This window comes from Oncorhynchus mykiss, chromosome 14 (assembly GCF_057628025.1).
Source record: "Oncorhynchus mykiss isolate SJ-2025 chromosome 14, ASM5762802v1, whole genome shotgun sequence".
NCBI classification, from domain to species: Eukaryota; Metazoa; Chordata; class Actinopteri; order Salmoniformes; family Salmonidae; genus Oncorhynchus; species Oncorhynchus mykiss.
Window position 1 is genome coordinate 29,992,836 of NC_143035.1, and position 72,089 is coordinate 30,064,924.

The following is a 72,089-nucleotide window of genomic DNA, read 5'->3' on the forward strand; positions in this document are numbered from 1 at the left end:
AAAGAGAGAAAAAGAGAGATAATTAGAGAGAGCATACTTAAATTCACACAGGACACCGGATAAGACAAGGAGAAATACTCCAGATATAACAGACTGACCCTAGCCCCCCGACACATAAACTACTGCAGCATAAATACTGGAGGCTGAGACAGGAGGGGTCGTGAGACACGGTGGCCCCGTCCGACGATACCCCCGGACAGGGCCAAACAGGCAGGATATAACCCCACCCACTTTGCCCAAAGCACAGCCCCCACACAACTAGAGGGATATCTTCAAGTACCAACTTACCATCCTGAGACAAGGCCGAATATTGCCCACGAAGATCTCCCCTACGGCACAACCCAAGAGGGGGCGCCAACCCGGACAGGAAGACCACGTCAGTGACTCAACCCACTCAAGTGATGCACCCCTCCTAGGGACGGCATGGAAGAGCACCAGTAAGCCAGTGACTCAGCCCCTGTAATAGGGGATCCCAGTGGAATCCCAGTGGAGAGAGGAGAACCGGCCAGGCAGAAACATCAAGGGCGGTTCGTTGCTCCAGTGCCTTTCCGTTCAACTTCACACTCCTGGGACAGACTACACTCAATCATAGGAAGAGATGAGTCTTCAATAAAGACTTAAAGGTTGAGACAGAGTCAGCGTCTCTCACATGGATAGGCAGACCATTCCAGAAATGTAGCTTTATAGGAGAAAGCCCTGCCTCTAGCTGTTTGCTTAGAAATTCTAGGGACAGTAAGGAGGCCTGTGTCTTGTGACTGTAGCGTATGTGTAGGTATGTACGGAAGGACCAAATTGGAAAGATAGGTAGGAGCAAGCCCATGTAATGCTTTGTAGGTTAGCAGTAAAACCTTGAAATCAGCCCTAGCCTTAACATGAAGCCAGTGTAGAGAGGCTAGCACTGGAGTAATATGATCAAATGTTTTGGTTCTAGTCAAAATTCCAGCAGCCGTGTTTAGCACTAACTGAAGTATATTTAGTGCTTTATCCAGGTAATCGGAAAGTAGATCATTGCAGTAGTCTAACCTAAAAGTGACAAAAGCACGGAATCATTTGTCAGCATAATTTTTACGTCGAATCTTACGTAGATGGAAAAAAGCTGTCCTTGAAACAATCTTGATATGTTCTTCAAAATAGAGATCAGGGTCCAGAGTTGTACTGAGGTCCTTCACAGTTCTTTTTGAGACGACTGTACAACCATCAATATTAAATGTCAGATTCAACAGAAGATCTCTTTGTTTTTTGGGACCTAGAACACGCATCTCTGTTTTGTCCGAGTTTAAAAATATAACATTTGCCACCATCCACTTCCTTATGTCTGAAACACAGGCTTCCAGGGAGGGAAATTTTGGGACTTCACCATGTTTCATCGAAATATACAGCTGTATGTTATTCCCATAGCAGTGAATGTTAACATTATGTTTCCGACATCACCAAGAGGTAAAATATATAGTGAAAATAATAGAGGTCCTAAAACGGAGCCTTGAGGAACACCGAAATCAGAAGACAAACCATCCACAGAGACAAACTGATATCTTTCCGACAGATAACATCTAAACCAGGCCAGAACTTGTCAGTGTAGACCAATTTTGGTTTCCAATCTCTCCAAAAGAAGGTGGTGATCGATGGTATCAAAAGCAGCACTAAGGTCTAGGAGCACGAGGACAGATGCAAAGCCTTGGTTAAAAGGTAATTAAAAGGTAATTTACCACCTTCACAAGTGCAGTCTCAGTGCTATGATGGGGTCTAAAACCAGACTGAAGCGTTTCGTATACATTGTTTGTCTTCAGTGCTGCGCAACAGCTTTTTCAAACTATTTCGAGAGGAATGGGAGATTCGATGTAGGTAAATAGTTGTTTATTTATTTTCTGGGTCAGGGTTTGGCTTTTTTTTACTGCCACTTTTATTGAGTTTGGTACACATCCGGTAGATAGAGAGCTGTTTATTATGTTAGGAGGGCCAAGCACAGGAAGCAGCTCTTCAGTAGTTTAGTTGGAATCGGGTCCAGTATGCAGCTTGAAGGTTTAGAGGCCGTGATTATTTTCAGTTGTTACGCCCTAGTAAGCTGTTTATTCTGTATGTTGGTTGGGGCGTGATAGTGACTCTGGTGGGTCATTTAGTTTTTTTTATGTCTATGTTGGCCTGATATGGTTCCCAATCAGAGACAGCTGTTTATCGTTGGATCATATTTAGGTAGCCATTTCCTCATTTGTGTTTGTGGGATCTTGTCTACATTTAGTTGCCTGAGTGCACACCAGTAGCTTCATGTTTTGTTTGTGCTTGTTTGTTTTGTTTATGCTGAGTTTCGGTTTATTAAAAATATGTGGAACTCTACTCACGCTGCAACTTGGTCTACTCATTACGATGAACGTGACAATAGTACTAAAAAATTTGAGTGTCTCCCTTGATCCTAGGCCCTGGGAGAGTTGTGCAGACTCAGGACAACTGAGCTATGAAGGAATACACAGATTTAGAGGAGTCAGTCATTTGCTTTCTAATGATCATGATCTTTTCCTCAAAGAAGTTCATGAATTTAACTAGGCAAGTCAGTTAAGAACAAATTCTTATTTTCAATGATGGCCTAGGAACAGTGGGTTAACTGCCTGCTCAGGAGCAGAACGACAGATCCCTTGTCAGAGAAAGAGAGAAAGAAAGGGAGAAAAAGAGAGATAATTAGAGAGAGCATACTTAAATTCACACAGGACACCGGATAAGACAAGGAGAAATACTTGCAACCTTTCGGTTACTAGTCCAACACTCTAACCACTAGGCTACCCTGCCGCACCTGAAAGCCATCCTCTCTTGGGGAATGCTGCTTTTTAGTTAGCTTTGTGGCAGTATCAAAAATACATTTTGGATTGTTCTTATTTTCCTCAATTTACTAGGAAAAATAGGATGATCGAGCAGCAGTGAGTGCTCTTCGATACTGCACGGTACTGTCTTTCCAAGCTAGTCGGAAGACTTCCAGCTTGGTGTAGCGCCATTTCCGTTCCAATTTTCTGGATGCTTAATTCAGAGCTCGGGTATTTTCTGTATACCAGGGAGCTAGTTTCTTATGACAAATGTTTTTTGTTTTTAGGGGTGCGACTGCATCTAAGGTATTGCGCAAGGTTAAATTGAGTTCCTCAGTTAGGTGGTTAACTGATTTTTGTACTTTCACGTCCTTGGAGTCTGGAAGGGCATCTAGGAATCTTTGGGTTGTCTGAGAATTTATAGCACGACTTTTGATGATCTTTGGTTGGGGTCTGAGCAGATTATTTGTTGCGATTGCAAACGTAATAAAATGGTGGTCCGATAGTCCAGGATTATGAGGAAAAACATTATGATCCACAACATTTATTCCACGGCATAAAACTAGGTCCAGAGTATGACTGTAGGAGTGAATAGGTCTTGAGACATGTTGGACAAAACCCACTGAGTTGATGATGGCTCCGAAAGCCTTTTGGAATGGGTCTGTGGACTTTTCCATATTAAAGTCACCAAAAATGTGAATATTATCTGCCATGACGAAAAGGTTCGATAGGAATTTAGGGATCTCAGTGAGGAGGAGGCCTGTAAACAGTAGCTATAAAAATTGAATGAGTAGGATGCATAGATTTCATGACTAGAAGCTCAAAAGACGAAAACGCAATTTTTGTAAATTGAAATTTGCTATTTTAAATGTTAGCAACACCTCTGCCTTTGCGGGATGAGCGGGGGATATGGTCACTAGCGTAACCAGGAGGCGAGGCCTCATTTAACACAGTAAATTCATCAGGCTTAAGCCATGTTTCAGTCAGGCCAACACATCAAGATTATGATCAGTGACTAGTTCATTGACTAAACCTTAGTTTTGCCCAACCTAGGTCAAGGCACAGACACAGTCTCAATGGGAATGGCTGAGCTGACTACACTAACTGTGCTAGTGGCAGACTCCACTAAGCTGGCAGGCTGGCTAACAGCCTGCTGCCTGGCCTGCACCCTATCTCATTGTGGAGCTAGGCGAGTTAAAGCCCTGTCCATGTTCGTAGATAAGATGAGAGCCCCCCTCCAGCTAGGATGGAGTCCGTCACTACTCAACAGGCTAGGCTTGGTCCTGTTTGTAGGTGAGTAAGTTATCTACAAATTCCATCTTTTGGGAGGGGCAGAAAACAGTTTTTAAACAGCGATTGAGTTGTGAGACTCTGCTGTAGAGCTCATCACTCCCCCTAACTGGGAGGGGGCCAGAGACAATTACTCGATGCCGGCACATCTTTCTAGCTGATTTACACGCTGAAGCTATGTTGCGCTTGGTGACCTCTGACTGTTTCATCCTAACATCGTTGGTGCTGATGTGGATAACAATACTCTCTACACCTGCCTACACCTGCCAGTTTTAGTTTTAGCCAGCACCATCTTCAGATGATCCTTAACGTCGGTAGCCCTGCCCCCTGGTAAACAGTGTCTGGATGATTAGTTTTAAGTCTAATACTGCGGACAATGGAGTCGCCAATGACTAGGGTTTTCAATTTGTCAGAGCTAATGGTGGGAGGCTTCGGCGTCTCAGATCCCATAACGGGAGGAGTAGAGACCAGAGGAGGCTCGGCCTCTGACTCCGACTCGCTGCTTAATGGGGAAAACCGTTTGAGTTTCTGTCAGCTGAATGAGCGACACCGGTTGAGCATTTCTACAGCATTTCCTTCCAGAAGCTATGAGAAAATTGTCCACACTTACAGTGCCTTGCGAAAGTATTCGGCCCCCTTGAACTTTGCGACCTTTTGCCACATTTCAGGCTTCAAACATAAATATATAAAACTGTATTTTTTTGTGAAGAATCAACAACAAGTGGGACACAATCATGAAGTGGAACGACATTTATTGGATATTTCAAACTTTTTTAACAAATCAAAAACTGAAAAATTGGGCGTGCAAAATTATTCAGCCCCCTTAAGTTAATACTTTGTAGCGCCACCTTTTGCTGCGATTACAGCTGTAAGTCGCTTGGGGTATGTCTCTATCAGTTTTGCACATCGAGAGACTGAATTTTTTTTCTCCTTGCAAAACAGCTCGAGCTCAGTGAGGTTGGATGGAGAGCATTTGTGAACAGCAGTTTTCAGTTCTTTCCACAGATTCTCGATTGGATTCAGGTCTGGACTTTGACTTGGCCATTCTAACACCTGGATATGTTTATTTTTGAACCATTCCATTGTAGATTTTGCTTCATGTTTTGGATCATTGTCTTGTTGGAAGACAAATCTCTGTCCCAGTCTCAGGTCTTTTGCAGACTCCATCAGGTTTTCTTCCAGAATGGTCCTGTATTTGGCTCCATCCATCTTCCCATCAATTTTAACCATCTTCCCTGTCCCTGCTGAAGAAAAGCAGGCCCAAACCATGATGCTGCCACCACCATGTTTGACAGTGGGGATGGTGTGTTCAGCTGTGTTGCTTTTACGCCAAACATAACATTTTGCATTGTTGCCAAAAAGTTCAATTTTGGTTTCATCTGACCAGATGTTTGGTGTGTCTCCCAGGTGGCTTGTGGCAAACTTTAAACAACACTTTTTATGGATATCTCTAAGAAATGGCTTTCTTCTTGCCACTCTTCCATAAAGGCCAGATTTGTGCAATATACGACTGATTGTTGTCCTATGGACAGAGTCTCCCACCTCAGCTGTAGATCTCTGCAGTTCATCCAGAGTGATCATGGGCCTCTTGGCTGCATCTCTGATCAGTCTTCTCCTTGTATGAGCTGAAAGTTTAGAGGGACGGCCAGGTCTTGGTAGATTTGCAGTGGTCTGATATTCCTTCCATTTCAATATTATCGCTTGCACAGTCCTCCTTGGGATGTTTAAAGCTTGGGAAATCTTTTTGTATCCAAATCCGGCTTAAAACTTCTTCACAACAGTATCTCGGACCTGCCTGGTGTGTTCCTTGTTCTTCATGATGCTCTCTGCGCTTTTAACGGACCTCTGAGACTATCACAGTGCAGGTGCATTTATACGGAGACTTGATTACACACAGGTGGATTGTATTTATCATCATTAGTCATTTAGGTCAACATTGGATCATTCAGAGATCCTCACTGAACTTCTGGAGAGAGTTTGCTGCACTGAAAGTAAAGGGGCTGAATAATTTTGCACGCCCAATTTTTCAGTTTTTGATTTGTTAAAAAGTTTTAAATATCCAATAAATGTCGTTCCACTTCATGATTGTGTCACACTTGTTGTTGATTCTTCACAAAAAAATACAGTTTTATATCTTTATGTTTGAAGCCTGAAATGTGGCAAAAGGTCGCAAAGTTCAAAGGGGCCGAATACTTTCGCAAGGCACTGTAACTAACCTTACCCTTACCTTAACCACCCTGAATTAATGCCTAACCTTAAGATTAGGTAGTTAATGCCTAACCTTAACCTACTTTGGTTAAGATATTTTACGTTTGGAACAACTTTGAAATGTGACGTTTGAGAAACATGGATGAACGTCTAATTCTAATGTGAGACTGTGAGAGTTTGCTGTGAAAGAGACTGGCCGGGATTTCCAGGTCGTCCTTGAAACTAGATACTTACTGGTGTGTGTGTGTGTATGTGTGTGTGTGTGTGTGTGTGTGTGTGTGTGTGTGTGTGTGTGTGTGTGTGTGTGTGTGTGTGTGTGTGTGTGTGTGTGTGTGTGTGTGTGTGTGTGTGTGTGTGTGTGTATTAGTGTGCAGCCCTCCTAAGAAACCTCTACACCTGTCTGTGTGGCCTCATTCATACACACAGACACATTCACCCATCCCAAGACACCCATCAGACAACTGAGGACTCTTCTGCTGAGACAAGCCAGTGATTGTTCTATTACAGGTGTGAGTCTGGGATTTCCCTCTCTTTGTAAGTACAGGCATCTCAGTGACATCTTTATTGTGTTTGAATTCCCTCCCTCCCTCCCTCCCTCCCTCCCTCCCTCCCTCCCTCCCTCCCTCCCTCCCTCCCTCCCTCCCTCCCTCCCTCCCTCCCTCCCTCTATTCTCCCATCACTCCATTCTCTTCATCTCTGTAGTTCCACCCTCATTCAGAGGAACTGAGGAACCATTATGTTGTCAGATCCAGCAAGAATTCGCTGTGGGCGCCTGTTAATCTAATCTAATTAACTCTAGGTGGTTGTTAATCGCATCTAATGTACTGTAGGGGCTTGTTAATATAATACAATTTACTTAATGGCCTTCTTTTTCTAAGTTAATTTACTATAGAGGATTGTTAATAAAATGTATTTTTTTGCAGGGACTTGTTAATATTGTATAATTTACTGTTGGGCCTAGTTAATATAATATAATTGACTGTATGGGCATGTTATTGTAATCTAATTTACTCTAGGAGCTTGTTAATATAATTTAATTTACTAGTAGTATTTTCTAATATAATTTGCTGTAGGGGCTTGTTAAAATATTTTAATTTACTGTAGAGGCTTGTTAGTATAATTTAATTTGCTGTAGGACTTGTTAATATAATATAATTTACTGTTGGGGATTGTGAATATCATAGAATTTACTGTAAAGGCTTGTTTTTATAATCTAATTTACTGTAGGGGCTTGTTAATATAATCTAATTTACTGTAGGGGCTTGTTAATATAATCTAATTTACTGTAGGGGCTTGTTAATATAATCTAATTTACTGTAGGGGCTTGTTAATATAATTTAATTTACTGTAGGACCTGGTTAATATAATATAATATAATTTACTGTAGGGGCTTGTTAATATAATATAACTTACTGTAGGGGCTTGTTAATATAATCTAATTTACTGTAGGGGCTTGTTAATATAATCTAATTTACTGTAGGGGCTTGTTAATACAATATAATTTGCTGTAGGGGATTGTTTTCCTAATCTAAATTACTGTAGGGGCTTGTTAATATAATTAAATTTATAGTCAGAGCTTGCTTTTCTAATCTAATTTACAGTAGGGGCTGGTTAATATAATATAATTTATTACAGAGGCTGTTAATTTTATATAATTTACAGCAGGGGATCTTTAATATAGTATAGTATAATTTACTGTTGAGACTTGTTAATATAATGTAATTCATTGTAAGGTCTTGTTAATATAATATAATATAATATACATTACTGTAGGGGCTTGTTAATATAATTTAATTTACTGTAGGACCTGGTTAATATAATATAATATAATTTACTGTAGGGGCTTGTTAATATAATATAACTTACTGTAGGGGCTTGTTAATATAATCTAATTTACTGTAGGGGCTTGTTAATATAATATAACTTACTGTAGGGGCTTGTTAATATAATATAACTTACTGTAGGGGCTTGTTAATATAATTTAATTTACTGTAGGACCTGGTTAATATAATATAATATAATTTACTGTAGGGGCTTGTTAATATAATATAACTTACTGTAGGGGCTTGTTAATATAATATAACTTACTGTAGGGGCTTGTTAATATAATATAACTTACTGTAGGGGCTTGTTAATATAATATAATTTACTGTAGGGGCTTGTTAATATAATATAACTTACTGTAGGGGCTTGTTGATATAATTTAATTTACTGTAGGGGCTTGTTAATATAATTTAATTTACTGTAGGGCCTGGTTAATATAATATAATATAATTTACTGTAGGGGTTTGTTAATATAATTTAATTTACTGTAGGTGCTAGTTTATAATATAATTTAATTTACTGTAGGGGCCTGTAATATAATATAATATAATTTAATTTACCATGGGGACTGTTTAATATAATTTACTTTCATTTACTGTAGGGACTGGTTAATATATTATAATTTAATTTACTTTGGGAACTTGTTAATGTATATCTAATATAATTTACTACTGTGGCTTGTTAATATAATATAATTAATTTTTTTGTAGGTGCTCGTTAATATAATATAATTATATTACTCAAAGAGCTTATTAATATAATTCAATTTACTGTAGGGGCCTGTTAATATAATATAATTTAATTTACTGTAGGGAGTGGTTAATATAATATAATTTAATTTACTTTGGGGACTTGTAAATATAATATAATATAATATAATTTACTGTGGGAGCTTGTTAACATAATGTAATTTAATTACTGTAGGGTCTTGTTAATATAATATAATTTACTGTAGGGGCTTGTTAATATAATATAATATATATTTACAGTAAGGGATTGTTTATATAATATAATTACATTTGCTGTAGTGACTGTTTAGTATAATATTATTTTATTTACCGTAGGTGCTAGTTAATATAATATAATTTATTTTACTGTAGGGGCCTTTTAATATAATATAATGTAATTTACTGTAGGGACTGGTTCATATAATTTCCCAGGACATAGACGTAGCTGATAATGGCAGAAAGTTTAAATTATTGTTAATCTATCTGCACCGTCCAAATTACAGTAGCAATTACAGTGAAAGTACACCATGCTATTGTTTGAGGAAAGTGCACAATTTTGAACATGAAAAGTGATTTAGAAACAAATTAGGCACGTTTGGGCAGTCTTGATACAAAGTTTGAACAGAAAAGCAATGGGTCAGCCTCAAACTTTGCACAAACACTGCCGCCATCTAATGGCCAAAATCTAAATTGCACCTGGGCTGGAATAATACATTATGGCCTTTCTCATGCATTTCAAAGATGATGGTACAAAAATATACAAAAGATAGTTTTTAAAATATTCTTTGTATTACCTTTTACCAGATATATTGTATTACATTCTTCTACATCCCTTTCACAATTCCGCAAGCATATCCTTGCTTTTTTTTAAAAAAAGGGGCGGATCCTTAATATAATATAATTTACTGTAGGGTCTTGTTAATATAATACAATTTACTGTAGGGGCTTGTTAATATAATATAAATGACTTTAGGGGATGGTTAATATAATATAATTCAGTGTAGGGGCTTGTTAATATAACATAATATACTGTTGGGGCTTGTTTTTCTAATCAAATTTGCTGTATGCGCTTGTTAATGTAATCAAATGTATTGTAGGGGCATTTTAATAGAAAATACTGTAATTAACTGTGGAGGCTTGTTTATATAATATATTATAATTTACTGTAGGGGCTGGTTAATATAATATAATTTACTGTAGGTGCTTGTTAATATAATTTACTGTATGGGCTTGTTAATCTAATTTACTGTAGAGGCTTGTTAACATAATATAATTTACTGTAGGGGCTTGTTAATATAATTTACTGTGTGGGCTTGTTAATATAATTTACTGTAGGGGCTTGTTAATCTAATTTACTGTAGAGGCTTGTTAATCTAATTTACTGTAGAGGCTTGTTAACATAATATCATTTACTGTAGGGGCTTGTTAATCTAATTTACTGTAGGGGCTTGTTAACATAATATAATTTACTGTAGGGGCTTGTTAATCTAATTTACTGTAGGGGCTTGTTAACATAACATAATTTACTGTAGGGGCTTGTATTTCTAATCTAATTTAATGTAGGGGTTTGTTAAGATAATATAAACTATTTTACTGTAGGGTGTGGTTAATATAATATAATTTACATTACTGTGTGGGCTAGTTAATCTCCAGAGCAATGCATGTACTCTCCTCTCCTCTCCTCTCCTCTCCTCTCCTCTCCTCTCCTCTCCTCTCCTCTCCTCTCCCCTCTCCTCCTCTCCTCGCCTCTTCTCTCCTCGCCTCTCCTCTCCAATCGATCTCTCCATTCCAGTTGGGTCTGCAACTCCCTCCTAAACCAATAGACCTCACATCCAACATCAAACAGCCAGTCCAAGGGTTGACGGAGATGACATCATCACCACCACACACTGAATGGAATGGCTAATAAGGAGATCCCCTTTCCAGCACCCAATAAAATGTTGCTTTGAATTGGAATGCTGCCACAACAAGTTGCTTAGAATTGGAATGCTTTGTCTGGGGCAATGGTTTAACAGAATGCTTGTTTCTTCTTCTATGGTTCTGTGGAATGCCTGTTCTTCTATGGTTCTATGTAATGTCCGTTCTTCTATGGTTCTATGGAATGTCCGTTCTTCTATGGTTCTATGGAATGTCTGTTCTTCTTCTATGGTTCTATGGAATGTCCGTTCTTCTATGGTTCTATGGAATGTCTGTTCTTCTTCTATGGTTCTATGGAATGTCCGTTCTTCTCCTATGGTTCATGCCTCTGTAGGGTAGTTGATCCTCCAGTCGTAGAGCAGTGGGGCACTGTAGAGTGCTTTTGGCCGATCTCCAATTCTCAAATTCCTCAAGCGTGTGTGTGTGTGTTTAAGTGGTGTGGTGTGTGTGTGTACATCGCTTCATTAAATGCACATATATAGAGATAAGAAGTCAGGAAGATAATTCAGTAAGGCCAGTGGAGGGTGAGAGAAGGAGAAACAGGGAGTATTCTGTTCTATGGAAACCAGGGAGTAATTCCACTGTCACCATCCCCTTTTGATACCTTCCAAACCCTGACTAGGAATGAACATATCATTGTACACACACACACACACACACGCACACGCACGCACACACACACACACACACACACACACTCACACACGTTTCCGTATTTCCCACTATATTCCTAGTGGACGCCTACAGTAACATAGTCTGTAATCCAACTCCTCCAGACATTCACACAACACACTAATCTGGTTTGTTCTCCATGACAGTTCACTACTATCACTACGGATATCCTGTTTGTTTCAGGCTGGTAAAAATAGTTTGCTGTCAAGACCATTGTACCCCTTTCAGCCGTTGTGAGCTTATGCCAACCATGAACTAACTGTTGTGCCCTCTCAACATGGAGCACATTTTCCCAAAGAGTCATCCTCTGTCTCCACTCCCTCAGTCCTTCTGTCTCCACTCCCTCTGTCCTTCTGTCTCCACTCCCTCTGTGTATCTGTCTCCACTTCCACAGTCCTTTCGTCTCCACTCCCTCTATCCTTTCATCTCCACTCCCTCTGTGTATCTGTCTCCACTCCCTCTGTCCTTTTGTCTCCACTCCCTCTGTCCTTTCATCTCCACTCCCTCTATACTTTCATCTCCACTCCCTCTGTGTATCTGTCTCCACTCCCTCTGTCCTTTTGTCTCCACTCCCTCTGTCCTTTCGTCTCCACTCCCTCTGTCCTTCTGTTCTTCTGTCTCCACTCCCTCTGTCCTTCTGTTCTTCTGTCTCCACTTCCTCTGTCCTTCTGTCTCCACTCCCTCTGTCCTTTCGTCTCCACTCCCTCTGTCCTTCTGTCTCCACTCCCTCTGTGTATCTGTCTCCACTCACTCTGTCCTTCTGTCTCCACTCCCTCTGTCCTTCTGTCTCCACTCCCTCTGTCCTTCTGTCTCCACTCCCTCTGTGTATCTGTCTCCACTCCCTCTGTCCTTCTGTCTCCACTCCCTCTGTCCTTCTGTCTCCACTCCCTCTGTGTATCGGTCTCCACTCCCTCTGTCCATTCGTCTCCACTCACTCTATCCTTTCGTCTCCACTCCCTCTGTGTATCTGTCTCCACTCCCTCTGTCCTTTTGTCTCCACTCCCTCTGTCCTTTCGTCTCCACTCCCTCTGTCCTTCTGTTCTTCTGTCTCCACTCCCTCTGTCCTTCTGTTTTCTGTCTCCACTCCCTCTGTCCTTCTGTCTCCACTCCCTCTGTCCATTCGTCTCCACTCCCTCTATCCTTTTGTCTCCACTCCCTCTGTCCTTTCGTCTCCACTCCCTCTGTCCTTCTGTTCTTCTGTCTCCACTCCCTCTGTCCTTCTGTTCTTCTGTCTCCACTCCCTCTGTCCTTCTGTTCTTCTGTCTCCACTTCCTCTGTCCTTCTGTCTCCACTCCCTCTGTCCTTTCGTCTCCACTCCCTCTGTCCTTCTGTCTCCACTCCCTCTGTGTATCTGTCTCCACTCCCTCTGTCCTTCTGTCTCCACTCCCTCTGTCCTTCTGTCTCCACTCCCTCTGTGTATCTGTCTCCACTCCCTCTGTCCTTCTGTCTCCACTCCCTCTGTCCTTCTGTCTCCACTCCCTCTGTCCTTCTGTCTCCACTCCCTCTGTCCTTCTGTCTCCACTCCCTCTGTGTATCGGTCTCCACTCCCTCTGTCCATTCGTCTCCACTCACTCTATCCTTTCGTCTCCACTCCCTCTGTGTATCTGTCTCCACTCCCTCTGTCCTTTTGTCTCCACTCCCTCTGTCCTTTCGTCTCCACTCCCTCTGTCCTTCTGTTCTTCTGTCTCCACTCCCTCTGTCCTTCTGTTTTTCTGTCTCCACTCCCTCTGTCCTTCTGTCTCCACTCCCTCTGTCCTTCTGTCTCCACTCCCTCTGTCCTTCTGTCTCCACTCCCTCTGTGTATCTGTCTCCACTCCCTCTGTCCATTCGTCTCCACTCCCTCTATCCTTTTGTCTCCACTCCCTCTGTCCTTTCGTCTCCACTCCCTCTGTCCTTCTGTTCTTCTGTCTCCACTCCCTCTGTCCTTCTGTTTTTCTGTCTCCACTCCCTCTGTCCTTCTGTCTCCACTCCCTCTGTCCTTTCCTCTCCACTCCCTCTGTCCTTCTGTTCTTCTGTCTCCACTCCCTCTGTCCTTCTGTCTCCACTCCCTCTGATCTTCTGTCTCCACTCCCTCTGTCCTTTCGTCTCCACTCCCTCTGTCCTTCTGTCTCCACTCCCTCTGTCCTTCTGTCTCCACTCCCTCTGTCCTTCTGTCTCCACTCCCTCTGTCCTTCTGTCTCCACACCCTCTGTCCTTCTGTCTCCACTCCCTCTGTCCTGCTGTCTCCACTCCCTCTGTGTATCTGTCTCCACTCCCTCTGTCCTTCTGTCTCCACTCCCTCTGTGTATCTGTCTCCACTCCCTCTGTCCTTCTGTCTCCACTCCCTCTGTCCTTCTGTCTCCACACCCTCTGTCCTTCTGTCTCCACTCCCTCTGTCCTTCTGTCGCCACACCCTCTGTCCTTCTGTCTCCACTCTTTCTGTCCTTCTGTCTCCACTCCCTCTGTCCTTCTGTCTCCACTCCCTCTGTCCTTCTGTCTCCACTCCTTCTGTCCTTCTGTCTCCACTCCTTCTGTCCTTCTGTCTCCACTGCCTCTATCCTTTCGTCTCCACTCCCTCTGTGTATCTGTCTCCACTCCCTCTGTCCTTTTGTCTCCACTCCCTCTGTCCTTTCGTCTCCACTCCCTCTGTCCTTCTGTTCTTCTGTCTCCACTCCCTCTGTCCTTCTGTTCTTCTGTCTCCACTCCCTCTGTCCTTCTGTCTCCACTCCCTCTGTCCTTTCGTCTCCACTCACTCTGTCTTTCTGTTCTTCTGTCTCCACTCCCTCTGTCCTTCTGTCTCCACTCCCTCTGTTCTTCTGTCTCCACTCCCTCTGTCCTTCTGTCTCCACTCCCTCTGTTCTTTCATCTCCACTCCCTCTGTCCTTCTGTCTCCACTCCCTCTGTGTATCTGTCTCCACTCCCTCTGTCCTTCTGTCTCCACTCCCTCTGTGTATCTGTCTCCACTCCCTCTGTCCTTCTGTCTCCACTCCTTCTGTCCTTCTGTCTCCACTCCTTCTGTCCTTCTGTCTCCACTCCCTCTGTCCTTCTGTCTCCTCTCCCTCCGCCCTTCTATTTCCATCCCTTTCTTTTTCTTCTTCTGTCCGTCTCCTCCTCTCTCCCCTTCCCACTCTGTCTTGTAACATTCAACTGCTAGTGTGCCAATCTGAGAGAGAGAGAGAGAGAGAGAGAGAGAGAGAGAGAGAGAGAGAGAGAGACCAAACACCAAATTGAGACTCTGCATGCAGAATTCTGCAAAAATATCCTCTGTGTACAACGTAAAACACCAAATAATGCATGCAGAGCAGAATTAGGCCGATACCCGCTAATTATCAAAATCCAGAAAAGAGACGTTAAATTCTACAACCACCTAAAAGGAAGCGATTCCTAAACCTTCCATAACAAAGTCATCACCTACAGAGAGATGAACCTGGAGAAGAGTCCCCTAAGCAAGCTGGTCCTGGGGCTCTGTTCACAAACACAAACAGACCCCACAGAGCCCCAGGACAGCAACACAATTAGACCCAACCAAATCACGAGAAAACAAAAAGATAATTACTTGACACATTGGAAAGAATTAACTAAAAAACAGAGCAAACTAGAATGCTATTTGGCCCTAAACAGAGAATACACAGTGGCAGAATACCTGACCACTGTGACTGACCCAAAATTAAGGAAAGCTTTGACTATGTACAGACTCAGTGAGCATAGCCATGCTATTGAGAAAGACTGCTGTAGGCAGACCTGGCTCTCAGGAGAAGACAGGCTATGTCCACACTGCCCACAAAATGAGGTGGAAACTGAGCTGCACTTCCTAACCTCCTGCCAAATGTATGACCATATTATAGATACATATTTCCCTCAGATTACACAGATCCACAAAGAATTCTATAGCAAACCCAATTTTGATAAACTCCCATATCTACTGGGTGAAATACCACAGTGTGACATCACAGCAGCAAGATTTGTGACCTGTTGCCACAAGAAAAGGGCAACCAGTGAAGAACCAACACCATTGTAAATACAACCTATATTTATGCTTATTTATTTTCCCTTTTGTACTTTAACCATTTGTACATCGTTACAAAACTGTATATATACATAATATGACATTTGTAATGTCTTTATTAGTTTGGAACCTCTGTGAGTGTAATGTTTACTGTTCATTTTTATAATTTATTTTACTTTATATATTATCTACTTCACTTGCTTTGTTAATATAACATACGTTAACAACATCTGCACTCATTCTCACAATAATAACATACGTTAACATCTCCACTCATTCTCACAATAATAAAACATACGTTAACAGCATCTCCACTCATTCTCACAATAATAACATATGTTAACAACATCTCCACTCATTCTCACAATAATAAAACATACGTTAACATCTCCACTCATTCTCACAATAATAACACATGTTAACATCTCCACTCATTCTCACAATAATAACATACGTTAACATCTCCACTCATTCTCACAATAATAACATACGTTAACATCTCCACTCATTCTCACAATAATAACATATGTTAACATCTCCACTCATTCTCACAATAATAACATATTTTAACATCTCCACTCATTCTCACAATAATAACATACGTTAACATCTCCACTCATTCTCACAATAATAACATACGTTAACATCTCCACTCATTCTCACAATAATAACATATGTTAACATCTCCACTCATTCTCACAATAATAACATATTTTAACATCTCCACTCATTCTCACAATAATAACATATGTTAACATCTCCACTCATTCTCACAATAATAACATACGTTAACATCTCCACTCATTCTCACAATAATAACATACGTTAACATCTCCACTCATTCTCACAATAATAACATACGTTAACAACATCTCCACTCATTCTCACAATAATAACATATGTTAACATCTCCACTCATTCTCACAATAATAAAACATACGTTAACATCTCCACTCATTCTCACAATAATAACATATGTTAACATCTCCACTCATTCTCACAATAATAACATACGTTAACATCTCCACTCATTCTCACAATAATAACATACGTTAACATCTCCACTCATTCTCACAATAATAACATACGTTAACAACATCTCCACTCATTCTCACAATAATAACATATGTTAACATCTCCACTCATTCTCACAATAATAAAACATACGTTAACATCTCCACTCATTCTCACAATAATAACATATGTTAACATCTCCACTCATTCTCACAATAATAACATACGTTAACATCTCCACTCATTCTCACAATAATAACATATGTTAACATCTCCACTCATTCTCACAATAATAACATATGTTAACATCTGCACTCATTCTCACAATAATAACATACGTTAACATCTCCACTCATTCTCACAATAATAACATACGTTAACATCTCCACTCATTCTCACAATAATAACATATGTTAACATCTCCACTCATTCTCACAATAATAACATATTTTAACATCTCCACTCATTCTCACAATAATAACATACGTTAACAACATCTGCACTCATTCTCACAATAATAACAGATTTTAACATCTCCACTCATTCTCACAATAATAACATACGTTAACAACATCTCCACTCATTCTCACAATAATAACATATTTTAACATCTCCACTCATTCTCACAATAATAACATATTTTAACATCTCCACTCATTCTCACAATAACAACATACGTTAACAACATCTGCACTCATTCTCACAATAATAACATATGTCCTTCTGTCTCCACTCCCTCTGTCCTTCTGTCTCCACTCCCTCTGTGTATCTGTCTCCACTTCCACAGTCCTTTCGTCTCCACTCCCTCTATCCTTTCATCTCCACTCCCTCTGTGTATCTGTCTCCACTCCCTCTGTCCTTTTGTCTCCACTCCCTCTGTCCTTTCATCTCCACTCCCTCTATACTTTCATCTCCACTCCCTCTGTGTATCTGTCTCCACTCCCTCTGTCCTTTTGTCTCCACTCCCTCTGTCCTTTCGTCTCCACTCCCTCTGTCCTTCTGTTCTTCTGTCTCCACTCCCTCTGTCCTTCTGTTCTTCTGTCTCCACTTCCTCTGTCCTTCTGTCTCCACTCCCTCTGTCCTTTCGTCTCCACTCCCTCTGTCCTTCTGTCTCCACTCCCTCTGTGTATCTGTCTCCACTCACTCTGTCCTTCTGTCTCCACTCCCTCTGTCCTTCTGTCTCCACTCCCTCTGTCCTTCTGTCTCCACTCCCTCTGTGTATCTGTCTCCACTCCCTCTGTCCTTCTGTCTCCACTCCCTCTGTCCTTCTGTCTCCACTCCCTCTGTGTATCGGTCTCCACTCCCTCTGTCCATTCGTCTCCACTCACTCTATCCTTTTGTCTCCACTCCCTCTGTGTATCTGTCTCCACTCCCTCTGTCCTTTTGTCTCCACTCCCTCTGTCCTTTCGTCTCCACTCCCTCTGTCCTTCTGTTCTTCTGTCTCCACTCCCTCTGTCCTTCTGTTTTCTGTCTCCACTCCCTCTGTCCTTCTGTCTCCACTCCCTCTGTCCATTCGTCTCCACTCCCTCTATCCTTTTGTCTCCACTCCCTCTGTCCTTTCGTCTCCACTCCCTCTGTCCTTCTGTTCTTCTGTCTCCACTCCCTCTGTCCTTCTGTTCTTCTGTCTCCACTCCCTCTGTCCTTCTGTTCTTCTGTCTCCACTTCCTCTGTCCTTCTGTCTCCACTCCCTCTGTCCTTTCGTCTCCACTCCCTCTGTCCTTCTGTCTCCACTCCCTCTGTGTATCTGTCTCCACTCCCTCTGTCCTTCTGTCTCCACTCCCTCTGTCCTTCTGTCTCCACTCCCTCTGTGTATCTGTCTCCACTCCCTCTGTCCTTCTGTCTCCACTCCCTCTGTCCTTCTGTCTCCACTCCCTCTGTCCTTCTGTCTCCACTCCCTCTGTCCTTCTGTCTCCACTCCCTCTGTGTATCGGTCTCCACTCCCTCTGTCCATTCGTCTCCACTCACTCTATCCTTTCGTCTCCACTCCCTCTGTGTATCTGTCTCCACTCCCTCTGTCCTTTTGTATCCACTCCCTCTGTCCTTTCGTCTCCACTCCCTCTGTCCTTCTGTTCTTCTGTCTCCACTCCCTCTGTCCTTCTGTTTTTCTGTCTCCACTCCCTCTGTCCTTCTGTCTCCACTCCCTCTGTCCTTCTGTCTCCACTCCCTCTGTCCTTCTGTCTCCACTCCCTCTGTGTATCTGTCTCCACTCCCTCTGTCCATTCGTCTCCACTCCCTCTATCCTTTTGTCTCCACTCCCTCTGTCCTTTCGTCTCCACTCCCTCTGTCCTTCTGTTCTTCTGTCTCCACTCCCTCTGTCCTTCTGTTTTTCTGTCTCCACTCCCTCTGTCCTTCTGTCTCCACTCCCTCTGTCCTTTCCTCTCCACTCCCTCTGTCCTTCTGTTCTTCTGTCTCCACTCCCTCTGTCCTTCTGTCTCCACTCCCTCTGATCTTCTGTCTCCACTCCCTCTGTCCTTCTGTCTCCACTCCCTCTGTCCTTCTGTCTCCACTCCCTCTGTCCTTCTGTCTCCACACCCTCTGTCCTTCTGTCTCCACTCCCTCTGTCCTGCTGTCTCCACTCCCTCTGTGTATCTGTCTCCACTCCCTCTGTCCTTCTGTCTCCACTCCCTCTGTGTATCTGTCTCCACTCCCTCTGTCCTTCTGTCTCCACTCCCTCTGTCCTTCTGTCACCACACCCTCTGTCCTTCTGTCTCCACTCCCTCTGTCCTTCTGTCGCCACACCCTCTGTCCTTCTGTCTCCACTCTTTCTGTCCTTCTGTCTCCACTCCCTCTGTCCTTCTGTCTCCACTCCCTCTGTCCTTCTGTCTCCACTCCTTCTGTCCTTCTGTCTCCACTCCTTCTGTCCTTCTGTCTCCACTGCCTCTATCCTTTCGTCTCCACTCCCTCTGTGTATCTGTCTCCACTCCCTCTGTCCTTTTGTCTCCACTCCCTCTGTCCTTTCGTCTCCACTCCCTCTGTCCTTCTGTTCTTCTGTCTCCACTCCCTCTGTCCTTCTGTTCTTCTGTCTCCACTCCCTCTGTCCTTCTGTCTCCACTCCCTCTGTCCTTTCGTCTCCACTCACTCTGTCTTTCTGTTCTTCTGTCTCCACTCCCTCTGTCCTTCTGTCTCCACTCCCTCTGTTCTTCTGTCTCCACTCCCTCTGTCCTTCTGTCTCCACTCCCTCTGTTCTTTCATCTCCACTCCCTCTGTCCTTCTGTCTCCACTCCCTCTGTGTATCTGTCTCCACTCCCTCTGTCCTTCTGTCTCCACTCCCTCTGTGTATCTGTCTCCACTCCCTCTGTCCTTCTGTCTCCACTCCTTCTGTCCTTCTGTCTCCACTCCTTCTGTCCTTCTGTCTCCACTCCCTCTGTCCTTCTGTCTCCTCTCCCTCCGCCCTTCTATTTCCATCCCTTTCTTTTTCTTCTTCTGTCCGTCTCCTCCTCTCTCCCCTTCCCACTCTGTCTTGTAACATTCAACTGCTAGTGTGCCAATCTGAGAGAGAGAGAGAGAGAGAGAGAGAGAGAGAGAGAGAGAGAGAGAGACCAAACACCAAATTGAGACTCTGCATGCAGAATTCTGCAAAAATATCCTCTGTGTACAACGTAAAACACCAAATAATGCATGCAGAGCAGAATTAGGCCGATACCCGCTAATTATCAAAATCCAGAAAAGAGACGTTAAATTCTACAACCACCTAAAAGGAAGCGATTCCTAAACCTTCCATAACAAAGTCATCACCTACAGAGAGATGAACCTGGAGAAGAGTCCCCTAAGCAAGCTGGTCCTGGGGCTCTGTTCACAAACACAAACAGACCCCACAGAGCCCCAGGACAGCAACACAATTAGACCCAACCAAATCACGAGAAAACAAAAAGATAATTACTTGACACATTGGAAAGAATTAACTAAAAAACAGAGCAAACTAGAATGCTATTTGGCCCTAAACAGAGAATACACAGTGGCAGAATACCTGACCACTGTGACTGACCCAAAATTAAGGAAAGCTTTGACTATGTACAGACTCAGTGAGCATAGCCATGCTATTGAGAAAGACTGCTGTAGGCAGACCTGGCTCTCAGGAGAAGACAGGCTATGTCCACACTGCCCACAAAATGAGGTGGAAACTGAGCTGCACTTCCTAACCTCCTGCCAAATGTATGACCATATTATAGATACATATTTCCCTCAGATTACACAGATCCACAAAGAATTCTATAGCAAACCCAATTTTGATAAACTCCCATATCTACTGGGTGAAATACCACAGTGTGACATCACAGCAGCAAGATTTGTGACCTGTTGCCACAAGAAAAGGGCAACCAGTGAAGAACCAACACCATTGTAAATACAACCTATATTTATGCTTATTTATTTTCCCTTTTGTACTTTAACCATTTGTACATCGTTACAAAACTGTATATATACATAATATGACATTTGTAATGTCTTTATTAGTTTGGAACCTCTGTGAGTGTAATGTTTACTGTTCATTTTTATAATTTATTTTACTTTATATATTATCTACTTCACTTGCTTTGTTAATATAACATACGTTAACAACATCTGCACTCATTCTCACAATAATAACATACGTTAACATCTCCACTCATTCTCACAATAATAAAACATACGTTAACAGCATCTCCACTCATTCTCACAATAATAACATATGTTAACAACATCTCCACTCATTCTCACAATAATAAAACATACGTTAACATCTCCACTCATTCTCACAATAATAACATATGTTAACATCTCCACTCATTCTCACAATAATAACATACGTTAACATCTCCACTCATTCTCACAATAATAACATACGTTAACATCTCCACTCATTCTCACAATAATAACATATGTTAACATCTCCACTCATTCTCACAATAATAACATATTTTAACATCTCCACTCATTCTCACAATAATAACATACGTTAACATCTCCACTCATTCTCACAATAATAACATACGTTAACATCTCCACTCATTCTCACAATAATAACATATGTTAACATCTCCACTCATTCTCACAATAATAACATATTTTAACATCTCCACTCATTCTCACAATAATAACATATGTTAACATCTCCACTCATTCTCACAATAATAACATACGTTAACATCTCCACTCATTCTCACAATAATAACATACGTTAACATCTCCACTCATTCTCACAATAATAACATACGTTAACAACATCTCCACTCATTCTCACAATAATAACATATGTTAACATCTCCACTCATTCTCACAATAATAAAACATACGTTAACATCTCCACTCATTCTCACAATAATAACATATTTTAACATCTCCACTCATTCTCACAATAATAACATACGTTAACATCTCCACTCATTCTCACAATAATAACATACGTTAACATCTCCACTCATTCTCACAATAATAACATACGTTAACAACATCTCCACTCATTCTCACAATAATAACATATGTTAACATCTCCACTCATTCTCACAATAATAAAACATACGTTAACATCTCCACTCATTCTCACAATAATAACATATGTTAACATCTCCACTCATTCTCACAATAATAACATACGTTAACATCTCCACTCATTCTCACAATAATAACATATGTTAACATCTCCACTCATTCTCACAATAATAACATATGTTAACATCTGCAATCATTCTCACAATAATAACATACGTTAACATCTCCACTCATTCTCACAATAATAACATACGTTAACATCTCCACTCATTCTCACAATAATAACATATGTTAACATCTCCACTCATTCTCACAATAATAACATATTTTAACATCTCCACTCATTCTCACAATAATAACATACGTTAACAACATCTGCACTCATTCTCACAATAATAACATATTTTAACATCTCCACTCATTCTCACAATAATAACATACGTTAACAACATCTCCACTCATTCTCACAATAATAACATATTTTAACATCTCCACTCATTCTCACAATAATAACATATTTTAACATCTCCACTCATTCTCACAATAACAACATACGTTAACAACATCTGCACTCATTCTCACAATAATAACATATGTTAACATCTCCACTCATTCTCACAATAATAACATATGTTAACATCTCCACTCATTCTCACAATAATAACATATGTTAACATCTCCACTCATTCTCACAATAATAACATATGTTAACATCTCCACTCATTCTCACAATAATAACATATTTTAACATCTCCACTCATTCTCACAATAATAACATATGTTAACATCTCCACTCATTCTCACAATAATAACATATTTTAACATCTCCACTCATTCTCACAATAATAACATATTTTAACATCTCCACTCATTCTCACAATAACAACATACGTTAACAACATCTGCACTCATTCTCACAATAATAACACATGTTAACATCTCCACTCATTCTCACAATAATAACATACGTTAACATCTCCACTCATTCTCACAATAATAACATATGTTAACATCTCCACTCATTCTCACAATAATAACATATTTTAACATCTCCACTCATTCTCACAATAATAACATACGTTAACAACATCTGCACTCATTCTCACAATAATAACATATTTTAACATCTCCACTCATTCTCACAATAATAACATACGTTAACAACATCTCCACTCATTCTCACAATAATAACATATTTTAACATCTCCACTCATTCTCACAATAATAACATATGTTAACATCTCCACTCATTCTCACAATAATAACATATGTTAACATCTCCACTCATTCTCACAATAATAACATACGTTAACAACATCTGCACTCATTCTCACAATAATAACATATTTTAACATCTCCACTCATTCTCACAATAATAACATACGTTAACAACATCTCCACTCATTCTCACAATAATAACATATTTTAACATCTCCACTCATTCTCACAATAATAACATATTTTAACATCTCCACTCATTCTCACAATAACAACATACGTTAACAACATCTGCACTCATTCTCACAATAATAACATATGTTAACATCTCCACTCATTCTCACAATAATAACATATGTTAACATCTCCACTCATTCTCACAATAATAACATATGTTAACATCTCCACTCATTCTCACAATAATAACATATATTAACATCTCCACTCATTCTCACAATAATAAAACATACGTTAACAACATCTCCACGCATTCTCACAATAATAACATATGTTAACATCTCCACTCATTCTCACAATAATAACATATTTTAACATCTCCACTCATTCTCACAATAATAACATATGTTAACATCTGCACTCATTCTCACAATAATAAAACATACGTTAACATCTCCACTCATTCTCACAATAATAAAACATACATTAACATCTCCACTCATTCTCACAATAATAACATATGTTAACATCTCCACTCATTCTCACAATAATAACATATGTTAACAACATCTCCACTCATTCTCACAATAATAACATACGTTAACATCTCCACTCATTCTCACAATAATAACATATGTTAACATCTCCACTCATTCTCACAATAATAACATATTTTAACATCTCCACTCATTCTCACAATAATAACATACGTTAACATCTCCACTCATTCTCACAATAATAACATACGTTAACATCTCCACTCATTCTCACAATAATAACATATGTTAACATCTCCACTCATTCTCACAATAATAACATATTTTAACATCTCCACTCATTCTCACAATAATAACATACGTTAACATCTCCACTCATTCTCACAATAATAACATACGTTAACATCTCCACTCATTCTCACAATAATAACATATGTTAACATCTCCACTCATTCTCACAATAATAACATACGTTAACATCTCCACTCATTCTCACAATAATAACATATTTTAACATCTCCACTCATTCTCACAATAATAACATACGTTAACATCTCCACTCATTCTCACAATAATAACATATGTTAACATCTCCACTCATTCTCACAATAATAACATATGTTAACATCTCCACTCATTCTCACAATAATAACATATTTTAACATCTCCACTCATTCTCACAATAATAACATATTTTAACATCTCCACTCATTCTCACAATAACAACATACGTTAACAACATCTGCACTCATTCTCACAATAATAACATATGTTAACATCTCCACTCATTCTCACAATAATAACATATGTTAACATCTCCACTCATTTTCACAATAATAACATATGTTAACATCTCCACTCATTCTCACAATAATAACATATGTTAACATCTCCACTCATTCTCACAATAATAACATATTTTAACATCTCCACTCATTCTCACAATAATAACATATTTTAACATCTCCACTCATTCTCACAATAATAACATATGTTAACATCTCCACTCATTCTCACAATAATAACATACGTTAACATCTCCACTCATTCTCACAATAATAACATATGTTAACATCTCCACTCATTCTCACAATAATAACATATGTTAACATCTCCTCTCATTCTCACAATAATAACATATGTTAACATCTCCACTCATTCTCACAATAATAACATATTTTAACATCTCCACTCATTCTCACAATAACAACATACGTTAACAACATCTGCACTCATTCTCACAATAATAACATATGTTAACATCTCCACTCATTCTCACAATAATAACATATGTTAACATCTCCACTCATTTTCACAATAATAACATATGTTAACATCTCCACTCATTCTCACAATAATAACATATGTTAACATCTCCACTCATTCTCACAATAATAACATATTTTAACATCTCCACTCATTCTCACAATAATAACATATGTTAACATCTGCACTCATTCTCACAATAATAAAACATACGTTAACATCTCCACTCATTCTCACAATAATAAAACATACATTAACATCTCCACTCATTCTCACAATAATAACATATGTTAACATCTCCACTCATTCTCACAATAATAACATATGTTAACAACATCTCCACTCATTCTCACAATAATAACATACGTTAACATCTCCACTCATTCTCACAATAATAACATATGTTAACATCTCCACTCATTCTCACAATAATAACATATTTTAACATCTCCACTCATTCTCACAATAATAACATACGTTAACATCTCCACTCATTCTCACAATAATAACATACGTTAACATCTCCACTCATTCTCACAATAATAACATATGTTAACATCTCCACTCATTCTCACAATAATAACATATTTTAACATCTCCACTCATTCTCACAATAATAACATACGTTAACATCTCCACTCATTCTCACAATAATAACATACGTTAACATCTCCACTCATTCTCACAATAATAACATATGTTAACATCTCCACTCATTCTCACAATAATAACATATTTTAACATCTCCACTCATTCTCACAATAATAACATATGTTAACATCTCCACTCATTCTCACAATAATAACATACGTTAACAACATCTGCACTCATTCTCACAATAATAACATACGTTAACATCTCCACTCATTCTCACAATAATAACATATGTTAACATCTCCACTCATTCTCACAATAATAACATACGTTAACATCTCCACTCATTCTCACAATAATAACATATTTTAACATCTCCACTCATTCTCACAATAATAACATACGTTAACATCTCCACTCATTCTCACAATAATAACATATGTTAACATCTCCACTCATTCTCACAATAATAACATATGTTAACATCTCCACTCATTCTCACAATAATAACATATTTTAACATCTCCACTCATTCTCACAATAATAACATATTTTAACATCTCCACTCATTCTCACAATAACAACATACGTTAACAACATCTGCACTCATTCTCACAATAATAACATATGTTAACATCTCCACTCATTTTCACAATAATAACATATGTTAACATCTCCACTCATTCTCACAATAATAACATATGTTAACATCTCCACTCATTCTCACAATAATAACATATTTTAACATCTCCACTCATTCTCACAATAATAACATATTTTAACATCTCCACTCATTCTCACAATAATAACATATGTTAACATCTCCACTCATTCTCACAATAATAACATACGTTAACATCTCCACTCATTCTCACAATAATAACATATGTTAACATCTCCACTCATTCTCACAATAATAACATATGTTAACATCTCCTCTCATTCTCACAATAATAACATATGTTAACATCTCCACTCATTCTCACAATAATAACATATTTTAACATCTCCACTCATTCTCACAATAACAACATACGTTAACAACATCTGCACTCATTCTCACAATAATAACATATGTTAACATCTCCACTCATTCTCACAATAATAACATATGTTAACATCTCCACTCATTTTCACAATAATAACATATGTTAACATCTCCACTCATTCTCACAATAATAACATATGTTAACATCTCCACTCATTCTCACAATAATAACATATTTTAACATCTCCACTCATTTTCACAATAATAACATATGTTAACATCTCCACTCATTCTCACAATAATAACATATGTTAACAACATCTCCACTCATTCTCACAATAATAACATACGTTAACATCTCCACTCATTCTCACAATAATAACATACGTTAACAACATCTCCACTCATTCTCACAATAATAACATATGTTAACATCTCCACTCATTCTCACAATAATAAAACATACGTTAACAACATCTGCACTCATTCTCACAATAATAACATATGTTAACATCTCCACTCATTCTCACAATAATAACATACGTTAACATCTCCACTCATTCTCACAGACGGAGGATACATCCCCCAGTCCCTCTTTTCATTCTGTCTTCCTACTTCCTTTTATTTTTACATGATTTAAAATGTTTTTTTTTTCAGAGAGTTTAACGTTACTGAAACCCCACCTTCTAAGGAAACAGGCCAGAATAGTTGTGACAGAGACAGAAGAAAACTAACTCTCATGGAAGGGAAACGCCAAAACAACAAACAATCTCTCCGTTTGTGTAAGAAAGGCATTTTCTTTTGATGGGAGTTCATGGTCGTCCAAGTGTTGCCAGTGTTTGTTGTCTGTGTGTGTGTGTGTGTGTCTGTGTGTGTGTGTGCGTGTGTGTGTGTGTGTGTGTGTGTGTGTGTGTGTGTGTATGTGTGTGTGTGTGTGTGTGTGTGTGTGTGTATGTGTCTATAATCCCAATACCACAGGAACCTCTCGATGTGGTTCCCCGACACTCATAGGTTGATGGTGGGGAGGTATGGTGGGTGACCCGGCCTATAGATCGCCCATCCAGCGCTCTAACATCCGTGGGAATGAAGAGGGGTTGAGTGGGAATGCCCAGCTCAGATGCCAGGGTAACATCCATAAGGCTCATATCGGCCCCCGAGTCGATGAGTATCTGGGGAGACTTGGACTGGTCGCCCCACAGCAGGGTGGCATGGAGAGGGGGGAGAGTAGGGGGAGAAGCAACATTATCCTTAAGACCCTCCAGAGTACTCATTCCTACCCATGAGCTATTTCTCTTGAAGGGACAGGTGACACATAATGACCGGCAGTATCGCAATACAGACAACTCTGGCTGTTAAGTCTGCGTACGTGTTTGGCTGGAGACAGCCTAGCCCTGCCGAGCTGCATCTGCTAGGGAAGTGGCAAATAAGCAGTCTTCAGAGGCTCTTGGAGGAACTCGGCTAAACTCAGATCCTCTCAGGGACGAAGACGCCGGGGACTTCCGGAGTTCATCAGATGCAAGGTGGGATCCCACACTGAGGGAGTCCTGTCGAAGCTGGAGTAACTTCTGGGTTCATAGTCTGCCACACTGAGGGAGTCCTGCCGAAGCTGGAGTAACTTCTGGGTTCATAGTCTGCCACACTGAGGGAGTCCTGCCGAAGCTGGAGTAACTTCTGGGCAGCCTCTCTCCCGGACACCTCCACCACGAATAACTCCAGACTGAGGCAGATGGCGGATTGTTGCTTCCACACCGCCGTGGCTCAGGCAAGTGTTCTTTCGGACATCAGTGATATAATGTACGCTATCTTCGAGCGGTCAGAGGGGAACGAAGAAGGCTGCAGCTCAAAAACGAGGGAGTACTGGGAGAGAAAGGCCCGGCTGGGGTTCCTGGGAAACCGGGGTGACAGCGCTGCTACCAGCCGGGTTACTGAGGGGCTGGGAGGTTACCGTTAAGGTAGGCTGCCTAGTAGGCAACCCATGGAATTGCTTCCGCAAAGCATCCAATACTAGGTTGTGACGTTCGGCCACATCCTGGAACCCTTCCATCAGACTATGAAGCAACTCCTGGCATTGTGGTGCTGGTCCAAGTCTTCTGGATCAGTCATGGCCAGTTCGTACGATCAGCTTTCAGGTACGACCCAAGTGCAGACTGTGTTGAAGTAACAATGTTTGTTGCAACGACAGGTGCAGGCAAACGACAGGTCAAGGCAGGCAGGGGTTGATAATTCAGAGTAGTGAGGCCAAGGTACAGGACGGCAGGCAGGCCCAGGGTCAGGTCAGGCAGAGGTCGGTATTCCAGAGTAGGGGCAAAGGCACAGGACGGCAGGCAGGCTCAGAGTCAGGACAGGCAGGGGTCAAAACCAGGAGGACAAGAAAAAAAGAGACTGGGGAAAAGAAGGAGCTGAGACAAAACACTGGTTGACTTGAACAAACAAGATGAACTGGCAGAGACAGACAGATAACACAGGTATAAATACCCAAGGGATAAGTGGGGAAGATGGGTGACACCTGGAGGGGGTGGAGACAAGCACAAGGACATGTGAAACAGATCAGGGCGTGACAAAAAGGATCTGAAAAGGAAGAATATGATCTGTGTAGGTAGGTTGAGACAACACACGTTTCATGGTATTCCAGAGAACCAGAGAACCATTGTGGTTTTCTAATGGTTTTCTGTGTGAACCAACTTCCTCTTACACTCTGATTATAATACAGAGACTGTAACACTGACTGGCTGTAACACTCTGATTATAAAACAGAGACTATAACACTCTGACTGGCTGTAACACTGGCTGGCTGTAACACTGACTGGCTGTAACACTCTGACTGGCTGTAACACTCTGACTGGCTGTAACACTCTGACTGGCTGTAACATACTGATTATAATACAGAGACTGTAACACTGACTGGCTGTAACACTCTGATTATAAAACAGAGACTATAACACTCTGACTGGCTGTAACACTGGCTGGCTGTAACACTGACTGGCTGTAACACTCTGACTGGCTGTAACACTCTGATATTAATACAGAGACGGTAACACTCTGACTGGCTGTAACACTCTGATTATAATACAGAGACTGTAACACTGACTGGCTGTAACACTCTGATTATAAAACAGAGACTATAACACTCTGACTGGCTGTAACACTCTGATTATAAAACAGAGACTATAACACTCTGAATGGCTGTAACACTGGCTGGCTGTAACACTGACTGGCTGCAACACTCTGACTGGCTATAACACTCTGACTGGCTGTAACACTCTGATTATAATACAGAGACGGTAACACTATGACTGGCTGTAACGCTCTGATTATAATAGAGACTGTTACACTCTGACTGGTTGTAACACTCTGATTATAATAGAGACTGTAACACTCTGACTGGCTGTAAAACTCTGACTGGCTGTAACACTCTGATTATGATACAGAGACTATAACACTCTGACAGGCTGTAACACTCTGACTGGCTGTAACACTCTGACTGGCTGTAACACTCTGGCTGGCTGTAACACTCTGACTGGTTGTAACACTCTGATTATAATAGAGACTGTAACACTCTGACTGGCTGTAAAACTCTAACTGGCTGCAACACTCTGGCTGGCTGTAACACTCTGACTGGCTGTAACACTCTGACTGGCTGTAACACTGACTGGCTGTAACACTGGCTGGCTGTAACACTGACTTTGCCCACTGTTGTGTGTGGTTTTCTGGTGAAGTATGACGCAGCTCAGAACGACTCGTTGACTTCTCTCTGCCCACTCTTTCTCTCTCTCTCTCCCTCTCTCCCAACCAACTGTGCTCGTGTTACCAAATTCTCCCTGCCAAGGTCCTGTTCCGACTCATAACACAACGGAAGGAAGGAGAGAGTGAGGGAGGAAGGGACAGAGCGGAGGAGAGAAGCTGGCAGAGGAAAGAAACAGAGGACAGACGGAGGGAGGCCAGAAAACACGAGACAAGAGGGAGGGTCTGTGATGTCACGGAATTTCTCAGTGCAGACAGACGTCAAGATTGACTCTCGTTAAAAGATACACTGTATGACCAAAAGTATGTGGACACCTGCTCATCAAACATCTCACTCCAAAATCATGGACATTAATATGGAGTTGGTCCCCCTTTTGCTGCTATAACAGCCTCCACTCTTCTGGGAAGGCTTTCCACTAGATGTTGGAACATTGCAGCGGGGACTTGCTTCCATTCATCCACAAGTGCATTAGTAAGGTTGAGCATTGATGCTGGGCGATTAGGCCTGGCTTGCAGTCGGAGTTCCAATTCAACCCAAAGGTGTTTGATGGAGTTGAGGTCAGGGCTCTGTGCAGGTCAGCCAAGTTCTTCCACACCGATCTTGACAAACCATTAATGTACGGACCTTGCTTTGTGCAAGGGGGGGCATTGCCATGCTGAAACAGGAAAGGGCCTTCCCCAAACTGTTGCCACAGAGTTGGAAGCACAGAATCATCTGGAATGTCATTGTATGCTGTAGCGTCAAGATTTCCCTTCACTGGAACTAAGGGCCCTAGCCCGAACCATGAAAAACAGCCCCTGACAATTATTCCTCCTCCGCCAAACTTTACAGTTGGCACTATACATTGCGGCAGGTAGCTTTCTCCTAGCATCCGCCAAACCCAGATTAGTCCGCCAGACTGCCAGATGTTGAAGCGTGACTTAGACCACTGCCCCACTCGGGAGGCCCTATATTTAACATTTTCATCCTAAAAAGGCATCAAATTGAGGTGGCATTAGTTTCAATGGGCTCCATGCCTCTGGCCTCAAAGTGCCTTTCATGACAGTAAGCCCAAATGTAGGGCACTTTGAGGCCAGAGGTAAGGAGGTTCTCAAAAGAAGGGCACTAAATAGAGAATAGGGTGCTATGTGGGACGCAGATGTCTCCCGTCTGCTGTCCCATAACTATAGAGAGGCTGAATCAACATTGTAGACTTTGGTCTGAGGAAGTGGAGGAAGGTTGATTGTTCTGGTGGTCCTGGAGATGAAAGCGGGAGAGACCAAGGGACCCGACTGCACCGTAACACTGTAACACTGTGGAAGTCCCACTGTAAAACTCGTTGTTTTTATTCTTGCTTGACCTTTAGCGGTCTGAATGAGTGTAGCAAATAAGCAGTGGGCATCTGAATGTAGTGATGGTAAAACACTCACACACTCCCCCATTTCCTGTCTTTGATAGTGTCGTTGACAGAGCAGTGGGTTTCACACCAGTTAAGACTTCTATTGAACTAAAGAGGTTCTAGAATAACTTGCTTTACTTTATGAGGTTTCTGCTTTGTGTGTGTGTGTGTGTGTGTGTGTCACGCATACTCACTGGTGATTTTAACATGTAAATCTTACATTTGTTATGCATGCCAGCAAGCCACCACACAACATAACACAACACTAAACAATACATTAATGTCACTACAACGGTGACTAATCGCGCCCACAAACTGTTAGGGCCTACATAAAGCTGTCCCATCAGCAGAGTCCCAACAGCGTACCACTGCTGCACCTGACTATCAGCGGAGCCTTGTCTGGCAGTGAAACAGTTCATTCAGCCTCATTTACTGCCTTAGCTGATATGGCTGACTTGCTTAAACAAATGCGGTTTCTACTGACAATTGAAACGTACAAACTATGGCATAAGGGGACGACAAGCAGACAAAAGGCAATCCGTAATTTCCATTAAGACATTACTGAATGAGATAGGACGGACATAGTCAATATAACTATTTGTTCAGCACTTTTGAAATGTACAGCGACAGAATTCAGAACATGGGCCATTCTTACAGTATTCTCCCTGCACACCAAGTCAGGTTACAGGCGACATGTGCACCACCAAGTCTGTGCACCAGAAACGCTTCAGTCTGGTTTTAGACCCCATCATAGCACTGAGACTGCACTCGTGAAGGTGGTAAATACTATTTTAATGGCGTCAGACCAAGGCTCTATCTGTCCTCGTGGTCCTAGAACTTAGTGCTGCTTTTGATATCATCGATCACCACATTCATTTTGGAGAGATTGGAAACCCAAATTGGTCTACACGGACAAGTTCTGGCCTGGTTTAGATCTTATCTGTTGGAAAGATATCAGTTTGTCTCTATAAATTTTACCTCTTGGTGATGTCATTCAGAAACATAATGTTAACTTTCACTGCTATACACAGCTTTCACTGCTACGATACACAGCTGTATATTTTGATGAAACATGGTGAAGCCCCAAAATTGCCCTCCCTTGAAGCCTGGGTTTCAGACATAAGGAAGTGGATGGCGGAAAATGTTTTACTTTTAAACTCGAACAAAACAGAGATGCTAGTTTTAGGTCCCAAGAAACAAAGAGATCTTCTGTTGGATCTGACAAGTATTCTTTATGGTTGTACAGTTGTCTCAAATAAAACTGTGAGGGACCTCAGTACATATCAAGACTGTTTTATTCCGATCTACGAAACATTGCAAAAATCCATGCTTTTGTCACTTCTAGATTAGACTACTGCAATGCTCTACTTTCCGGCTACACGGATTAAGTACTAAATTAACTTCAGTTAGTGCTAAACATGGTTGCTAGAATCTTGACAAGAACCAAACAATGTGATCATATTACTCCAGTGCTAGCCTCTCTACACTGGCTTCATGTTAAGGCTAGGGCTGATTTCAAGGTTTTACTGCTAACCTACAAAGCATTACATGGGCTTGCTCCTATCTATCTCTCTGATTTGGTCCTGCCGTACATACCTACACATACGCTATGGTCACAAGACGCAGGCCTCCTTACTGTCCCTAGATTTTCTAAGCAAACAGCTGGAGGCAGGGATTTGTCCTATAGAGCTCAATTTTTATGGAATGGTCTGCCTATCCATGTGAGAGACGCAGACTCTGTCTCAACCTTTAAGTCTTTATTGAAGACTCATCTCTTCATTAGGTCCTATGATTGAGTGTAGTCTGGCCCAGGGTTCCGAAGGTGAATGGAAAGGCTGGAACGACGAACCGCCCTTGCTGTCTCTGACTGGCCGGTTCACCTCTCTCCACTGGGATTTTCTGCCTCTAACCCTATTATGAGGGCTGAGTCACTGGATTACTGGTGCTCTCCCATGCCGTCCCTAGGAGGGGTGCGTCACTTGAGTGGGTTGAGTCACTGACGTGATCTTCCTGTCCGGGTTGGCGCCCCCCTTCGTGCCGTGGGGAAGATCTTTGTGGGCTATACTCGGCCTTGTCTCAGGGTAGTACATTGGTGGTTTGAGTGGTGTGGGGGTTGTGCTTTGACAAAGTGGGTGGGATTATATTCTGCCTGTTTGGCCCTATTCAGGGGTATCGTTGGACGGGGCCACAGTGTCTCCCAACCCCTCCTGTCTCAGCCTCCAGTATTTACGTTGCAATAGTTTATGTGTCTGGGTCTAGGATCAGTCTGTTATATCTGGAGTATTTCTCCTTGTCTTATCCGGTGTCCTGTGTGAATTTAAGCATGCTCCCTCTAACTCTCTTACTCTCTTTCTCTCTTCTCGGAGGACCTGAACCCTAGGACCATGCCTCAGGTCTACCTGACCCGATGACTCCTTGCTGCCCCCAGTCCACCTGGTCGTGCTGCTTCTCCAGTTTCAACTGTTCTGCCTGCAGCAATGGAACCCTGACCTGTTCACCGGATGTGCTACCTTGTCCTGGACCTTCTGTTTTCGACTCTCTTTCTCTACCACACCTGATGTCTCTACCTCTGAATGATCCACTATGAAAAGCCAACTGACCTTTACTCCTGAGGTGCTGACCTGTTGCATACTCTACAACCACTGTGATTATTATTATTTGACCCTGCTGGTCATCTATGAATGTTTGAACATCTTGGCCATGTACTGTTATAATCTCCACCTGGCACCGCCAGAAGAGGACTGGCCACCCCTCAGAGCCTGGTTCCTCTCTAGGTTTCTTCCTAGGTTCCATCTCATCAAACTTTGTCATCAAAGTCTGGCATTCTCTGGATTTATGGTGCTTTCAAGACATCTGGGAACTCTGAAAAAAACATGGTCGAATCATGATGACGTCAGTGATCTTCAAGTCGGAGATCTAGAAAGAGTCCTGAGTTCCCGACTTACAATTTCGAGTTGGATGACCGTTCAAAATGTATTTTCTGAGTCGGAGCTCAGTTTTGCCCAGATTACCCAGTTCCCGAGTTTCCAGTTGTTTTAAGTGTGGCAGAATTCATGCTGGATTGACAGCATGACCAATGTTGAATGTTTATCCTTTTAACCTTGGAAAAGAGACCCTTAAACTCAGACTTGGCACCACACACCCACTCCACTGAATAGCAGGCTAGTGGTTGCTTTGCAATGCTTGCAGTTAGCTACTGATTCCTTCCAAACTACTCATTGTTAAATTTGCAATTTCCAACTTGTTATGTAATGTTTATGTCCAATGGCCGATGAGCACCGATATGTTTTATCTATAATTTATCTTCATTATTTCTCTTCATATGACAAGGATAAACAATTATTTGCCAGTAGATTGTCGACTTGATTCATGATGATGACTGCTAGCTTGCTAGCTAAGATTTAGAAAGTATGATGTTGACATGAGCCATCCAATCAAAGCTACAGTAGATATGTCATTTGATATCATATCAAATTGATAAGTGACATGTATTAATGCCAAAATAACATGCAAAACAGGCAACCAAAAAAAAAATATATATATATACATATACTGTACAGAGCAACCGGAAAGTATTCAGACCCCTTGACTTTTCCCGCATTTTGTTACATCACAGCCTTATTCTAAAATGAATGAAATCGTTTTTTCCCCTCATCACTCTACACGCAATACCCCATAATGACAAAGTAAAAATGTTTTTGGGGAATGTTTTTTTTTTTACAAATGCATTAAAAATAACAAATGAAATATGACATTTACAAAGTTATTCAGTCTTTACTCAGTACTTTGTTGCAGCACCTTTGGCAGCGATTACAGCCTTGAGTCTTATTGGGTGTGATGCTACAAGCTTGGCACGCCTGTATTTGGGGAGTTTCTCCCTTTATTTTCTGCAGATCTTCTCAAGCTCTGTCAGGTTGGATGGGGAATCTCGCTGTACAGCTATTTTCAGTTGTTTCCACAGATTTTCAATCAAGTCCAGTCTTGAACCCCCAAGGACATTCAGAGACTTGTCCCGAAGCCACTCCTGCGTTGTCTTGGCTGTGTGCTTCAGGTTATTGTCCTGTTGGAAGTTGAACCTTCACCCTAGTCTGAGGTCCTGTGCCCTCTGGAGCAGGTTTTCATCAAGGATCTCTCTGTTCTTTGCTCCGTTCATCTTTCCCTCAATTCTAACGAGTCTCCCAGTCCCTGCCACTGAAAAACATCCCCACAGCATGATGCTGCCACCACCATGCTTCATCGTAGGGATGGTGCCAGGTTTCCTCCAGACGTGACGCTTAGCTTTCAGACCAAAGAGTTAAATCTTGGTTTCATCAGACCAGAGAATCTTGTTTCTCATGGACCGAGAGTCCTTTATGTGCCTTTTGGCAAACTCCAAGCAGGCTGTCATGTGCATTTTTTCCTGAGGAGTGTCTTCCTTCTGGCAACTCCACCATAAAGGCCTGATTGGTGGAGTGCTGCAAAGATGGTTGTTCTTCTGGAAGGTTCTCCCATCTCCACAGAGGAACTCTGAAGCTCTGTCAGAGTGACCATCGGGTTCTTGGTCATCTCCTTGACCAAGGCCCTTCTCCCCCGATTGTTCAGTTTTGCCAGGCTGCCAGCTCTAGGAAGCGCTTTGGTGGTTCCAAACTTCTTCCATTTCAGAATGATGGAGGCCACTGTGTTCTTGGGGACCGTCAATTCTGCAGATTGTTTTTGGTACCTTTCCCCACATCTGTGCCTCGACACAATCCTGTCTCAGAGCTCAACAGACAATTTCTTCGACCTCATGGCTTGGTTTTTGCTCTGACATGCACTGTCAACTATGGGACCTTATATAGACAGGTTTGTGCCTTTCCAAATCATGTCCAATTAATCGAATTTACCAAATGTGGACGCCAATCAAGTTGTAGAATCATTTCAAGAATGATCAATGGAAACTGTCTCATAGCAAAGGGTCTGAATACTTATGTAAATAAGGTATTTCTGTTTTTATTTTTAATACATGTTTGCAAAAATGTCTGAAAACCTGTTTTCACTTTGTCGTTATGGGATATTGGCTGTAAAGTAACAGCATGTAGAAAAAATTCAAGGGGTCTGAATACTTTCTGAATACACTGTGTATATATATATAAATCTTTTAGCTGAATAGGTGGGGCTCAAAACAGGTGGGCGGTTGCCACTACGTCTACTCCTGCTCCCTCCTTGCAGCCCTCGTTGTCGCCGGTCTACTAACCACCAGTCCTGGCAACCCACATTGTGCACAACTGGCAACCATCATTGTGCACACCTGGCAACCATCATTGTGCACACCTGGCAACCCACATTGTGCATACCTGGCAACCCACATTGTGCACACCTGGCAACCATCATTGTGCACACCTGGCAACCATCATTGTGCACACCTGCTCCCCATCGTTAAGCACACCTGGACTTCATCACCACCCTAATAGCTCTCCCTTCGTATAGCCCTCATCAACCTTAGTCATCTGGCAGTATTGGTTCTGTCTTCATGTCCAGATGTTTTTCTTGTTTTGTTCGTTATTATTTATCTCACCATCTGCACCTGCTTCCTGACTACCTGTGTCTTCGTTACTGTGTGTGTGAATGCCAGTGAGAGGTCTGCTATGCAGTTCTTTGGAAAAACCAAGATGATCACGTACTGTTGCTGAATGTTGAAACAGGTTTAAAAATACCTCTGCTGTTGTTTTGAGGGTGTACCCGACTGTAGCTAGTGTGAGGTTAGACATTAGAGAATGAATGGAATGAAAGGCTAAGATTGTTTGTAGGTGTACGTACTGTAGTAGATTCCTAATATAAATAGACGCTGAGCTAGATTCGGGACAGGATTCAGTCCCATCAGCTTTGTCATTTATAAGCTACAGTGAATGTGGTCTCCATGAACATTGCCTTTAAAAGGTGCATACCCAACAAACCGCCATCAGCTTGACTCCCGGCCTAGGGCACCTGGAGCTATGGAAAGGTACTGTTTATGACAATGTTTGAATTGGCTACTGATGGTAACCCTCTGACACACTATTTCAGCTCTCCAACATGCTCTGACAGGAAAACAGAGGAATGTGATAAATGAGGCGTGGAGGAGAGGAGCGAGGGAGGCAGTGAAGGAGTGTAAAGTGTTGCCCGGGGCTGCCCTTCTTCAACTTTGAGATCAGACAGGTGAATAGACCAGCTGAGCAGACCAGCTGAGCAGACCAGCTGAGCAGACCAATTGAATAGACCAGCTGAATAGACCAGCTGAGCAGACCAGCTGAGCAGACCAGCTGAGCAGACCAGCTGAGCAGACCAATTGAATAGACCAGCTGAATAGAAGAGCTGAGTTACACAGTAGCAGCAGTAACCTGAGTCAGTCAGTATATGACAGAGCAGTTCTCAAGTACATCAAAGCTGTTTCTCTACCACCACATCACATTTCCCCAGTGGAATGCTTCCCCTAGCAGATGTGGGAGAGAGAGAGAGAAACTCAAAACTCAAAACTATGTGTCCCACTGCATTCTCTAGTTTTAGCCCACAGGCTAAGCCTGTGGATAACTGCCATTGTTTCAGTGACACGCTAGCCTCAGGCTCTCATAACGCAAGACAACCTTGTATACTATGCAAGGTATCTGCAATCTGCAACACATAACCTGACAGTGCCTACTAGCTACGTCACCTGATGTGACTGAACTAGGGGGTATCTGATTGGTGGATAATTACTTCCGATCTGTACTGTATAAGATTATGCGGGAGGGACAAAGAAAATAAGGACAATTAAAGAGTTCCGTTCTCACAGAAGGAGAGAGAGAGAAAGTATGAGAGAGAGTTCCCTCCCTGTCAGCTGTATAGCAGTAGATGGAAGGCTGGGTTCAGAGTGACTGAGGTAGAATTAATAAATGAATGTCCCTTTACCAACTGGCTTCTGTTTCTTGGCAAACACAAAGGAGCATCAATACACATACACACCCAGGAGTCCTGGAAATATACAGTAATACATCTGTATCAGTGATTAAGCCACCAAGACTGTGATGCATTCATATGTTCCTTTGTCTTTCAGGAAGACAAGGCCTATTTTTTATCTCTCAATCAGGAACAGCAAGATAAGGTCTTACAGTGAAAGTCATTTACACTTTCCTGGGTGTGATTCTTGGAAGTGACACTCTTCCGAGACAGCTCTGGTATGTCACTGGCACACATGGATACTCTCAGCCTCATTCCTCAGTAGCTTGGAAGGCCCTGTCAGTGGGTGTTGGGTAAGAAAATGTCCAACAGCTCTAGTTAAATATTTACAACTCCTGAAATAAACTGACAGGTACTGTGTGTGTGTGTGTGTGTGTGTGCGCGTGCGTGTGTGTGTGTGTGTGTGTGTGTGTGTGTGTGTGTGTGTGTGTGTGTGTGTGTGTGTGTGTGTGTGTGTGTGTGTGCGCGCGCGTGTGTGTGTGTGTGTGTGTGTGTGTGTGTGTGTGTGTGTGTGTGTGTGATTTATGACCGGAAGGCCTTTTCAACATGTTTGAAGAGCAAACTTTTCAACCTTTTACCTTTTCAGCACCATTCATCATCAAAGCAGAGGTTTCCTTTCTATAATAAAATCAGTTTCCACATCCCAGAATCTGTAATCCTCTAGGACCAATATCACAATACTCTATTTATTGCACCATTAACACAGTATATTGCTATACAGCAGATCTTGGTTCAATAACTATTTGAATATTTTCTAATACATTTGAGCTTTTGCTTTAGCCTGCCTGGACTGCCAGTGGGGCGAGGTTTCAGCTTTGAGACTTTATATTTGTTCCTTTGCGACAGGCAAGCTCAATCAAGCACAAATACAGTATTTCAAATTATTTCAAGTAGTATTTGAACCCATTTCTGTTGTACAGCACCTCATCATTGGACTTGGGACCTTGAGACATTGCCCCTAGGTTGGACTGTACTGCACAGATCCACTCTGTTGATGAGGGTGTCATAGAGATGTGTTCACAACACAACATCGTCATTTGATGTTTAAAAGCATAAAAAGAATGTTCTGTGAATGCTGGCTGTTGTGGGTTATAGATAGCAGTGATAACACCATCAATCGCTTTTTCCCTCTAGGTCTCTTACGCTCTTGATTACTCTCACTCACTCACTCACTCACTCACTCACTCACTCACTCACTCGCTCACTCACTCGAATAACAAGCAAATTACTTGCATGAAAGAAGCTATCAAATGTTGTAAAAGCAGTATTACAAACAATAGCCATTTCACCACAAATTACAACACTCTCTCTCTTCCTCTCTACAGCAGCTGACTTTCCATTATACGCTTTCCTCACAGGAGGTTGGTGGGCCCTTAGTTTGGGAGGAAGGGCTCGTGGTAATGACTGGAGCGGAATCAATGGAATGTTATCAAATTACATCAAACTCATGGTTTCCATGGTTTCCATGTGATAGATGCCATTCCATTTGCTCCGTTCAGGCCATTATTATGAGTCATTCTCCTCTCAGCAGCCTCCACTGACGTCCCTCCCTGGGGCCAGGTCTGTCCAGAAACCCTGTATCTAACATCCCTTCTCCAGGGCTTTGTACCCAGAATCAACCCCTCTACTCCGGTTCTTAATGCCAAGTATCTAGCAGTCAAATCTGTAGCTCTCTATTATCTGGGTAATATGAGTTGGTAGTTCAGGTTGTATCAGTCTCTATTATCTGGGTAACAGGAGTTGGTAGTTCAGGCTGTATCAGTCTCTATTATCTGGGTAACAGGATTTGGTAGATCAGGTTGTATCAATCTCTATTATCTGGGTAACAGGAGTTGGTAGTTCAGGCTTTATCAGTCTCTATTATCTGGGTAACAGGAGTTGGTAGTTCAGGCTGTATCAGTCTCTATTATCTGGGTAATATGAGTTGGTAGTTCAGGCTGTATCAGTCTCTATTATCTGGGTAATAGGAGTTGGTGATTCAGGCTGTATCAGTCTCTATTATCTGGGTAATATGAGTTGGTAGTTCAGGCTGTATCAGTCTCTATTATCTGGGTAATATGAGTTGGTAGTTCAGGCTGCATCAGTCTCTATTATCTGGGTAATAGGAGTTGGTAGATCAGGTTGTATCAGTCTCTATTATCTGGGTAATATGAGTTGGTAGATCAGGTTGTATCAGTCTCTATTATCTGGGTAATATGAGTTGGTGATTCAGGTTGTATCAGTCTCTATTATCTGGGTAATAGGAGTTGTAGATCAGGTTTTATCAGTCTCTATTATCTGGGTAACAGGAGTTGGTAGATCAGGTTGTATCAGTCTCTATTCGTTGGGTAATAGGAGTTGGTAGTTCAGGCTGCATCAGTCTCTTTTATCTGGGTAGCAGGAGTTGGTGATTCAGGTTGTATCAGTCTCTATTATCTGGGTAATATGAGTTGGTGATTCAGGCTGTATCAGTCTCTATTATCTGGGTAATAGGAGTTGGTAGTTCAGGCTGTGTCAGTCTCTATTATCTGGGTAATATGAGTTGGTAGATCAGGTTGTATCAGTCTCTATTATCTGGGTAGTATGAGTTGGTGATTCAGGTTGTATCAGTCTCTATTATCTGGGTAATAGCAGTTGTAGATCAGGTTTTATCAGTCTCTATTATCTGGGTAACAGGAGTTGGTAGATCAGGTTGTATCAGTCTCTATTCATTGGGTAATAGGAGTTGGTAGTTCAGGCTGCATCAGTCTCTATTATCTGGGTAGCAGGAGTTGGTGATTCAGGTTGTATCAGTCTCTATTATCTGGGTAATATGAGTTGGTGATTCAGGCTGTATCAGTCTCTATTATCTGGGTAATAGGAGTTGGTAGTTCAGGCTGTGTCAGTCTCTATTATCTGGGTAATATGAGTTGGTAGATCAGGTTGTATCAGTCTCTATTATCTGGGTAACAGGAGTTGGTAGATCAGGTTGTATCAGTCTCTATTGTCTGGGTAATAGGAGTTGGTAGATCAGGTTGTATCAGTCTCTATTGTCTGGGTAATAGGAGTTGGTAGATCAGGTTGTATCAGTCTCTATTATCTGGGTAATAGGAGTTGGTAGATCAGGTTGTATCAGTCTCTATTATCTGGGTAATAGGAGTTGGTAGATCATGTTTAATCAGTCTCTATTATCTGGGTAATAGGAGTTGGTAGATCAGGTTGTATCAGTCTCTATTATCTGGGTAATAGGAGTTGGTAGATCAGGTTGTATCAGTCTCTATTATCTGGGTAATAGGAGTTGGTAGATCAGGTTGTATCAGTCTCTATTATCTGGGTAATAGGAGTTGGTAGATCAGGTTGTATCAGTCTCTATTATCTGGGTAATAGGAGTTGGTGATTCAGGCTGTATCAGTCTCTATTACCTGCGTAATAGGAGTTGGTAGATCAGGTTGTATCAGTCTCTATTGTCTGGGTAATAGGAGTTGGTAGATCAGGTTGTATCAGTCTCTATTGTCTGGGTAATAGGAGTTTGTAGATCAGGTTCTATCAGTCTCTATTATCTGGGTAATAGGAGTTGGTAGATCAGGTTGTATCAGTCTCTATTATCTGGGTAACAGGAGTTGGTAGATCAGGTTGTATCAGTCTCTATTGTCTGGGTAATAGGAGTTGGTAGATCAGGTTGTATCAGTCTCTATTATCTGGGTAATAGGAATTGGTAGATCAGGTTGTATCAGTCTCTATTGTCTGGGTAATAGGAGTTGGTAGATCAGGTTGTATCAGTCTCTATTATCTGGGTAATAGGAGTTGGTAGATCAGGTTGTATCAGTCTCTATTATCTGGGTAATAGGAGTTGGTAGATCAGGTTGTATCAGTCTCTATTATCTGGGTAATAGGAGTTGGTAGATCAGGTTGTATCAGTCTCTATTGTCTGGGTAATAGGAGTTGTTAGATCAGGTTGTATCAGTCTCTATTATCTGGGTAATAGGAGTTGGTAGATCAGGTTGTTTCAGTCTCTATTATCTGGGTAACAGGAGTTGGTAGATCAGGCTGTTAGTCAGGCACTGGGGAATGTCAGGGTCGTATATCTCCATTCCACAGACCCTTCAGACAATGTAGCCTTTTAAATCCTAAATGTCTCCAGCCAGGCAGGCGGGAGGGAGGCCCGTGTGTGTGTGTGTGTGTGTGTGTTGGGCGGAGGGGGAATCCCTGAGACAAATGGACCATATTCCCATGCTCTGAGGCGATGCTTACAGTGCCAAGACAGATACAGAAGACGCGGCCTTTCACAGATGCTTGAGGAAGTCCTGGGGTAAAAACATGTGGACCTTTTTATTTCTGCCAGGGAAGAGTTCTTAGTTCTAAGTTCAAAGTTCAAAGGTCTAAGTTCTTAGTTCTAAGTTTAAATTCTTAGTTCTACATTCTACATTCAAGCTGTTATACTCTTCTAAGCTCAGAGTAACTGCTTGCCTGACCAGCCAGGAAGATAGAGAGGGGAGTAGAAGTGTGTTGAGATGGAGAGAGAAGGAAAGAACATACTACTCATGGCCAATAATAAATTACAGTATGACGACAGGGCTCTCTGATGCCTCCCATGGTGACAACTGTGTTTATGTTCCTATCATTATAACCTACACTCCCTACCGTCAGGGTGGACATCACAACACAGCTGCTGCCTATGCTTTATTATGTATTAATATAGAGAAGATGAGAGGATGTGGCAGAGACAGAGCTGTCCCGCTGGACCTGAGGGATCCTTCCAACCAAATAAACATTGTCAGTCACAGCCGGTCAGTGAGGTCAGGGCCAGACAGAGACGGATGAAGATCAACTATTTGTTCCTAATTCCTCAACTGTTTTTCTGGCTATTTAGGTGACCCTTTATGGGTTAAGACCACCCCTGGAGGCAAATCTTTCATTGTGCATCTTAACAATTTCCATGCCAGCAGTCTCAAAAGGACGTGTTTCAACCATCAAGCTTATTCTACATACAAGACCTGACAATAAAGATTTTGTGGTTGTCTCTGGAACATCACGTTCCGTTCTGTAGAGGTACAATAGGTAGTGTTTTGACAATCTGACAGCTCGCTAGGTGTTCTGCCTGGGCATGACTGTGTTGGTGACAGAATATAGAACCTTAGGACTCCCTCTAATGACATCACAATGACTGAGCAGTGTTCTCAGAATGGTGGAATGTAGCGCCAGGGACCGGGTTTCCTCTGCCTCGCTAGCGGTCAGTTGGTATCTTTCAGATTACTACTCTTTTATTTGCTTGTTCATTTAATTTCCTTCTCCATCGGACGTAATATGTTGTTTACTTAGTAAATAGAGACTCCTCCCTGTGGTAACCATGTTGTTTTGCTTAGACACAAACGATAGCACACACACACACCACAGATAACATCCCTGAAACCACACAATTTTTTATAGCTGCCTACCGCCCTAGACAGGTATGGTAGACAGGCACGTGGTTTTGATAACGGAAACAATAGAGCAATACTATATCCATAAAGCATTGGCCAGCTGTAACCATGGCAGCAAACACAAGGAAACACCTAATGCATTGAATTGATAATCAATCAATATTAATCAATATAATTACAATAGAAAAGATTGGAACAGATATTTTGGCAAGATAATGTTTGATAACCACTTGATGATATAAGTGTGTTGTTGACAATGTGCTATAGACAGTGTGCTGATAGGGTTAGGGTTGCCTCTGTCACATTACAGTCACAGACAGTGTGCTGATAGGGTTAGGGTTGCCTCTGTCACATTACAGTCACAGACAGTGTCAGAGTTGATGCATGTACAGGCTTGAATGTGATTTGAGTATTGGGTATCTACACCCCCCTGCCTCCAACCCCTTGCCCCCCCACCTCTAACCCCACACTCTGTGTACAGTGAGGTTACATATCCAGCATTCCCCCCCTTCTGTATTTAGCAGGTCTCACCCCCCCCCCCCCCCCCCCCCCTCATTAGTCTGGAGGCTCGTGTGGTCACATGGTCGGGGGGGTGGGGTGTAATTTACGAGGTAACATGATGTAATTTCACCTCACACATACACTCATATATCCAGCCAATCCTGCCCTAGACCGGACCCCAATATTAACTCAAGTATTAACCCTTAGTAGGGCTGATGATGCTGGTCATGCAGCACGGTGTGTGTGTGTGTGTGTGTGTGTGTGTGTGTGTGTACAGTTCTGGAGGTGATGACATCTCTTTTCAGCACGTCAGAATAAATCACCCAGACCCAGGTCATTGTTGAGTAGAGGTGTGTGTGTGCGTGTGTGTGTGTGTGTATGTGTGTGTATGTGTGTGTGTGTGTGTGTGTGTGTGTGTGCGTGTCTGTTTGGGGCTGTGTGTGTTATTAATACTCTAGAGGGGGTAGTTGGGGGATTTGAGAAGCTTCTTGGGTTTCAGAGACAAATGTCCCTACATGGATTCTTTATTCTCCCCACCCAAAGTGCTAACGACCCTCCCCACTCCCTGTCCTCCCTGTCCTCCCTGTCCCCCCACTCCCTGTCCTCCCTGTCCTCCCTGTCCTCCCCACTCCCTGTCCTCCCTGTCCCCCCTGTCCTCCCTGTCCTCCCCATCCTCCCCACTCCCTGTCCTCCCTGTCCTCCCTGTCCTCCCTGTCCACCCCACTCCCTGTCCTCCCTGTCCTCCCTGTCCTCCCCACTCCCTGTCCTCCCTGTCCTCCCTGTCCTCCCTGTCCTCCCCAATCCCTGTCCTCCCTGTCCATCCATCAGACACCCCCGGAAGCATAATGCAGTCTGCTGTCTTAACCTCTGTAGGGGGTACACACACACACACACACACACACACTCACACACACACACACACACACACACACACACACACACACACACACACACACACACACACACACACACACACACACACACACATACTAGGTAACTGAAGGGTTACTGGTTGGAATACCGGTAAAATACAAAATAAAAAGTATGTCGCTGTGCCCTTGATCAAGGCAATCAAACCTAATTGCCCCGGGGGCGCTGTACTATGGTGAGGGGGGCACTGTACTATGGTGAGAGGGGCGCTGTACTATGGTGAGGGGGGCGCTGTACTATAGTGAGGGGGTGCTGTACTATGGTGAGAGGGGCGCTGTACTATGGTGAGGGGGGCGCTGTACTATGGTGAGGGGGCACTGTACTATGGTGAGGGGGGCGCTGTACTATAGTGACTGGGCGCTGTACTATAGTGAGGGGGGCGCTGTAATATAGTGAGGGGGACGCTGTACTATAGTGAGGGGGGCGCTGTACTATAGTGAGGGGGCGCTGTACTATGGTGACTGGGCGTTGTACTATAGTGAGGGGGGCTCTGTACTATGGTGAGGGGGCACTGTACTATGGTGAGGGGGGCGCTGTACTATGGTGAGGGGGGCACTGTACTATGGTGAGAGGGGCGCTGTACTATGGTGAGGGGGGCGCTGTACTATAGTGAGGGGGTGCTGTACTATGGTGAGAGGGGCGCTGTACTATGGTGAGGGGGGCGCTGTACTATGGTGAGGGGGGCGCTGTACTATGGTGAGGGGGCACTGTACTATGGTGAGGGGGGCGCTGTACTATAGTGACTGGGCGCTGTACTATAGTGAGGGGGGCGCTGTAATATAGTGAGGGGGACGCTGTACTATAGTGAGGGGGGCGCTGTACTATAGTGAGGGGGCGCTGTACTATGGTGACTGGGCGTTGTACTATAGTGAGGGGGGCTCTGTACTATGGTGAGGGGGCACTGTACTATGGTGAGGGGGGCGCTGTACTATAGTGACTGGGCGCTGTACTATAGTGAGGGGGGCGCTGTACTATGGTGAGGGGGCAGTGTAATATGGTGAGGGGGGCGCTGTACTATGGTGAGGGGGGCGCTGTACTATGGTGAGGGGGCGCTGTACTATGGTGAGGGGGTGTTGTACTATAGTGAGGGGGGCGATGTACTATGGTGAAGGGGGCGCTGTACTATAGTGAGGGGGGCGCTGTACTATGGTGAGGGGGGCGCTGTACTATGGTGAGGGGGGCGCTGTACTATGGTGAGGGGGGCGTTGTACTATAGTGAGGGGGCGCTGTACTATGGTGAGGGGGGCGCTGTACTATAGTGATGGGGGCGCTGTACTATAGTGAGGGGGGCGCTGTACTATGGTGAGGGGGGCGCTGTACTATGGTGAGGGGGGCGCTGTACTATGGTGAGGGTGCGCTGTACTATGGTGAGGGCGGCGCTGTACTATAGTGACTGGGCGCTGTACTATGGTGAGGGGGGCGCTGTACTATGTTGAGGGGGGCGCTGTACTATAGTGACTGGGCGCTGTACTATGGTGAGGGGGGGCTGTACTATGTTGAGGGGGGCGCTGTACTATAGTTAGGGGGGCGCTGTACTATAGTGGGGGGGTGCTGTACTATAGTGACTGGGCGCTGTACTATAGTGAGGGGGGCGCTGTACTATAGTGAGGGGGGCGCTGTACTGTGGCGGGGAGGTGCTGTACTATGGTGAGGGGGCGCTGTACTATAGTGAGGGGGGCGCTGTACTATGGTGAGGGGGGCGCTGTACTATGGTGAGGGGGGTGCTGTACTATGGTGAGGGGGGCACTGTACTATGGTGAGGGGGGCACTGTACTATGGTGAGGGGGGCGCTGTACTTTGGTGAGGGGGCACTGTACTACGGTGAGGGGGGTGCTGTACTACGGTGAGGGGGGTGCTGTACTATGGTGAGGGGGGCACTGTACTATGGTGAGGGGGGCACTGTACTATGGTTAGGGGGCACTGTACTACGGTGAGGGGGGCGCTGTACTATGGTGAGGGGGGTGCTGTACTATGGTGAGGGGGGCACTGTACTATGGTGAGGGGGGCACTGTACTATGGTGAGGGGGCACTGTACTACGGTGAGGGGGGCGCTGTACTATGGTGAGGGGGGTGCTGTACTATGGTGAGGGGGGCACTGTACTATGGTGAGGGGGGCACTGTACTATGGTGAGGGGGGCACTGTACTATGGTGAGGGGGCACTGTACTATGGTGAGGGGGCACTGTACTACGGTGAGGGGGGCGCTGTACTTTGGTGAGGGGGCACTGTACTACGGTGAGGGGGCACTGTACTATGGTGAGGGGGCACTGTACTATGGTTAGGGGGCACTGTACTATGGTGAGGGGGGTGCTGTACTATGGTGAGGGGGGCACTGTACTATGGTGAGGGGGCGCTGTACTATGGTGAGGGGGCACTGTACTACGGTGAGGGGGGCGCTGTACTTTGGTGAGGGGGCACTGTACTACGGTGAGGGGGGCGCTGTACTATGGTGAGGGGGCACTGTACTACGGTGAGGGGGGCGCTGTACTATGGTTAGGGGGCACTGTACTACGGTGAGGGGGGCGCTGTACTTTGGTGAGGGGTCACTGTACTACGGTGAGGGGGGCGCTGTACTACGGTGAGGGGGGCGCTGTACAGGGGGCACTGTACTACGGTGAGGGGGGCACTGTACTATGGTGAGGGGGGCACTGTACTATGGTGAGGGGGGCACTGTACTACGGTGAGGGGGCGCTGTACTATGGTGAGGGGGGCGCTGTACTATGGTGAGGGGGGCACTGTACTATGGTGAGGGGGTGCTGTACTATGGTGAGGGGGTGCTGTACTGTGGCGGGGAGGTGCTGTATTATTGTGAGGTAGCTCCGTACTCCCTGCAGTTGTCTCAGAGGGAGTTGGGATATGCAAAACAATTCCACACAATTCCATCACACACTTGCCTTTAACAGGACCAATATAAGCTCCCCCCAAATAATAATCGTAATAACGATAATTATAATTAATATGTCAGTGTGTCTGTCTGTCAGTCTGTCTGTCAGTGTGTCTGTCAGTCTGTCTGTCAGTCTGTCTGTCAGTCTGTCAGTGTTTCTAGTTGATGTCACCACATAGCACTGTGACACGGAGGGCACTAAGGACAGAGCTGGAAATGCAGGCAGTGTGTGTGTGCGCATTGCCCCTAAGGTGTCGGCGTGGTAACAGGATAAAGGGCAGAGAGGAAGAAAGTATAGATGAAGATGTCTAATAAGTTTCCTAGGTTCGGTTTGCTCCCAGTCGACCTTCTGCTGAAACAATTGAAAAAAGCAGCAATATTACCGTTTGTGCCTTTTGAGACGCTGTAGCAACATCATAGCCAGAAACACATCCTTAAAACAGTCATGTTACATCTAGTTAACATGTTTGATGCAGTATTTCTGAAGTGAAAAGTAGACGTACAGACACACACACACACACACACACACACACACACACACACACACACACACACACACACACACACACACACACACAATGCATTTTAACCCGTGCACTAACAACCCTGTGTTGTGGTGGAGTAGTGAACTGTTTAAATAGATGAGACCAGGGATATGACCCTGTTGACTGATGGGTCACACTTTCCTGGTCTCCCTGTCTGCACACACACACACACACACACACACACACACACACACACACACACACACACACACACACACACACACACACACACACACACACACACACACACACACACACACACACACACACACACACACACACACAAACACACAAACACACACAAACACACACACACGCACATGCACACTGTCTGTGGGGGTATGACTGTGATGATGGATGCCCTGCCCTCTGTATATATAACCCTGCCCTGGCTAGTTAGGATGGTTGGCATTGTCCAGCCTAGCGGCCATACCCTAAATATACCCCCAAAATAAATACTTCCAGATTCAACCCTCAACTGCTGTTGGGGAAGGCTTTGAGACGGGAAAACGTCTATTGATATTACAACAGCAGTTCTTAGTCTGAATCTCACAGGAAACTGCTGTTGGGGAAGGCTTTGAGACGGGAAAACGTCTGTTGATATTACAACAGCAGTTCTTAGTCTGAATCTCACAGGGAACTGCTGTTGGGGAAGGCTTTGAGACGGGAAAACGTCTGTTGATATTACAACAGCAGTTCTTAGTCTGAATCTCACAGGAAACTGCTGTTGGGGAAGGCTTTGAGACGGGAAAACGTCTGTTGATATTACAACAGCAGTTCTTAGTCTGAATCTCACAGGAAACTGCTGTTGGGGAAGGCTTTGAGACGGGAAAACGTCTGTTGATATTACAACAGCAGTTCTTAGTCTGAATCTCACAGGAAACTGCTGTTGGGGAAGGCTTTGAGACGGGAAAACGTCTGTTGATATTACAACAGCAGTTCTTAGTCTGAATCTCACAGGAAACTGCTGTTGGGGAAGGCTTTGAGACGGGAAAACGTCTGTTGATATTACAACAGCAGTTCTTAGTCTGAATCTCACAGGAAACTGCTGTTGGGGAAGGCTTTGAGACGGGAAAACGTCTGTTGATATTACAACAGCAGTTCTTAGTCTAAATCTCACAGGAAACTGCTGTTGGGGAAGGCTTTGAGACGGGAAAACGTCTGTTGATATTACAACAGCAGTTCTTAGTCTGAATCTCACAGGGAACTGCTGTTGGGGAAGGCTTTGAGACGGGAAAACGTCTGTTGATATTACAACAGCAGTTCTTAGTCTGAATCTCACAGGGAACTGCTGTTGGGGAAGGCTTTGAGACGGGAAAACGTCTGTTGATATTACAACAGCAGTTCTTAGTCTGAATCTCACAGGAAACTGCTGTTGGGGAAGGCTTTGAGACGGGAAAACGTCTGTTGATATTACAACAGCAGTTCTTAGTCTAAATCTCACAGGAAACTGCTGTTGGGGAAGGCTTTGAGACGGGAAAACGTCTGTTGATATTACAACAGCAGTTCTTAGTCTGAATCTCACAGGAAACTGCTGTTGGGGAAGGCTTTGAGATGGGAAAACGTCTGTTGATATTACAACAGCAGTTCTTAGTCTAAATCTCACAGGAAACTGCTGTTGGGGAAGGCTTTGAGACGGGAAAACGTCTGTTGATATTACAACAGCAGTTCTTAGTCTGAATCTCACAGGAAACTGCTGTTGGGGAAGGCTTTGAGACGGGAAAACGTCTGTTGATATTACAACAGCAGTTCTTAGTCTGAATCTCACAGGGAACTGCTGTTGGTGAAGGCTTTGAGACGGGAAAACGTCTGTTGATATTACAACAGCAGTTCTTAGTCTGAATCTCACAGGAAACTGCTGTTGAGGAAGGCTTTGAGACGGGAAAACGTCTGTTGATATTACAACAGCAGTTCTTAGTCTAAATCTCACAGGAAACTGCTGTTGGGGAAGGCTTTGAGACGGGAAAACGTCTGTTGATATTACAACAGCAGTTCTTAGTCTGAATCTCACAGGAAACTGCTGTTGGGGAAGGCTTTGAGACGGGAAAACGTCTGTTGATGTTACAACAGCAGTTCTTAGCCTGAATCTCACAGGAAACTGCTGTTGGGGAAGGCTTTGAGACGGGAAAACGTCTGTTGATATTACAACAGCAGTTCTTAGTCTGAATCTCACAGGAAACTGCTGTTGGGGAAGGCTTTGAGACGGGAAAACGTCTGTTGATATTACAACAGCAGTTCTTAGTCTGAATCTCACAGGAAACTGCTGTTGGGGAAGGCTTTGAGACGGGAAAACGTCTGTTGATATTAAAACAGCAGTTCTTAGTCTGAATCTCACAGGAAACTGCTGTTGGGGAAGGCTTTGAGACGGGAAAACGTCTGTTGATATTACAACAGCAGTTCTTAGTCTGAATCTCACAGGAAACTGCTGTTGGGGAAGGCTTTGAGACGGGAAAACGTCTGTTGATATTACAACAGCAGTTCTTAGTCTGAATCTCACAGGAAACTGCTGTTGGGGAAGGCTTTGAGACGGGAAAACGTCTGTTGATATTACAACAGCAGTTCTTAGTCTGAATCTCACAGGAAACTGCTGTTGGGGAAGGCTTTGAGACGGGAAAACGTCTGTTGATATTACAACAGCAGTTCTTAGTCTAAATCTCACAGGAAACTGCTGTTGGGGAAGGCTTTGAGACGGGAAAACGTCTGTTGATATTACAACAGCAGTTCTTAGTCTGAATCTCACAGGAAACTGCTGTTGGGGAAGGCTTTGAGACGGGAAAACGTCTGTTGATATTACAACAGCAGTTCTTAGTCTAAATCTCACAGGAAACTGCTGTTGGGGAAGGCTTTGAGACGGGAAAACGTCTGTTGATATTACAACAGCAGTTCTTAGTCTGAATCTCACAGGAAACTGCTGTTGGGGAAGGCTTTGAGACGGGAAAACGTCTGTTGATATTACAACAGCAGTTCTTAGTCTAAATCTCACAGGAACAAAAGACATTAAAAAACCATCTGACAGGGAAAAAACGTTTTCATACGTGATCAGTGGGCTGATGTTGTGGATGTGGGCTGGTATTTTCTGTGTGGTCCTGTGGTAACCCGTCATCACCATGGTAATGAGTCATCGCCATGGTTTCCATCCAATGTTTTTCTGTCCCAAACCGACAGATACAGACTGTGAAATGTGTGTTTTATTTTTGGGATGGTTAAATGAGGAGGATTCTGTAAACAGTGACCACAGGAAGTGATGTAGGAGGCTGAGAGGATGTGATGTCATGGAGAAGACTTCCATCTGAAGGACAGGTTGTCTTGTCAGCCAGGTGTGAACAGAAATAATGGTGGAAAATGGCAATTTTTCATTCAACAGCCAGGAAAATAAAGCTGTTAAAACTATTTCAGCAAGGCCTGTACTTTCCCTATCTACAAACTCAACTTATCGAAATGACGGTTTACCTCAATTCTATCAGATAAAATATGAATGAAATACATTGTTTACCACACCTGAGACACTATACAGCCATAGTTGATCCCTTTCTAAACTATTTAAACCTCTTCCTCAATGGCAGTTTCAAGGGGAGGAATCGTGTTGATGTGACAGAACTCAACAAAGGACTCATTCAGTATCCTGGAGTTTTGGACGAGGCTTATCAGGACCTTCCATCATGGCCGCCTGTCGCAATGCCGACAGACTGAGACTGGAATCTTGCTGTGAGAGGTTCCATTCTCTCTACAACAATAGTTCTTTCTCCATCTGTCTGTCTGTCTGTCTGTCTGTCTGTCTGTCTGTCTGTCTGTCGGTCTGTCTGTCTGTCTGTCTGTCTGTCTGTATGGTAAACAGCTGTAGTAACTCTACGTTTTCCCTGGTTATCTTTATATATATATATATTTTTTTTTTCACCTTTATTTAACCAGGTAGGCTAGTTGAGAACACGTTCTCATTTGCAACTGTGACCTGGCCAAGATAAAGCAAAGCAGTTTGACACATACAACAACAGAGTTACACATGGAGTAAAACAAGCATACAATCAATAATACAGTAGAAAAAAATCTATATACAGCATGTGCAAATGAGGTGAGATAAGAGAGGTAAGGCAATAAATAGGCCAAGGTGGCAAAATAACTACAATATAGCAATTAAACACTGGAATGGTAGAATGTGCAGAAAATGAATATGCAAGCAGAGATACTGGGGTGCAAAGGAGCAAGATAAATAAATAAATACAGTTTGGGGATGAGGTAGATTGGATAGGCTATTTACAGATGAGCTATGTACAGGTGCAGTGATCTGTGAGCTGCTCTGACAGCTGGTGCTTAATGCTAGTGAGGGAGGTAAGTCTACAGCTTTAAAGATTTTCACAGTTTGTTCCAGTCATTGGCAGCAGAGAACTGGAAGGAAAGGCGGCCAAAGGAAGAATTGGCTTTGGGGGTGACCAGTGAGATATACCTGCTTGAGAGCGTGCTAGGGGTGGGTGCTGCTATGGTGACCAGTGAGCTGAGATTAAGGCAGGGCTTTACCTAGCAGAGACTTGTAGATGCCCTGGAGCCAGTGGGTTTGGCGACGAGTATGAAGTGAATGCCAGCCAATGAGAGCGTACAGGTCGCAGTGGTGGGTAGTGTATGGGGCTTTGGTGACAAAACGGATGGCACTGTGCTAGACTGCATCCAATTTGTTGAGTAGAGTGTTGGAGGCTATTTTGTAAATAACATCACTGAAGTCAAGGATCGGTAGTATGGTCAGTTTTACGAGGGTATGTTTGGCAGCATGAGTGAAGGATGCTTTGATGTGAAATAGGAAGCTGATTCTATATTTAATTTTGAATTGGAGATGTTTAATGTGAGTCTGGAAGGAGAGTTTACAGTCTAACCAGACACCTAGGTATTTGTATTGTCCACATATTCTAAGTCAGAACCGTCCAGAGTAGTGATGCTGGACAGGCGGGCAGGTGCAGGCAGCGATCGGTTGAAGAGCATGCATTTAGTTTTACTTGCATTTATGAGTAGTTGGAGGCCACGGAAGGAGTGTTGTATGGCATTGACGCTCATCTGGAGGTTAGTTAACACAGTGTCCAAAGAAGGGCCAGAAGTATACAGAATGGTGTCGTCTGCGTAGAGGTGGATCAAAGAATCACCAGCACCAAGTGCGACATCATTGATGTATACAGAGAAGAGAGTCGGCCCGAGAATTGAACCCTGTGTCACCTCTATAGAGACTGCCAGAGGTCCGGACAACAGGCCCTCCGATTTGACATACTGAACTCTATCAGAGAAGTAGTTGGCGAACCAGGTGAGGCAATCATTTGAGAAACCAAGGCTGTTGAGTCTGCCAATAAGAATGTTGTGAATAAGAATAAGAAGTCTGTATGGTAAACAGCTGTAGTACCTATGTCTGTTTTCCCTGGTTGTCTGTTTGGTTTACAGCTGTAATACCTATGTCTGTTTTCCCTGGTTGTCTGTTTGGTTAACAGCTGTAATGCCTCTCTATGTTTTCCCTGGTTGTCTGTTTGGTTATTAACAGCTGTAATACCTATATCTGTTTTCCCTGGTTGTCTGTTTGGTTATTAACAGCTGTAATACCTATATATGTTTTCCCTGGTTGTCTGTTTGGTTTACAGCTGTAATACCTATATCTGTTTTCCCTGGTTGTATGTTTGGTTAACAGCTGTAATACCTCTCTATGTTTTCCCTGGTTGTCTGTTTGGTTATTAACAGCTGTAATACCTATGTCTGTTTTCCCTGGTTGTCTGTTTGGTTATTAACAGCTGTAATACCTATATATGTTTTCCCTGGTTGTCTGTTTGGTTATTAACAGCTGTAATACCTATATCTGTTTTCCCTGGTTGTCTGTTTGGTTATTAACAGCTGTAATACCTATATCTGTTTTCCCTGGTTGTCTGTTTGGTTAACAGCTGTAATACCTATGTCTGTTTTCCCTGGTTGTCTGTTTGGTTAACAGCTGTAATACCTATATCTGTTTTCCCTGGTTGTCTGTTTGGTTAACAGCTGTAATACCTCTCTATGTTTTCCCTGGTTGTCTGTTTGGTTATTAACAGCTGTAATACCTATATCTGTTTTCCCTGGTTGTCTGTTTGGTTAACAGCTGTAATACCTATATCTGTTTTCCCTGGTTGTCTGTTTGGTTATTAACAGCTGTAATACCTATATCTGTTTTCCCTGGTTGTCTGTTTGGTTAACAGCTGTAATACCTATATCTGTTTTCCCTGGTTGTCTGTTTGGTTAACAGCTGTAATACCTCTCTATGTTTTCCCTGGTTGTCTGTTTGGTTATTAACAGCTGTAATACCTATATATGTTTTCCCTGGTTGTCTGTTTGGTTAACAGCTGTAATACCTATATCTGTTTTCCCTGGTTGTCTGTTTGGTTATTAACAGCTGTAATACCTATATCTGTTTTCCCTGGTTGTCTGTTTGGTTATTAACAGCTGTAATACCTCTCTATGTTTTCCCTGGTTGTCTGTTTGGTTATTAACAGCTGTAATACCTATATCTGTTTTCCCTGGTTGTCTGTTTGGTTAACAGCTGTAATACCTATATCTGTTTTCCCTGGTTGTCTGTTTGGTTAACAGCTGTAATACCTATATATGTTTTCCCTGGTTGTCTGTTTGGTTATTAACAGCTGTAATACCTATATCTGTTTTCCCTGGTTGTATGTTTGGTTAACAGCTGTAATACCCATGTCTGTTTTCCCTGGTTGTCTGTTTGGTTAACAGCTGTAATACCTCTCTATGTTTTCCCTGGTTGTCTGTTTGGTTATTAACAGCTGTAATACCTATGTCTGTTTTCCCTGGTTGTCTGTTTGGTTAACAGCTGTAATACCTATGTCTGTTTTCCCTGGTTGTCTGTTTGGTTAACAGCTGTAATACCTCTCTATGTTTTCCCTGGTTGTCTGTTTGGTTATTAACAGCTGTAATACCTATATCTGTTTTCCCTGGTTGTCTGTTTGGTTAACAGCTGTAATACCTATGTCTGTTTTCCCTGGTTGTCTGTTTGGTTAACAGCTGTAATACCTCTGTATGTTTTCCCATGTTTTATGTGTGGTTAACAGCTGTAATACCTATATCTGTTTTCCCTGGTTGTCTGTTTGGTTAACAGCTGTAATACCTATATCTGTTTTCCCTGGTTGTCTGTTTGGTTAACAGCTGTAATACCTATATCTGTTTTCCCTGGTTGTCTGTTTGGTTAACAGCTGTAATACCTAAATCTGTTTTCCCTGGTTGTCTGTTTGGTTATTAACAGCTGTAGTATCTCTCTATGTTTTTCCATGTTGTATGTGTGGTAAACAGCTGTAGTATCTCTCTATGTTTTCCCATGTTGTATGTGTGGTAAACAGCTGTAGTATCTCTGTCTGTTTTCCCTGTGTCACGACTTCTGCCGAAGTCGTTGCCTCTCCTTGTTCGGGCGGTGCGCGGCGTTCGACGTCACCGGTCTTCTAGCCATCATCGATCCATTTTTCATTTTCCATTGGTTTTGTCTTGTCTTCCCACACACCTGTTTTCAATCCCATTCATTACCTGTTGTGTATTTAACCCTCTGTTTCCCCTCATGTCTTTGTCAAAGATTGTTTTATTGTCAGTGTTGTTTATTTGTTGTGTTGGTGCGCGACGGGTCCTCGTACCCATGATTTTTTCATGTCTGTACTGTTTAGTGTTATGGAGCATGTTCTGTGGACATTTATTAAAAGACTCCATTTACACTCCATTTTGACTCTCCTGCGCCTGACTTCCCTGCCACCTATTCACACGGCGTTGACACCCTGGTTGTCTGTTTGGTTAACAGCTGTAGTACCTCTCTCTGTTTTCCCTGGTTGTCTGTTTGGTTATTAACAGCTCTAGTAACTCTCTCTGTTTTCCTTGGTTGTATGTGTGGTAAACAGCTCTAGTACCTCTCTCTGTTTTCCCTGGTTGTCTGTTTGGTTAACAGCTATAGTACCTCTCTCTGTTTTCCCTGGTTGTCTGTTTGGTTAACAGCTGTAGTATCTCTCTATGTTTTTCCATGTTGTATGTGTGGTAAACAGCTATAGTATCTCTCTCTGTTTGTCCATGTTGTATGTGTGGTAAACAGCTATAGTATCTCTCTCTGTTTGTCCATGTTGTATGTGTGGTAAACAGCTATAGTATCTCTCTCTGTTTGTCCATGTTGTATGTGTGGTAAACAGCTATAGTATCTCTCTCTGTTTTCCCACTGCCACTTTCATTTTCCAGTAACAAACTATTTTTAGCACCCAGCAGCAACATCACCTGTTAAGACGCATGAGAGAGTTAAAAACTGTATAAAGCAACCTGGGTAATATTTTCCTCTATTGCTGCTGGCTGACTGCTTTGTATTGTCTTGTACCTACTTGTGTTATACTGTTGGCTGACTGCTTGATATTGTATTGTACTTACCTGTGTTATAATGTTGGCTGTTTGCTTGGTATTGTCTTCTACCAACCTGTGAAATACTGTTGGCTGACTATTTAAGCTATTTAAACCTCTTCCTCAATGGCAGCTTCAAGGGGGAATTGTGTTTATCTGACAGAACTGAACAAAGGACTCCTTCAATGCTCTGGAGTGTTGGAGGAAGCTTATCAGGACCTTTCATCATGGTTGCCTGTCGCCATGCCGACATACTAAGTGCAGAATCTTGCTGTGTGAGGTTCTATTCTCTCTACAACAATAGTTCTTTCTCCGTCTGTCTGTCTGTCTGTCTGTCTGTCTGTCTGTCTGTCTGTCTGTCTGTCTGTTTTGAAAAAGGACAAGCAATAGTCAGAATAAACGTATGAGTGTGGTTTTCCGGAGTGATTGGACATCTATCACGTGTCATTTATGTCCTGGAGGAATTTACAATGTTTTTCTTTGGTATAGTGAATTCTGTGCATGACTTTGAACTGAATTAAACTTAACCGAGCTCATGAGGATGTGGAGTTAACCCTAAGGAGGGCGTCCTCCCACCAGTCTTCTGCAAGGTCAAGTTTAAGTTCACTACCCCAGTCTGTCTTGATTTGGTTTATTGAAGAGGGTACAGAGGAAAACATAATGTCATATCATTTAGAAACCAGACTTTGTCGAATCCACAAAATCTCTTCTTGAGGAAAAATGGGAAAATGAGTTAAAACGAAGTAAATAATAATACATTTAGCGCCACTCTAAAAAACGTATTACAATATGACACATACCTTCAAATGAGTACGTAATAAGACGTTACATAAACTCTTTATAGTGTTTTATTTACATTTTAGAGGTGATAAATTGGACAAATCGGGTGAAATAAGCTGTTTCCCCACACGACATATCTCCCCCTTTCACTATAACGCAGTAGCTTTCGCTTCCCAACCAGACACTTTAAAAAGACCATACGGAGCTCATTGCCTTCTTCAGTCATGCAGAGACATTGATTTTGCTGGAAAGGGGAGAAATTGTGCTTTACAATGGTATTCATATAACAGTTGACCCGGAAGTTTTACATTTTGGGGGCGCTAAAATAATCTAAAATGTAAGGAACAGCGTTAGCTATCGTTAAATGGTTATGATAATTTTAAGGCCAAGGAAAGCGGCTCTATCGCAAGTGTAAAAAAGAGCGGGGACATGGGGCACCCTTGACGGGTCCCTCTGGAGCGGGTGAAGTATGTTGAATGTTGAGAGTTCGTGTGTAAGCTAGCCGTAGGAGCAGAATAGAACAGACGTATCTATGAGATGAAATTGGACCCAAAATCTTCAATATATTATACCACTCCACCCAGTCGAACGCCTTCTCTGCATCAAGAGAAATGTCCATTTCAGGGTCTGGAGAGACAGAAGGAGAGAGTATAATGTTCAAAAGACGGCTTACATTGGAAAAACAGTTGTCTCCCTTTGATGAAACCCGTTTGATCATCAGATATGACATCCTGAAGGCAGGGTTCCAACCGGCACGCTAGAACCTTAGCTAATATTTTAACATCAGCATTCAAAAGCAAAATGGGCCAATATCCACCACATTCCTCCAGATCATAAGTATAAGTGAGATGAAGGCTTGAGTTATCGTCGGGGGGAGAAAGCCCTGTGACAACGAGTCGGTGAACATATCTAATAGTAATCGGGAGTGGTTGGCTGACTGCTTGGTATTGTCCTGTACCTGCCTGTGTTGTACTGTTGGCTGACTGCTTGGTATTGTCCTGTACCTGCCTGTGTAGTACTGTTGGCTGACTGCTTGGTATTGTCCTGTACCTGCCTGTGTAGTACTGTTGGCTGACTGCTTGGTGTTGTCCTGTACCAGCATGTGTAGTATTGTTGGCTGACTGCTTGGTATTGTCCTGTACCTGCCTGTGTAGTACTGTTGGCTGACTGCCCAATATTGTCCTGTACCTGCCTGTGTAGTACTGTTGGCTGACTGCTTGGTATTGTCCTGTACCTACCTGTATAATACTGTTGGCTGACTGCTTGGTATTGGTAATAGTTTCCAAAATGTGTCTCTCTCTAATTGATTGATCCCCTTAGGAAGCTCTTTATGTGTTTTTAAGCTATTATCTTGCATTAAAAGTTGGACTCAAGCCAACCTAGGTATAATTTTCCAAAGCACGTCTGCACGTTGCTGTGCCTGTGCAGTTGCTGAGCTAACATGCGGTAGTTGGTACTTGGCTTCTGTTATGACATTGTTATGATACTCCTACGGGAACTAACAGAAGTTGCCCTTAGGCACAGATCTCTGATCAGCCTTCCCTTGTCAAATCTGAACATGGCAGAACATTGTGTCCTGCTGAACACCTTCCAGGTCTGTTCTATATCCCCTTCAGCTACATTTTGTTTGCGTCCCTAATTACGCCCTATTCCCGAGTACATAATGCACAATTTTTGACTAGATCCCTATGGGCCTTGGTCAAAAGTAGTGCACTATGAAGGGATTAGGGTGCCATTTGAGATTTAACCTAGAGGTTCAGTTGTTAGTTGTCTGAAAACACAGTGCACCTGTTTGGGGGGAAAACACATGGAAAATCATACTGTTATAACAGCTGCTTATCTCTGACAGGAACTTCAAACAGAGAGATAACCCTAACCTAGTCCTAACCCTAGCCTCAACCCTTACCCTACTTTGACAAAGAAAGATATCCACAACGGTTCATTGTTTTGGGTCACAATTTATTTGGATGGTCTGGATTTTCACATACTATCAACAAGCTAGCTGTTGGTAAACAACTGCTTGCTAAGGTTACAATAAGTGTTCAATTTAGAATAAAGGTTAGGTGAGGGTTAAGGTTAGGGCTAGGCTTAGCGCTAGGGTTAGGATATGGGTTAAGTTTAGGGTTAGGACCAGGGTTAATAGATAGTTAGTTGAAATGTTACTGATAGTCTGATAGTCTGTAGATAGTCGGTGGAGCATCTAAATACAGACTAAATACAGACTAAATACAGACTAAATAAAATCTTTTTGTTTAGGAGATAAACAGAGCTGCCCCAATGTAGAGAGAGAGAGAGAGAGAGAGAGAGAGAGAGAGAGAGAGAACGGTAACAAGGCTATATACAGGGGATACCGGTAGAGTGTCAATGTGCGGGGTAATTGAGGTAATATGTACAGTACATTTAAGGTAATAGGATAGGGATTGTGACCCCTGGCTAGAGTTCATATAAGTCTAGAAGTCTGTGATCATCTGTGCTGTGTGTGTTCATGTCTATATTCACAATGTCTACGGTCTGTCTGTGTCCAGAGTGTCCCTTCCATGACTCACTTCTTTATCTCATGCAGAAAGAATCCAATGACCATTACAGAATTGTTACTGCAGGCTGGTGAGCCTGACTACAAACCCACATTGACTGGGGGGTGGGAGTGTGTGACAAGATGTATGGTCTTTCTCTCTCTCTCTCTCTCTCTCTCATCTCTGTCATCTCTGTCATCTCTGTCATTCCTCCCATTCCTCTTCATTGATCTGCCACCTCCACCAGGTCTGTTATGAAACATAGGCCCATGGACCTGAGAGAGACTACTATACCATGGACCTGAGAGACACTACTATACCATGGACCTGAGAGACACTACTATACCATGGACCTGAGAGACACTACTATACCATGGACCTGAGAGACACTACTATACCATGGACCTGAGAGAGACTACTATACCATGGACCTGAGAGACACTACTATACCATGGACCTGAGAGACACTACTATACCATGGACCTGAGAGACACTACTATACCATGGACCTGAGAGACACTACTATACCATGGACCTGAGGGCACCTCTATACCATGGACCAGAGAGAAACTACTATACCATGGACCTGAGAGACACTACTATACCATGGACCTGAGAGACACTACTATACCATGGACCTGAGAGACACTACTATACCATGGACCTGAGAGACACTACTATACCATGGACCTGAGAGACACTACTATACCATGGACCTGAGAGACACTACTATACCATGGACCTGAGAGACACTACTATACCATGGACCTGAGAGACACTACTATACCATGGACCTGAGAGACACTACTATACCATGGACCTGAGAGACACTACTATACCATGGACCTGAGAGACACTACTATACCATGGACCTGAGAGAAACTACTATACCATGGACCTGAGAGACACTACTATACCATGGACCTGAGAGACACTACTATACCATGGACCTGAGAGACACTACTATACCATGGACCTGAGAGACACTACTATACCATGGACCTGAGAGACACTACTATACCATGGACCTAAGAGACACTACTATACCATGGACCTGAGAGAGACCGATACTTCCCACACCATCGTAAATGAGAATATCAGACTACACATCCCTGTAGTAAATCCATTACCAGTTGACTAATGAGGCATCAGATAAATTATATAGAAATCCAAGATGGCGTAGCAGTCGAACGTGTGTTTTGTCTTGTCCCGTCTTGTCCTGTGTAAATAATAGTTTTCCTAGTTTTTTTCGTATATATTTCGCATATATTTTAATCTCACTTTTCATCCTCGAACTGAATATACTCTCCTGCAACCCACCTCACCCAATGTGGTACAGATTTGCTAGTTTTATACTTTAGAACCGGAACTCCCATCAGAAGCGAGCCAGCTAACTAGCTACTAGCTAGTAGTCAGTTAGCCACTGCTAGCGGTCTTCACCGTTAACTCGAACACCAGCCAGCCTCAGCTCGGTCAATACCTGCCAGTCTGCACATCGCGATATCAACCCAGAGCATATCGGACTGCTTTTTCTCTACCACATCTCCACATTCATATCGCAAGCTCTGGACCATTACACCGGATCATCGCAGGTAGCTAGCTGCAACCCGAGTGGCTACTCCTGGCTAACGTCTCAGCCCCGAAGCAAGCACCAGTTAGCCTTGAGCTAGCCTCGGGCTAGGTCCATCTCCCGGCTAGCCGAAGAGGTCCACCAGCTAATTATTGGGCTACAATACCTCTTTTGCCAATTGGCCCAGACCCTTTATTGCCGATATGGAGCCCCGCCAATCCATCACGACTGGTCTGCCGACGTAATCATCCGAGGTGGTTTCAACAGGCTTTTCCGTTGCGACGTCATCGAAGATCCATCTGCTGGCCACAGCCCACTAGCTTTCTGAATTGCCGTGTTTTCCAGCTCACCTAGCGTAGTAGCAACTACCGAACGGTCCCCTGACTAACCTATTGCTGCTCATTGGACCCTATGATCACTTGGCCCCCAGACCCGCCCTAAATGCCTTAGATAGCTCTTTTGTCGCATCCTCCACACATGCGGAGACATCACTTGGCTTAACTGGTGCCTCCAGCGACGCAACCGCTCTCATCGTCACTCAATGCCTAGGTTTACCTCCACTGTACTCACATTCTACCATACCCTTGTCTGTACATTATGCCTGAATCTCTGTCCCCAATGCTCTAGACGACCAGTTCTTATAGCCTTTAGCCGTACCCTTATCCTACTCCTTGTTATAGACCCCCCTCAGCCCCCAGTTGTGCCCTGGACACCATATGTGAGTTGATTGCCCCCCATCTATCTTCAGAGTTTGTACTGTTAGGTGACTGAAACTGGGATGTGCTTAACACCCCGGCCATCCTACAGTCTAAACTAGATGCCCTCAATCTCACACAAATGATCAAGGAACCTTCCAGGTACAACTCTAAATCCGTAACCATGGCCACCCTCATAGATATCATCCTGACCAACTTGCCCTCTAAATACACATCTGCTGTCTTCAACCAGGATCAATGATTTTTCCCTCCATCTTAAATTTTTACATTTTTTATTTTACCTTTATTTAACTAGGCAAGTCAGTTAAGAACAAATTCTTATTTTCAATGACGGCCTAGGAACAGTGGGTTGACTGCCTGTTCAGGTGCAGAACGAGAGATTTGTACCTTTTCAGCTCGGGGATTTGAACTTGCAACCTTCCGGTTACTAGCCACTAGGCTAACCACTAGGCTACCCTGCCGCCCCAATAAGCATTCCCCATTCAATTAAAAAAAAAATATGAACAGATGGTCCACCCCTTGGTTCACCCCAGACTTGACTGCCCTTGACCAGCCTAAAAACATCCTGTGACGTATTGCATTAGCATCGAATAGCCCCCGCTGTAGTGAGGTGCGTACTGGCGGCAGAGAAGTCAGGCGCAGAAGAGCAAAAACTGATTTACAAGGGTGTCATTTAATATCCATAAACCACCGTCAACAGAACAATACAATAAATGGGTCAAACAAAACCCGGTAAATACCAGCATACCGTGCATAAACACTACAAGAAACAAGGAACAGAGGGTTAAGTAAACAACATGTAATTGATGGAATGGGAACCAGGTGTGATGAAAGACAAGACAAAACCAATGGAAAATGAAATGTGGATCAGTGATGGCTAGAAGGTCTGTGACTTCGACCGCCAAATGCCGCCCAAACAAGGAGAGGGACCAACTTCGGCGGACGTCGTGACATCCGCGATATGTAACCTTTCAGGGAAGTCAAGAGCCAATATACACAATCAGTTAGGAAAGCTAAGGCTAGCTTTTTTAAACAGAAATTTGCATCCTGTAGCACTAATTACAAAACGTTTTGGGACACTGTAAAGTTCATGGAGAATAAGAGCACCTCCTCCCTGCTGCCCACTGCACTGAGGACAAGAAACACTGCCACCACCGATAAATCTACGATAATCGAGAATTTCAATGAGAATTTTTACATGGCTGGCCATGCTTTCCACCCCCCCCCCCCCCCCCCCCCCCCGCGCTTCTCCACCCAATACCAGGGAGCTGAAGCTGCAAAATCTGGATCCCTACAAATCAGCTGGGCTAGACAATCTGGACCCTCTCTTTCTAAAATTACCCGCCAAAATTGTTGCAACCCCTATTACTAGCCTGTTCAACCTCTTTCGTATATCCATCTTTCGTATATCCATCCTGCCCTGCCTTTAAAAAATATTCAAAAGCCAAGTTAACAAACAAATCACTGACCATTTCGAATCCCACCGTACCATCTCCACTGTGCAATCTGGTTTCTGAGCTGATCATGGGTGCCCATCAGCCACGCTCAAGGTCAACAATATCAGAACCGGCATTGATAAAAGACAGTACAGTGCACCTGTCTTCATCGACCTGGCCAAGGCTTTCGACTCTGTCAATCAACGCAGTCTTATCGGCAGACTCAATAGCCTTGGTTTCTCAAATGACTGCCTCGCCTGGTTCACCAACTACTTCTCAGATAGAGTTCAGTGTGTCAAATCGGAGGGCCTGTTGTCCTAACCTCTGCCAGTCTCTATGGGAGTGCCACAAGGTTCAATCCTCGGCTGACTCTTTTCTCTGTATATATCAATGATGTCACTCTTGCTGCTGGTGATTCTCTGATCTACCTCTACGCAGACGACACCATTCTGTATACTTCTGGCCCTTCTTTGGACACTGTGTTAACAAACCTCCAGATGAGCTTCAATGCCTCCAACTGCTTTTACATGCTAGTAAAACTAAATGACACGCTTCAACCGATTGCTACCCACCCGCCCGACTGGCATCACTACTCTGGACGGTTCTGACTTAGAATATGTGGACAACTACAAATACCTAGTTGTCTGGTTAGACTGTAAACTCTCCTTCCAGACTCACATTAAACATCTCCAATCCAAAATGAAATCTAGAATCGGCTTCCTATTTTGCAAAGCCTCCTTCACTCATGCTGCCAAACATAACTTTGTAAAACTGACCATCCTACCGATCCTTGATTTCCGTGATGTCATTTACAAAATAGCCTCCAACACTGCAACCTGTATGCTCTCGTTGGCTGGCCCTCGCTTCAAGTTCGTCGCCAAACCCACTGGCTCCAGGTCATCTATAAGTCTTTGCTAGGTAAAGCCCCGCCTTATCTCAGCTCACTGGTCACAATAGCAACACCCACTCGTAGCACGTGCTCCAGCAGGTATATTTCACTGGTGATCCCCAAAGCCAACACCCACTTTGCCTGCCTTTCTTTCCATTTCTCTGCTGCCAATGACTGGAACAAATTTCAAAAATCACTGAAGCTGGAGACTTATTTCTCCCTCTCTAATTTTAAGCATCAGCTGTCAGAGCAGCTTACCAGTCACTGTACCTGTACACAGCCCATCTGTAAATAGCACACCCAACTACCTCATCCCCATATTGTTATTTTTTTGTCGCTCTTTTGCACCCCCAGTATCTCTACTTGCACATTATCAGCGCATCTATCACTCCAGTGTCTGTGGCCTATTTATTGCCTTACCTCCGTAATCTTACTGCATTTGCACACACTGTACATAGACATTTTCTATTGTGTTATTGATTGTACGTTTGTTTATTACATGTGTAACTCTGTGTTGTTTTTGTCGCAATGCTTTGCTTTATCTTGGCCAGGTCGCAGTTGTAAATGAGAACTTGTTCTCAACGGGCCTACCTGGTTAAATAAAGGTGAAATAAAAAAATAAACATAGACCCTCAGGTATGTGATAAAACATGTTGCCTTCAGCTAGGGATTTTCCTGTGTGATTGAGCAAAAGAGAGGCCCAGCCAAAGTCATTAGTACAACCAAATGTGGTTGGTGATTCTGATGAGTCATTTGTAGTATAATAACCTCTAGACATATTTTAGAGAGTAGAGGAAGTGAGGGGGTGAGGAGGTGAGGAGGTGAAGTGTGGCAACACTGAGCTGATATGAAATCAGGTAGACAGGCAGACAGGTAGAGGTAGACAGGTAGAGGTAGACAGGTAGAGACAGAAGGGTAGAGGTGGGCGGGTAGAGGCAGACAGGTAGAGGTAGATAGGTAGGGGCAGACGGGTAGAGGCAGACAGGTAGAGGTAGACGGGTAGAGGTAGACGGTAGAGGCAGACAGGTAGACGCAGACAGATAGAGGCAGACAGATAGAGGTAGACGGGTAGAGGTAGACAGGTAGAGGCAGACAGGTAGAGGCAGACAGATAGAGGTAGACAGGTAGAGGCAGACAGGTAGAGACAGACGGGTAGGGGCAGACGGGTAGGGGCAGACGGGTAGAGGCGGGTGGGTAGAGGCAGATGGGTAGAGGCAGACGGGTAGAGGCAGACAGGTAGGGACAGACGGGTAGAGGTGGGCGGGTAGAGACGGGCGGGTAGAGGCAGACGGGTAGAGGCAGACGGGTAGAGGCAGACGGGTAGAGGTAGACAGGTAGAGGCAGACAGGTAGAGACAGACGGGTAGGGGCAGACGGGTAGGGGCAGACGGGTAGAGGCGGGTGGGTAGAGGCAGATGGGTAGAGGCAGACGGGTAGAGGCAGACAGGTAGGGACAGACGGGTAGAGGTGGGCGGGTAGAGACGGGCGGGTAGAGGCAGACGGGTAGAGGCAGACGGGTAGAGGCAGACGGGTAGGTGCAGACGGGTAGAGGCAGACGGGTAGAGGCAGACGGGTAGGGACGGACGGGTAGAGGCGGACGGGTAGAGACAGACGGGTAGATGCAGACGGGTAGAGGCAGACGGGTAGGGGAAGACGGGTAGAGGCGGACGGGTAGAGGCGGACAGGAAGAGGCGGACGGGTAGAGGCAGACTGGTAGAGGCAGACGGGTAGTGGAAGGCGGGTAGAGGCGGACGGGTAGAGGCGGACGGGTAGAGGCGGACGGGTAGAGGCAGACGGGTAGAGGCAGACGGGTAGGGGCAGGCTGGTAGGGGCAGACAGGTAGAGGCAGACAGGAAGAGGCAGACAGGTAGAGGCGGGCGGGTAGGGGCGGACGGGTAGAGGCGGGCGGGTAGGGGCAGACGGGTAGAGGCAGACAGGTAGGGGCAGACGGGTAGAGGCAGACGGGTAGAGGCAGACGGGTAGGGGCAGATGGGTAGAGGCGGGCGGGTAGGGGCAGACGGGTAGAGGCAGACAGGTAGGGGCAGACGGGTAGAGGCAGATGGGTAGGGGCAGACGGGTAGGGGCAGACGGGTAGGGGCAGACGGGTAGAGGCAGACAGGTAGGGGCAGACGGGTAGAGGCAGACGGGTAGAGGCAGACAGGTAGGGGCAGACGGGTAGGGGCAGACGGGTAGGGACGGACAGGTAGGGGCAGACGGGTAGGGGCAGACGGGTAGGGGCAGACGGGTAGAGGCAGACGGGTAGAGGCAGACGGGAGGCACCTGAAGGGAACACATGTTACATTTTACAATCAACCATCTACCTTTACTTACAAATACAGTACATCAATAATGACTTTAAATTCTTTACGAATGTGACTTTTTTTCCAGTCAATATCAACTGAAAATAATGATATAAGAAAAAGGTCATGTTGGTATCTTTGCCCCTCGATCCTCTGTGGAGGATTCTGAAATGTGGGTTTGTTGTTATGCATGTCGGTTGCTAAGTGATGAAAAGATAACCGGAGGGCAACAGTCAGGTGTTTCTCAATCCCTCCCTCCGTCACTCCCTCCCTCCCTCCGTCACTCAGAAGCTGTCACCCAGGTCCACTCATACAGTACCGACATATCCCAACATGCCCCTTTGGTCTCGCCCCTTCCCCAGGAAACAAGCCAAATATGGGCATATCAGGGGAGAACAGGTGAAGGGCCAGACAGGTAAGGTAGATTCCTCTCTAACTGCTACTCTCAACTACCATGTGGTTGAGACTGAGGAACTGGAACAGGATCTCTCCGGTTAGATCCTGTATCCAGAGGCAGGTAGCAAAACATGAACACAGCAGCAAGACATAATCACATTGTAATAAAACAGAAGAGGTGAAAACAGAGCAGACATTCACTTTCTTGCCACGGCTGATTCCTACATGACTCCAGACACTGTAGAGGAAAAGGTTTCTGATAAAGTAATGTCTCATTGATGTACTACTACTACGTAATAACGTCTGGTATGGACCAGTGTTACCTAATGCCCTGGTTTACAAAGACACACAGACTGACGGACTGACAAGCACACAGACACGTTCTTCCTGTTTTCCTCCGAGTCTGGTACTTGGTAGTCAACCCTGGTGTATAGGAGGTCACGTCTACAGACTGGTCTACATGACCACCAATCCCTGTCTGTCTCCTGTCTGTCAGTATCCTCTCATCCACATTACAAATCAAATCAAATTGTATTTGTCACATGCGCGGAATGCAACAGGGGGGTGCTTACACTTACAGTGAAATGTTTACTGCAAGCCCTTTAACCAACGCAGTTTGAAGAAAATACAAGAAGAAAAAGTACGAGAAAATAAAATAAAATGATTAAAGAAAAGCTGTAAATAACAATAGCGGGGCCATATACAGGGGGTACAGGTACAGAGTCAATGTGGAGGCTATATACAGGGGGTACTGGTACAGAGTCAATGTGAGGAGGCTATATACAGGGGGTACAGGTACAGAGTCAATGTGGAGGCTATATACAGGGGGTACTGGTACAGAGTCAATGTGAGGAGGCTATATACAGGGGGTACTGGTACAGAGTCAATGTGAGGAGGCTATATACAGGGGGTACCGATACAGAGTCAATGTGGAGGCTATATACAGGGGGTACCGGTACAGAGTCAATGTGAGGGGGCTATATACAGGGGGTACCGGTACAGAGTCAATGTGAGGGGGCTATATACAGGGGGTACTGGTACAGAGTCAATGTGGAGGCTATATACAGGGGGTACTGGTACAGAGTCAATGTGAGGAGGCTATATACAGGGGGTACTGGTACAGAGTCAATGTGAGGAGGCTATATACAGGGGGTACTGGTACAGAGTATATGTGAGGAGGCTATATACAGGGGGTACTGGTACAGAGTCAATGTGGAGGCTATATACAGGGGGTACCGGTACAGAGTCAATGTGAGGAGGCTATATACAGGGGGTACCGGTACAGAGTCAATGTGGAGGCTATATACAGGGGGTACTGGTACAGAGTCAATGTGAGGAGGCTATATACAGGGGGTACTGGTACAGAGTCAATGTGAGGAGGCTATATACAGGGGGTACCGGTACAGAGTCATTGCGGAGGCTATATACAGGGGGTACTGGTACAGAGTCAATGTGAGGAGGCTATATACAGGGGGTACTGGTACAGAGTCATTGCGGAGGCTATATACAGGGGGTACCGGTACAGAGTCAATGTGAGGAGGCTATATACAGGGGGTACCGGTACAGAGTCCATGTGAGGGGGCTATATACAGGGGGTACCGGTACAGAGTCAATGTGAGGGGGCCATATACAGGGGGTACTGGTACAGAGTCAATGTGAGGAGGCTATATACAGGGGGTACTGGTACAGAGTCAATGTGAGGAGGCTATATACAGGGAGTACCGGTACAGAGTCAATGTGAGGGGGCTATATACAGGGGGTACTGGTACAGAGTCAATGTGAGGGGGCTATATACAGGGGGTACTGGTACAGAGTCAATGTGAGGAGGCTATATACAGGGGGTACTGGTACAGAGTCAATGTGAGGAGGCTATATACAGGGGGTACCGGTACAGAGTCAATGTGAGGGGTCTATATACAGGGGGTACTGGTACAGAGTCAATGTGAGGAGGCTATATACAGGGGGTACTGGTACAGAGTCAATGTGAGGAGGCTATATACAGGGAGTACCGGTACAGAGTCAATGTGGAGGCTATATACAGGGGGTACCGGTACAGAGTCAATATGAGGGGGCTATATACAGGGGGTACTGGTACAGAGTCAATGTGAGGAGGCTATATACAGGGGGTACTGGTACAGAGTCAATGTGAGGAGGCTATATACAGGGTGTACCGGTACAGAGTCAATGTGGAGGCTATATACAGGGGGTACTGGTACAGAGTCATTGTGAGGAGACTATATACAGGGGGTACTGGTACAGAGTCAATGTGAGGAGGCTATATACAGGGTGTACCGGTACAGAGTCAATGTGGAGGCTATATACAGGGGGTACTGGTACAGAGTCAATGTGAGGAGGCTATATACAGGGGGTACAGGTACAGAGTCAATGTGGAGGCTATATACAGGGGGTATCGGTACAGAGTCAATGTGAGGAGGCTATATACAGGGGGTACAGGTACAGAGTCAATGTGGAGGCTATATACAGGGGGTATCGGTACAGAGTCAATGTGGAGGATATATACAGGGGGTACCGGTACAGAGTCAATGTGAGGAGGCTATATACAGGGGGTACCGGTACAGAGTCAATGTGAGGAGGCTATATACAGGGGGTACCGGTACAGAGTCAATGTGGAGGATATATACAGGGGGTACCGGTACAGAGTCAATGTGAGGGGGCCATATACAGGTGGTACCGGTACAGAGTCAATGTGGAGGATATATACAGGGGGTACCGGTACAGAGTCAATGTGAGGAGGCCATATACAGGGGGTACAGGTACAGAGTCAATGTGAGGAGGCTATATACAGGGGGTATCGGTACAGAGTCAATGTGAGGGGGCTATATACAGGGGGTACTGGTACAGAGTCAATGTGAGGGGGCTATATACAGGGGTTACCGGTACAGAGTCAATGTGAGGGGGCTATATACAGGGGGTACCGGTACAGAGTCAATGTGAGGGGGCCATATACAGGTGGTACCGGTACAGAGTCAATATGAGGGGGTTATATACAGGTGGTACCGGTACAGAGTCAATATGAGGGGGCTATATACAGGGGGTACCGGTACAGAGTCAATGTGAGGGGGCTATATACAGGGGGTACCGGTACAGAGTCAATGTGAGGGGGCCATATACAGGTGGTACCGGTACAGAGTAAAGGTGGAGGCCATATACAGGGGGTACAGGTACAGAGTCAATGTGAGGAGGGCATATACAGGGGGTACAGGTACAGAGTCAATGTGAGGAGGCTATATACAGGGGGTATCGGTACAGAGTCAATGTGAGGGGGCTATATACAGGGGGTACTGGTACAGAGTCAATGTGAGGAGGCTATATACAGGGGGTATCGGTACAGAGTCAATGTGAGGGGGCTATATACAGGGGGTACTGGTACAGAGTCAATGTGAGGAGGCTATATACAGGGGGTATCGGTACAGAGTCAATATGAGGGGGTTATATACAGGGGGTACTGGTACAGAGTCAATGTGAGGAGGCTATATACAGGGGGTATCGGTACAGAGTCAATGTGAGGGGGCTATATACAGGGGGTACAGGTACAGAGTCAATGTGAGGAGGCTATATACAGGGTGTACCGGTACAGAGTCAATGTGGAGGCTATATACAGGGGGTACCGGTACAGAGTCAATGTGAGGAGGCTATATACAGGGGGTACAGGTACAGAGTCAATGTGAGGAGGCTATATACAGGGGGTACCGGTACAGAGTCAATGTGAGGGGGCTATATACAGGGGGTACCGGTACAGAGTCAATGTGGAGGCTATATACAGGGGGTACCGGTACAGAGTCAATGTGAGGGGGCTATATACAGGGGGTACAGGTACAGAGTCAATGTGAGGAGGCTATATACAGGGGGTATCGGTACAGAGTCAATGTGAGGGGGCTATATACAGGGGGTACTGGTACAGAGTCAATGTGAGGGGGCTATATACAGGGGTTACCGGTACAGAGTCAATGTGAGGGGGCTATATACAGGGGGTACCGGTACAGAGTCAATGTGAGGGGGCCATATACAGGTGGTACCGGTACAGAGTCAATATGAGGGGGTTATATACAGGTGGTACCGGTACAGAGTCAATATGAGGGGGCTATATACAGGGGGTACCGGTACAGAGTCAATGTGAGGGGGCTATATACAGGGGGTACCGGTACAGAGTCAATGTGAGGGGGCCATATACAGGTGGTACCG